Raw genomic sequence first — 72,089 nt, 5'->3', positions numbered from 1 at the left:
AAGGTTAACCTCAGGAGACTCTTTACGAACCATTTCTGGCAAGGGGTGTGGCTCTGCTGGAAACTTCAAAAGGCCCAACCACAGCTCCTAGAATGATTTCATGAGCTGTAGGGAGGGACTAGAGATGCTCCCAAGGGACACTGCACACCTTCCTCCTGGTGGAGAAATGGACTAGCATTCTAGGAACTATGGATATATGAATTAGATTTCAGGGGTGTTTCTGGATGTAATAGAAGTCAACCAGCTTTCCAATTGGCTGGAAGCACAAAGCTTTGAGGAAAAGTCAAAAATATGTTGTCTGAAAGCCCGAGTTCAAAAACCATTAATTCAAGGGACAACAATTAAATATCTACATTCATCTTTATATTATCAATTTCTAGATGAGAGCTGATGTATCCTGAAATAGCTTGGTTGAATTAGAATGCATTGCATTGGCAGAGCAGCGTGCTGAGCAAACTGAGGTATTTCATAAACATTAAATTTGACTCCTAGCCAGGTTCATATTTATATATTCTGCTTATAATTTTTCTGGATGTACCTATATGATGTTCCAAAGTGTTAGTGACATGAGAAAAATAGATGGGTCATGCTGGGGGATCTGTGACTGAAGATAGGTATGGAACAACCTGAAGAAATAATTGAACAAAATATTTCTCCTGAAGAGGACAAGGTCATTGCTAGGGACAGGACTTCTGTCCCCACTGATTGCCCATTTTTGAAGTTTTCTTGATCAAGAATTCCAAAGTACACCACTTACCTAATTAACAGATGCCCAAGAATCAATATTTGAGCCATCAAGAGGTTGACTGTTTTAGGCAAACCATCATTTTCCTTATTAGGAAACCAGGAATATTTTCATTCCACTCTGTTATTTGCTAGTTGGATGTTCGAAAAAGGAGTGAGAGCACTGTGAGAGTACTGAGATGAAGTTTGAAAACAAGTATTACAGTACAATAATAATCCTTCAAACCTTAGCTCAAACCCTCTACTTTCTAGGAAAACTTTTCTCTCCAATTCTTAGAACACTCTCTATGCTCTAAAATACAAGAGAATATTTTCTACTTAGCACTTAATAATTTTATTTGTAAAAATTGTTCATTTTTAATTATCTATTTAGGTAGAGGGTAGAGTTCTATTCTGTTTGGCACAGGGCTCTTTCCCACATCATGCATACACACGAACAACCCCCCACCACAAAACATACAGGTGCATTGCTATCATCTCCTTCTCTCCTCTGCCCTCTAACACGCACACCTCACATTCCTCACACAGCTCCCTCAGCTGTATGCCATCACCTGGTGAAGAAGCCAATGCTGATTGGTTGTTAAGATTGCCTAGAGGTTCTATGACATGTGAAATTTTCCTGCTACATTTTGTTTCAAAATGAACAATTCAGCTAATTTGAATGATCCTTTTTTATACACAAGTAGTCATATCCTACTTTGTTCTGCTAGAATGAACTCTATCTCATTCTTATTTTGTATTCTCTTGGAGAAAAAGAAAAGAAAAAATTTTGCCACTCTCTACACAGAAATAGCTTCAAGATTGTATCGTCTTCTGCCTTGGTTTTTATTTTAAGATTGAACACTAATTATGGCAAGACAGGAATAATCCCCTGACTTTTATCGAAGAATAAAAAACCTAAAACACAGCAATCTATTCAAGTATGCAAGACTATACATTTCAGAAGCAGCAAGTTAATCTCATGTACAAAGCAAAAACCAGGATAGGATTCCACAATAAGGTGACTCTCTTTAGTCAGAGGCCAGTACATGCGAGCATGTATGTGAGGGAGAGAGAGCGGAAGGTGTGTGTGTGTGTGGTGTGTGTGTGTGTGTGTGTGTGTGGGAGGGTGGGGGGGAGAAAGAGACAGCCCAAGCACATGGAATCTGGAACCAGCCTGACTTTGGGCTAATAAAAAAGTAACTGCCTCCTAAGAAGAGTTAGGATGAAAATGAGTTACCACCTAAGGATATTTTGTCAGTGACCGCAAATAGAATGGTGGCCCCATAAGATTATAATGAAGCTGAAAATTTCCTATCACCAAGTGACCTTGTAGCCATGGTAACATCATAGCACAACACATTACTCATGTGTTTGTGGTGATGCTAGTGTAAGCCATATGAAAGTATAGCACATACAATTATGTACAGTACATAATACAGATAATGATAGTAAACAACCATGTTACTGATTTATGTATTTACTATATTATACTTTTATTGTTATTTTAAAGTTCACTTTTTCAATTTTATAAAAAAAGTTTGTTGTCTTTTCATTTTGTTGATTTTTTTCTCTGCACAAAACCTTCTTAGTTTGATGTAGTCCCATTTGTTTCTTTGTTTCTTTTTTTTTCATTGCCTGAGGAAATAGATCCAAAATAATATTGGTAAAATGATGTCACAGAGCTTACTGTCTATGTTTTCTTCTAGGAGTTTTATGGTTTCAGGTCCTACATTTAAGTAATTGATCCATTTCGAGTTAATTTTTTATATGATAAAGTAGTCTAGTTTCATTTTTTTTTACTTGTGTCTGTCCAATTTCCCCACCATTTATTGAAGAGACTGTCTTTATCTTACTGTGTATTCTTCTTTCCTTTGTCATAGATTTATTGGTCATGAAAATGTAAGCTTATTTCTAAACTCTCTGTTCTATTCTATTGACCTGTGTGTCTGTTTTTATGCCAGTAGCATGCTGTTTTGATTACTATAGCCTTGTAGTATAGTTTAATATCAGAAAGCTTGATACCTCCAACTTTGTTCTTCTTTCTCAAGATTGCTTTGGCTACTCCAGGTCTTTTACGGTTCCATATAGATTTTAGGATTATTTGTTTTATTCTGTGAAAAAATGCTATTGATATTTAATAGGGATAGCATTGAATCTATAGATTGCTTTGGTTAGTACTAAGTGGGGGTAGATATTCAACAATGATACATTCTGTAAGGGGTTAATATCCAAAAATATATGAGGAACTCATACAAGTTAGCATCAAAACAAACAAACAAACAAACAAACAAAACAAACAATCCAATTAAAAATTGGGCAGAGGACCTGAACAAACATTTCTCCAAAGAAGACATACAGATGCCCAATAGACATATGAAAAGATGCTCAACATTACTAATCATCAGGAAAATACAAATAAAACCACAATGAGATATCAACTCATACTGGTCAGCATGACCATTATTAATACATTAACAAACAAGGATGTGGAGAAAAGGGAATTCTCATTCACTGTTGGTGGGATTGGAAATTGATGCATTCACTGTGGAAAACAGTATGGAGTATTCTCAAAAACTTAAAAATAGAGCTACCATATTACCTAGCAGTTCTACTTCTGGGTATTTATTCAAAGAAATTCAAAACACTAATTGGAAAGGTATACGCACTCTTATATTTATTGCAACATTATTTACAATAGCCAAGATATGGAAGCAGCCTAAGCATCCATTGATAGACAAATGGATAAATATGTATATATACATAGAATATTACTCAGCCATGAAAAAGAATGAAATCTTACCATTTGTGACAATATGAATAGACCTAGGTGTTATGCTAAGTGAAATAAGTCAGACAAAGACAAATATCATATGATTTCACTTATATGTGGAATCTAAAAAACAAAACAAGCAAATAAAACAGAAACAAACTCATAGATACAGAGAACAAATTAATGGTTGCCGGTTTATAGGGATTTTGTGGGGATGGCTGAAAAGGTGAAAGGGAATAAGAAGCACAAATTTCCAGCTATAGAAATAGTTACACGGTTGTAAAATACAGTATAGGGAATATAATCAAAATATTATAATAACTATGTATAGTGTTGGATGTGTACTAGACTTATCAGCGTGATCACTTCGTAAGGTATATAAATGTCTAATCATTATTATTGTACACCTGAAGCTAATATAATATTGTCTGTCAACTATAGTTAAAAAATAAATTTAAAAATATTTTAAAAGAAGATTGATATTAAACAGTATGCTGCATCACCCAGCAACATTTTCATGCATCTCATGTTTACTGCATCTCTTGATTGCATCATTTTCTCTTGTGATTGATTTTAGCTCATGTTTATAAATTTAGTGCAGCCTAAGTCTACAGTGTTTACAAAGTCTGTAGTAGGGTACAGTCATGTCCTAGGCCTTCACATTCACTCACCACTCGCTCACTGACTTACTCAGAGCAACTTCCTGTCCTTCGAACTCCTTTCATGGTAGGTGGCCTATACAAGTGTACCATTTTTAACCTTTTATATTGTATTTTTACTATACTTTTTCTATGTTTAGATAGATAAATACCACTGTGTTACAATTGCCTAGAGTATTCAGTACAGTAACTTGCTGTACAGGCTTGTAAACTAGGAGCGAAAGGCTATGCAGTGTAGCCTACATGTGGAGCAGGCTATACCATCTAGGTTTGTGTAAGTGCACTCTATAATGTTTCAACAATGATGAAATTGCCTAATGATGCGTTTCTCAGAGTATATCCGTCATTAAGCAGCTTATGACTGTGCTTGCAAAGCACTTAGAACAGTGCCTGGCAAATGATAAGCATTCAGTAAATATTAGCCACTGTCACAAGTACACCAAACAGAGACTGCTATGCATTAAGAACAAAATTTGTCTTTTTCAAAGGTAAGCTTACATTCACCTGAAGTTTAGAGTGTGAATTATAAAACATGAAGAAACTGAGATTATACCTAAGAGTTACTAAAATGAGAGTTTCTCTAAACTATTGGAAAAGGCTGGCAATGTGTAGGCAGGTTTTTATTTATTTATTTTTCTAATTTTATTGTTTATTGGGGTTAATTGGTTAATAAAATTAAATAGGTTTCAAGTGTACATTTCTATAGTACATCATATGTATATTGCCTTTATCTTTATTCACCTCTCCCACTTCCCTCTTTCCCTCTGGTAATCACTAAACTGAGTTTTTGTTTGTCTTGTTCGTTTATTTTTTTTAGTTTTATACGTCACATATGAGTGAAATCATATGGTTTTGGACTTTTTCCATCTGACTTATTTCGTTTAGCATGATATTCTCAGCATCCATCTGTGTTGTCACAAATGGCAGTAGTTTATCTTTTCTCATGGCTGAGTAGTATTCCATTGTATTTATGTATCACATCTTTATCCAATCATCTATAGGAGTATACTTCAGTTGTTTCCATTTCTTGGCCACCATGAATAATACTGTAGTGAACAATGGGGTGCATATATTTTTATGACAAAATGTTTTCAAATTTTGAGGATAGATGCCATTAAGAGGAATTTCTGAGTGATATGGTAACTCTAAAGTTTTTGAGGAACCTCCATACTGTTTTCCATAGTGGCTGTACCAATTTACATTCCTACCAGCAGTGTATGAGGATTCCTTTTTCTCCACAACCTCTCCAACACTTGTTATTACTTGTCTTGTTAATAATAGCCATTTTAACAGATGTGAGATAGTATTTCATTGTGGTTTTGATTTGCATTTCCCTAATAGCTAGCAAAGTTGAGCATCTTTTCCTATACCCGTTGGCTATTTGTATGTCTTCTTGGGAGAAGTGTCTGTTCAAGCCCATTTTTTAATTGGTGTGTTTGTGTCTTTTTGTTGTTGAATTGTGTGAGTTCTCTATATATTTCGGATATTAATTCCTTATTGTAGATATTTGCAAATATCTTCTCCCATTCAATTGGTTGCCTTTTTGTTTCGTTGATGGTTTCTTTAGCTGTGCATAAGCTTTTTAGTTTGATATAGTCCCATTCGTTTATTTTTGCTTTTACTTTCCCTGCCTATGATCTCAAATTCATAAAATTCTAAGACCAAGGTCCATAAGTTTAGTACCTATGTTTTCTTCTATGTATTTTATTGTTTCAGGTCTCATATTTAGGTCTTCGATCTATTTTAATTTAATTTTTGTCTATGGTGACAAAGAGCAGACTAGTTTCATTCTTTTGCATGTGGCTTTACAATTTTCCCAGCATCTTTTGTTGAAGAGGCTTTCTTCATTGTATATTTTCAACTCTTTTGTTAAAAATTATTTGCCCATATATATGTGAGTTTATTTCTGGGCTCTCAATTCTTTTCCACTGATCTGTTTTTCTGACGATATTATGTTATTTTGATTATTGCCATTTTGTTGTATAATTTGAAGTCAGGGAGTGTGATACCTCCAGCTTTGTTCTTTTTTCTCAAGATTGCTTTGGCTATTTGTGCTGTTTTGTGGTTCCATACAAATTTGATGATTATTTTGTGCTATTTCTTAAAAAAAAAACCCATAGGAATTTTGATGGGGATTGCATTAAATCTGTATATTGCTTTGTAATACGGCCATTTTAACTATGTCGATTCTTCCAATCCATGAACATGAAATATCTTCCCATTTCTTTGTGTTCTCTTCAAGTTCTTTTAATAGGGTCATAGTTTTCAGTGTATAAGACCTTGATATCCTTTAAATTTATTCCCAGGTATCTTATTCCTTTTAGTGCAATTGCAAAATAAATTGTTTTATTCATTTCTTTTTGTGAAATTTCATTGTTAGTATAGAGGAACACAATGGATTTTTGTACATTGATTTTGTATCTTGCAACTTTACAGTATTTGTTTATTTCTAATAGTTTTTTTGGTGGAGTCTTTAAGATTTTCTATATAAAGAATCATGTCATTTGCAAAAAGTGACAATTTTGCTTCTTCATTCCCAATTAGGATGCCTTTTATTTCTTTCTTTTGCTTGATTGCTCTGGCTAGGACTTCCAGTACTATGTTGAATAACAGTAGTGAGAGTGAACAATCTTGTCTTATTTCTGATCTTAAAGAAAAAGCCTTCAGTTTTCCACCATTGAGAATGATATTAGCTGAGAGTTTGTCGTATATGTCCTCTATTATGTTGAGGTACTTTCTTTATACACTCATTTTATTGAGTGTTTTAATCATAAATGGATGTTGTATCTTGCCAAATGCTTTTTCCTAAAGTTTTTGAGGAACCTCCATACTGCTTTTTCTGCATCTATTGATATGATCATATAATTTTTATCCTTTTTTTGTTAATGTGATGTATCACATCAATCCATTTGCATATATTGAACAATCTTTGTGCCCCTGGAATAACCCCACTTGATTGTATACTCTTTGTATACTCTTTTTAATGTATTATTGTATTTGATTTGCTTTCTAGATTGTGTGTGTGTGTGTGTGTGTGTGTGTGTGTTATTCTTGCCAGGGTTTGTTATCAGGGTAATGTCAGCCTCATAAAATGAGTTAGAAAGTATTGCTTCTTCTTTCATATTTTGGAAGAGTTTGAGAAGGATAGGCATTACATTTTTGAATTTTTGATAGAATTTACTGGTGAAGCTATCTGGTTCTGGACTTTTACTTTTGGGGAGGTTTTTGATGATTGTTTCAATTTTCTTACTGTTGATCAGTATTTAGATTTCCCAGTTCTTCGTGATTCAGTCTAGGAAAATCATATTTCTAAGAAAGTGTCAATTTCTTCTAGGTTATTGAATTTGGTGGCATATAGTCTTTCATAGTATTCTTATATGATCCTTTGTATTTCTCTTTGTAGCATTAGTTTTTTTCTGTTGTTTTTGTTGTTGTTGTTTTCGATTTCATTTAATTCTGCTCTAATTTTTATTATTTTTTTCTTTCTGCTGACTTTGGGCTTCATTTGTTTTTCTTTTTCTAGTTCTTTAATATGTAATGATAAGTTGTTTATTTGGGATTTTTCCTGTTTCCTGAGATAGTAGTCCTGTAATGATAAAACTTCCCTTATTACTGCTTTTGCTGTATCACAAAAATTTTGATATGTCGTATCGACATTCTCATCTGTGTCTATGTATCTTTTGATCTCTCCTATTATTTCTTTTTAGACCTCTATAGTAGCATGTTGTTTAATCTCCACATATTTGTGGTTTTCTCTGCTTTCTTTTTGCAGTTGTTCTCTAGTTTCAAAGCATTGTGGTCAGAAAATACGCTTGGTATGATTCCAATCTTCTTAAATTTGTTGAGCCTTATTTGGTGTCCCAAAAAGTAGTCTATCTCTGAGATACGTATGCTAGAGAAGAATGTATAATCTGATGTTCTGGGATGAAAGGCTCTGTAAATGTCAATTATGTCTATTTGGTCTAATGTGTCATCTAAGGCTGATATTTTCTTATTGATTGGCAGGTGTTTTAGACAGGCTAGGCAAATTGCCCAGCTTCACCCAAACCTCCACCTACTTGAGTTTGCACATCACTAGATGGCAGTGTAAAATTCTCAATAATCTCTAAGCAAATTAATTCCATCAGGCATCCAAATATTTAAAAAGGAAAAAAACTTTACATAAAAAATTATGTAATAATTTTACATAATTACATAAAATTACATAAAAATGCTTAGAAAGTTTATCATTAATGTCTCTAAGTGATTAAAAATTCCATTTAAAGAGGAAGATGTAGTGGTTATTTAAAGGTATGCAATGTGTAGAGCAAAATAAATTTATAAAATTTTACTATATATGTATACACATTAGAAAATGTAAATGTAATTTTGAAAAATGATTTTAGTTTACTTTTTTAATTCAGTCTGTGGTTTACTAAATTTAGATAATAAAATTCCACCAGCATTATACATGACTTTTGAATTCAAAATAACCTTTTAGTAGCAGTGCTTGTAACGTGTGAGTGGGGCAATGTTGATAAGTGAGTTCTATAAGAGGAATAATGACTGGCCTCACACTCTTTAAATAAATAATACTTCATATTTATCATATAAAGTAGGCTCCACAAACATGAAACAATCTAGGAGGAAAAATAAAGAATTGACTCCCAAAATGTATAGATTAAAATAGAATTAGAAAACATTCAGACTTGGGGGGTTTATACTATGTAATCAAATTTGTATTGATCAAATATTGAGAAAAAATAACTTCCAAGGTTTTTCTAAGATATTTCCACACTCAAATATAGCCATGTCGCTAAGGTAATTTTGCATCATATGCTCAACTGTATGGCTCTAGAATTAGATAGAAAATAATCATTGCTATAATGGTAAATTTCCTTTGTGAGTGTGGATCTCATTTGCTTGATGCTGGTTAGCTCTCTTGTCATGTTACCCCAAACTGGACAGCATGTGACAGCAGCGGCTGGGATCTGCCACTGGATAGATGTATAACAGGGGTGGGGAACCCAACACCATGTCAGATGACATGGCACACATACCTCACCCTTTAATTACCAAAGTGAAGCAAGAGGAGAGAAAAGGATTGCTTCCTTGAGTTTTAGAGTTACTTGTTCTTTGAGTTTCTAGGTGTTGATGGAAAAATAAATAGAACTATGAAAGATATAAGTGATCATTACAACTAATCCTTTTATCCTGATGGATAGACTAACCCTATGTTTTTCTCCTTTTGTTCCCATGGCAACTGAAAAAGGGTTTATAGTAGAATGTCCCTCAATCGGTATTTGTCTGATGTTTTTCTTTTGATTAAACTGAGCCATGGGTTTTGGGGAGGAAGACTACAGAGATAAATGTCGTATTTATTATATCATATCAAATACACAAACTATTAACATAATTTATTACTGTCAATGTTAACCTTGATCACCTGGGTGAGACTGTGTTTGTCAGGTTTCTTCTCTCCTCCTTTTCATTTGGTACTTTTTAGAGAAAAGCCACTATGTAAAACTCATACTTAAAAAGTGGGGAGTTATGCTCCACCTCCTTGAGGATGGGCTATCCACATAAATTAATCGAAACTGTTCTGCATGGGGTTACTATCTATTCTTCCTATTCATTCATTCATTCATTCAACCAATTAATCAGCATTTATATCACTGTGAGCTCATGGATATTTATTTTATTCTTTGGGTTATAATCTAATATACGTTATTTGCTGTCCAAATTGTTCCAGTTTGGTCATTTGGGGATTCTTTCAATTAGCTCACCATTACACTCAAAAAAGTCAAAGACTTAAAAAATCAGGAAAGTCTGAGAAACTATCATAACCAAGAAAAGCCTAAAGAGACATGATGGCTAGTTGTAGTGTGGTATCCTAAATGGAATCTTGGACCAGAAAAAAAGACATTTAGGTAAAAACTAAGAGGATTAAAAAAAACTTAAGGGAATCTGAATAAAGTATAGACTTTAGTTAATCATGAAGAACTGATAATAGTCCATTAATTGTGACAAATGTACCATGTTAATACGTAAGATATTAATAATAGGAGAATAAATGTTACTGGAAAAACTGGATAGTCACATGCAAAAGGATGAAAGTGGACCTCTATCTTACACCATACACAAAAATCAACTCAAAATGGATTAAAGACTTGAAAGTAAGACGTGGAACTATAAAATTCCTAGAATAAAACATAAGGGATAAGCTCCTAGATGTTGGTTTGGCAATAGTTTTTTGCATCTGATGCTAAAAGCAAAGATGACAAAAGAAAAAAATAAATAAGTGGGTCTATGTACAACTAAAAAGCTCTGCACAGCAAAGGAAAACAACCAACAAAATGTAATGGCAACTTATAGAATGGAAGAAAATATTTGTAAACTACATATCTGATAAGGGGTTAATATCCAAAATATACGAGAAACTCATACAGCTCAACAGCAAAGAAACAAAACAAAAAACAAATAAAACCACAGAATAACCCAAATTAAAAATGGGCAAGAAACCTAAATAGATATTTTTCCAAACAAGACACACAAATGGTCAATAGACACATGAAAAAGTGTTCAACATCACTGTACATCAGTGAAATTCAAATCAAAACCACAGTGAGATATTACCTCACACCTGTTAGAATGTCTACGATCAAAAAGGGAAGAGATAATTGCTGTCAAAGATGTTGAGAAAAGGGAACACTTGTACACTGTTGGTGGGAATGTAAGCTGGTACAGTCACTATGGAAAACAGTATAGAGCTTCTTCAAGAAATTAAAAGTAAAACTATCATAAGACCCAGCAATCTCACTTCTGGGTACACAACCAAAGGAAATTAAAGAAGAAATATCTGCATTGCAGCATTATTCACAATAGCCAAGGTCTGGAAATAATTTAAGTGTTTTTTTGATTAATGAATGAATAAGAAAATATTATATATATATAATGAAATATTGTTCGACCTTAAAAAAGAAGGAAATCCTGTCATTTGTGACAACGTGGTTGAATCTGGAGGGCATTATGCTAAGTAAAATAAGCCAGACAGAGAAAGACAAATACTTCATGATATCTCTTACACGTGAAATCTATTTTTAAAAGTTGAATTCTTAGAAACATAGAAAAGTGGTTGCCAGAGGATGGGGGTTTGAGGAAATAGGGAAAGGTTGGTAAAAATGCAAAAATTTTCAATTATAAGATGACTAAGTTCTGTATAACATGTATAACATGGCAACTGTTATTGTGAAATGGAAATTTGCTTAAATATTTTCACACACAGAAGAAGGTAAATATGTGAGGTGATGGATGTGTTAATTAAGTCAATGAGAGTAATCCTTTTGTAATGTATACATATATCAATTCATAACATTGTATATTTTAAATGTCTTCCAGTTTAATTTGTTAATTATACCTCAATAAATTCTCTCTCTCTCTCTCTCTCTCTCTCTCTCTCTCAGACATATAGATCTTAAGGAAGTTCTAAATTACTTCCCTCTTTTGGCATTGATATTTCAGAAAATGATCATTTTGCTCTATGACTACTATTCTGTACTTAGAAAATCTAAAACGTTTATGAGTTTTAATTCAGGTAGCATAACTGGAAAGCATCAGTGAATTTCTAGCTCATTCTCTATTGCTTTATTTTCTCTATTATACATTTTATAAACAGAATACAAAAGATTATTATGCATTTTTTTTTTAAGAAAGGAGAAAAACGACAGTCCAGGCCTTCTACTTCGTAACAGTGGTTAATATTTCAGCTTCTAAGCATAGTGACCATTTTTTGGTCTGACTTCCATTAAGTTTTCTATTTCTTGACTGAAATACAACTAACCTATATGTTATTTGAGACTAAAGCTCCATTTTTTTACTTTTCATTTTCACAAAAAAATGGCAAAATATAGGATCTTCCTTTCTCTCTCTGGACAGAATGAAAAAGAAATATTTTCTTAAGTAAATTAAAAAAAAATAAGTAAAGAGAATAAAATAACTGCCTAAGTTAAAGAAATAACACAAACATTTCAGAAATCGGTTTTTAATTATAATTTTTGAGACAGATTTTCTTAGGATTGTATAGCAATCCCTATGATTATGAAGAACCAGAATATGATAGGGCCTACGTGGTTGTAATTCTTATTGGTTGTTTAATATAAGTACAGAATTTTATTTTACGTATACTGAAAAATATATGTGCTAAATAAAACAAGAGTCTTGTAATGTTTCCCCCAAAATAATAGAGCTACTAGGTATGGGGTACATAGGGACACTTGGTACATCTTTGCAACTATTTTTGTAAATCTAAATCTATACTAAAATTAAAAGGTTAAAAATAAACTGTAATGCTTTTAGCTTTCCTTCAGCAGAATTTGAAAGGAGTCAAGAATCTAATTTGAGCAACACTCCTGCCTGTCACAAAGACATAAAGAGCAGCTTAGTTCTCACCACAACTGAAATATTCAAGATCTCTTCTTCTAAGTTGATTTCCAAGCCTCTCAAAGGAACTCTTCATGCTTATTACACAGTTAACTCAGTAACAGTGATCTAAAACTTCTCATCTGCAGGCAGGCAACTGACAAGTTAAATTAAGGTCAGTGTGCATGAATAGACTCTCTCAGAAGACCTAATGTCACTGCTCCATAGGTGTGAAAACCTAGATACTGTCACCTTGCATATACCTGATTATCTGTTCTTAAGTCGAAGATGGCTTAATTCTATTCTCAAATTCGCCTTTACAGTCACTTAAATATTTTTTGGGTGAAGTCTGGTCCATAGACAGCATTATTCCTCCACTTTAGAAAGTGCCGACTCTGCATAGCCAGCCCCAAATTACACTGACCTTTTTGATAGCCATGTCACATCCTGTAGTGATTAGGCTGCCCAGTTCACCTCAGATTTTTTTTAAGCACTGGAGATTAACAAGATTTTTTTTTTTCCTCTCGCTAAATGTCTGTATTTCTGATCTGTGTCTTCATGCATTGATCTCTATTTCTTGGCCCATTTATTTCTAGATTTGCAGCTTTTTTCTTTCTACATTCACTTTTGTCTTTGAAAATTTTTAATTTGCATTGGTAAAAAATAAATAATTTACTGCTTTTAAGATACTGAAGACCCCAAATAGCTCTGATATTTTCTGTTTTATGTGTAATTGGAAATCAAAGTCAATTGAAGGTGTGACTGATAGAGTGCCTCTAAAATATGCATTTGAGATGTAGTGGCAGTTGTGGTGTAATTATTATCATGACAAAATAATTGTTTCTTTTTTTCCAGTATTTTCGGGAGGAAGCAGTATTTTGTACTTCATTCAGAAAGTCCGAGTGGATTTGCCTCCAGAAAAGCCTCTGACATGGAAATACTTGTTTCTCCAGGGGAAAGTCTTTTTGGAAGAAGATTTTATAACAAAGACACTGAAGTGGCAACAAACTCGAGGCAGCTACATCTAAGTCCCATGACTTACCACCAAAGTATAGAGAGTCTCTTGTTGGAAAATGCAGCATTCACAGTCCTAGACTAAATCAGACATGCCACTTTGCTTTCCTGTTTGCCTTCAGGGTTAAAATCATCATCACCCTAGAAAGGCTTGAATTCACTACCCATGAATGGCTCTGAAACCTCCTCTGGCTAGCTTATAAACATCATTCCATACACCTACCTGGGCAAATACTCTTGCTGTCAATACTGCCCAAGGTATACAATGAGAGGAATTCATCTGGGTCAAATTCCTGGATGGCAAGAAGAATCTTACTAGTTTATTTTCTAATGTTCTCAGCACAGTGCTGTGTCTGTAGCTGCTTAAGAAATATTTGTTGCTTTGTGTTGAATTATAGTGAGAAGAGGCAGATGCAGGCAAAGAGAGTATCATGCCAAATCCCTTAATTCCCCAAATCCATATACCGCCAACAACAAACTGTAAATTAGAACTGCCATAGATATGTTTGAACTTCTGTTTAATTTCTTCACTAAGTTAGTGCTTCTAAGTTTAACACTCTAGTCACATTCCTGGCAGGAGGATAAGCACCAGGATGGAAAATTAGGGAGGTCTAATCTAGGGCTCATCTCGGCATACTGTTTGGATGCTGAAGCTCCAGGCAAGGAGCATCATCTCTCTCAGCTTCATTTCCCTTATCTAAGGAAGGGTGGGGTGGGGGAAAAGGAGCCAACATCAATATTGAAATAATAATAATAATAATAATAATAATAATAATAATCACTTAGAAAGAGAAATTATACAGATACCCATAACTTAACTCTTTGATAACTTTCTGTCACTAACACCATGCTAATAAATAACCAAAAAAAAAAAAAAAGTTTTCAAAAGCAATATAGCAGCTATTCATTTTACAGCACCAGAGTCTGAGCCTTGGAGATGAGAGGACATATGTAAGTGCCCATATTTTAGGTAGCATGTTTGGAAGAAAATCATATGAAAACATCACTAGGGGTTCACTCTGGGTACACACTAGTTGGGTACACACTAGTAGGGTACTGGGTGACACCCTTTTCCCAGACAAAGGGATGTCATCCAATATCAGCTAATTACGGAATCAGATTTCTTCCACAAGCAGGACTCTGCAACTCAAACATGAGCACCAAAACTGTCCAGCTGCCCACAGCTTTGATATCAGGCAATTGATGATCCCAGAGCCCACTGCTAAATACCTGACACTCAAAATTCAGACTGCCTAGGGCCAAAGAGCCTCTGTATCCCATCATTAAGGAAGTTGTTTTCTCCTATGCATAAATTCAGACACCCACAGTTTCCTCTAGGGGAATAAAATCCACGCTCTGTGGTGCAGACTTCTTGACCTGGAGTGCCTCTCCGTAGAGAGATGAGGAGACTAGAGGACTTGCCAATCCCTGGCTTGTTGACTCTGGTGTCGTGAGTGTTTCTTTTCCCTTAGAATGCATGTTTTTTTAATCCATGCTACGTTATCTTTTGAAAATTACCAACCTCTTACTCCACCAGTAGAAACCTTTAAGGAGTCACCTGACACAACAATATCATAGGGAGAAGAATTTGGACTTTGGGCTCAAACTCTATGTCTTGTCAATATAAATCCATTGATTAAAGTTCTGTGAGTCTCAGTTTCCTCCATTCTAAAATAAGATTGATAATCACCTCAATTTGATTTGGACATTAAATAAAATGGTAAATGTAAAGCACTTAGCACAGACTCTGGCACAAAGTATGTACTCAATATTTGAATTCTTTTCTATGACTTTTCTAAGGTCTTCTGTCATTTTGCAACATACCTACATCTTAGTTCTAAAATTAAGAGAGAAACTGTAGAAATAAAAGAGAGACTATTGAAGATTTGTCAGATCGAGGGTTAGGAGTGCAAAACAAGGAAGCATACCAGGGTAAAGGACAGCTTTAGAACAGGGACTGAGATGTCTGGGAAACTTTTTTGTTTCTGACTTCAGGTGTGCTTGGATGTCACCATCTCCTGTAGGCCTAAGCAAAGGGCACTTGCAGAGCATTTTTGCGTTATTCTCTGTTTATCCTTAAATAAAGATGGATGTTGATTTCTTCTTCTGGCGCCTGTGAGTTCTGCCCAGTATACAAGATGCACACTTACAGGTGCCAAAGGACACAGCTGCATTTCACAACGGCACATGCTTTGCTTTTGGAAAACATCACTATTACATCTTATAAGGCTGTGCTGTCCACAGGTCACCATGCCATGCTTTTATTTATGACCATAGGATTTATATTGGGCAATGACAACAACAGCATCATAATCACTCTGGAATTCAACTTTGAAAGACTCATAACTCTTTATATGGGTACAATAGCTTTCAAGCTGCCAGAACAAAAGAAGAATCATTTATAACAGCTCGTAACAGGATAAAGAAACAAATAGAGTCTTGTGTATATGAGAATGAGACAATGAACCCACCATTAATGTGAACTGCAATGTTTCTAAGCATGAAAAAAGGCATTTCCAATCTTGATGTTCTTTTCTAAGTCAGTCTGACCTCTTGACTTAAAGTACCCATTTGTAAATAACATGCTCAGGATTAGCAGTATAGACAGATCAGACTAAGGATGAGTTCAAAAGGCAAGAAGCTCGATTATTACTGGTATTTATCCTCAAAGCTGCACTGATTTTGCCATTTTTAAATTTATTAACTCTGCTCATGTACACTGGAGTTCATAAGGAATAAATTCCTGTTTAAGTTTTATGATGAATGCACTTGAACTCTAAAAATCATTGTCCAAAAAAGAAGAGACCAAATCAAATTCAAAAACAGTTATGGGGACGTAGAGCACAGCATAGAGAATATAGTCAATATTACTGTCATGGCTGTGTGTAGAGCCACATGGGTACTAGAGTAATCAGGGGGATCACTTCAGAAACTATATAAATATCTAACCACTACTCTGTATACCTAAAACTAATATAAAATAATTTTAAAAATAAAAATAAAAATAATCAAAGCAGGAAAAAAAAAAAGAGACTAAATCGTTGCTTATCAAAGTTGGAGAAAAATAATCTGACTGTGCTCCTGGAGCCAGTTTCATGTAAAAGAAAGTGATATTGAAGACTATATCTTAAACTTATATGGATTTTGTAGTTTATAAACCACTTTCACATTTTGTAACTGGGAGCTGCTGGTACAACAGGTGTATGTGCATGTATAACTGTTTTAAGAGTTTCTTTAGTCCCAGATGTCTCAACTATTGTCAGTGTCAAGGTGTGTGAAATTCCCATCTAATTTATTAAAGCAAAATGGGAAGGGCACTGGATTTGGATTCAGAAGTCATACCTATACAAACCTCATTTTATCATAGCTTACCATGAGGACAGTCATTTAATCTCTTTAAAGCTAGTTCTCATTTCTAAAATACAATTATTTAAAATTGATTTTCACTGAGATTCCTTTCAGTTCTAACAGTCTTTGATTGTGTATTCTCTCTTTTTAATTTTTTTAATTTTTCAGTTATAGTTGACATTTAATATTATTTTATATTAGTTTCAGGTATACAGAGTAGTGATTAGACATTTATATAATGTATGAAGCTATCCCCCTTATAAGTCTAGCCATATTCTCTCCTTTTTAACTCACTTCTAAAATTTCTATATTTAAGCCAGAACTGAGGCACTCAAACAGCAGAGGTATTTCAGGATGCAGGCTCAAGAGCCGAGTCAGATTCTATGAAAAAGTCTCAGACCAAGAGAAGCACATCGAAGATTCTGAGACTGGAGCCAAGGTAGAGCTCTCAGTACCAGAGACTTGTGGGGAGTGGATCTGGCTAGAAGCAGAGGCACTGCTGGCACCACTGTGTACCTAAAAGTGCTGCGTGAGTGTATACAGATATCGGGTCAATATGTTGTACAATTGAAACTAATGTAATGTTATATGTCAATTATATCTCAAAAAATAAAAATAAAAATGCTGCATGATATTGCACATAAGGAATGCCTAGACACCCCCTATAACAAGAAGGCTGACGATCTACACTGTAAATACTTAACATTAGCCACACCATCCAAAAAAAGGGCTTCTATAAAGGGCTAGAAGCACCAATGAAGGCTATGTTTGCCTACTTCTCAAACCTCATCCATTTCAGAAGACTGCCTAATGGCCAGAAATTGGGATATTTATGGAGGGTGGGGAAATATGATTTATATATTCTTTTTTAAAATTGCTGTATCACTTTATAGTGGCAAGCCTGTGGAAGATCCACAAGCAATCAGATAAAATGAAGGATTTAGTAGAAAATTGGAAGGAGAAAGTAAGAAGAAAAGAATCTGTGTTTGCATTGAGAATGCTCATTTGAGTAGTGCCAAGGAAAGCTTTGCAAAAATGTTAGAGAAAATTACTTGCAAGAAAAAACTTTGTGGAATGAAAGACTTGTGGCAATAGTGGTTAAAAGCCTTAACTGGGGTGTTTGTTTTGAGCATAAACCAAGCTCTAGAAAGAATAGTCAGTGGTTAATAGAATTTTGAGGAAAACAATCAGCATTTTTCCTGTTACTCAACATGAACTTCCCTATAGTTCTCTTATTCTAGTTAATGTCAGAAACTAATCTATTGTCTGAGTGCAAAGGAAAGTAGATTAAAAAACTTCTAATTCCACTGATCACAAAATATCAGTGGGGGAAAAAAAAAAACAGACAGAAAATATCCCTAGTGTGTTAGATGGATTTGCCTTTGACATAATAATGTTTTAAATTACATGAGTGCTTCTGTAACCTTATACCTGACCCCCTTTTCCCTTTTCTACCAGATAGGAAGGATGGAAGGGAACTTAACTTTGGGTGGTGAACACACAATGCAATATATATATGATGTATTATCGAACTGTACCCTAAAAAATAAAATAAAATAATGTGATCGTACAAAAGGTAAAAATAGATTTTGTGATGTTACTACTTCATTAAAGAGGCAAATATCATTTGTTTTTATGTTTAATCATTTATCTTTTCCACAAAAATATTAGAATCGGAAGAGACCTTGAAGGTTATTATTATTATTTTTTCCCAACAGATTCATTTCGCAGTAAATTAGAGGAACCTGAGCACTGGGGGGAGGTGAACTGATGATTCTCCAGGATTTGACCAAGTAAGATGGGAGGAGACGCACCAGGGACCAGAACTTCCTACTCTGAATCCAGATAGCCTTCTTTCTACGATTTTAAACATTTCCCCCAAAAATACTTTTAGTGTTTTCTCCTCTATTTCTCCTATTTTCTTTTACTTTCTCTTTTCCCTCTCCTACCCATCTTCTGATTATTATTGTTTATAGTTTTAAAATTCCTAGTTAATTCTAATTCCAGCAATTCACAGTGTTTCACTAAAGACTGCACTTTCTTTTAGAGTCAATTCTGTTCTATTCTCCTTCCATTTTTAATGATTCTGACATATTAATCAATGGCAAACTTTTAAAATTTTTATGAGAAACTGACATGATTAAGAAAAAGATGGTATGGTACCTATCATGGGAATTTATAATATTCCAGTTAAAAAGTCAATGAAGTGATAACAAAAATAGATCTGAAGGGATTACAACATTACAGCGGCAGCATTTCTTGGAATAGTGTGACTTAATCGTCTGGGAAATAAAGTAGAGCAAGAAATATCCAAGGATAGTCTCTGCAGTGGGGCTGATAAAGTTTTACATGTGGATTCCTGGATGTTGCAGCTCACATGTGCTACTAGGAATAATTTCTAGAAATAATATTAACCCAAATCCCACTAACACATCAAGAGTCCTGGGTGCAGGTTTCAAATTCTGAACAGCAATTTTTGTGACTAACAAAACATTTTATTATAGAAGATGAATGTCATCTACAAATTTTAGTTGCCTTAATTTTAGTCTACAGCTGTTATGCAAAGCTAAAAATAATATAACTGTCAACATCAAAGTGTATTTTTTAAAAGAATGTCTATACAAATGGCAGAGTGGTGAATGCTTTACAGATAGGAAATTTGAAAGGTCCCAGTTTAAAGTGGATGACCAGGTTCTATTGTGCAGCTGGTGAAATTTGCCAGGATCTTAATTCTTTCCAGACAAGGAGATATACTGTTAAGAAGAACCAAGTTTTCTGTTTGAGTACTTGTGGGCCTCTGTGTTAGGTGTACCTTCTCCTATAGTTTACAGCATATTGCTATGAATTTTCTGGCTTCAATTGAAGGCTTCCCTTCTCTGAGGGCCATGAAACATAATAAATTTCTTCATTTTCTTCTTTCAAAATAATAAGGCTATTTGGAAATTAATAAGAGGTAAAAAAAATAAGGAATAGAGAAATTACCATCTTAATAGTTTTTATTTTGTCAAGTTCTTAACTATAACCCTGGATGATTGTCATAGCAAGATACAGAAATGTCTTTTGATGAGAAAAGCAGCATAAATAATTTTTATTGTATCTAGAAAACTTTGTCACGTTCTTGGTGAAAACTGCCATATTAACTGGTAGTTTAAAAAATTAAAATAATTATAATTTATTTAGATTATTATATGCCATTTCTTCTCTTTAAAACATAAGAATAGATCTATATCTACAATATCAAAATAATTACTAGGAATTGAAAATTTTCACCAAGGGAGTTTTTTTAATGATAGTTCACAGATTATTTGATTTTTTTATGCTTATATTTTTTGCATCTATCAGGTTTTTGTTGTATTGTGGACAGTGCTAAAATAGTACTATGTGGTTGATGCTTATCAACATCATATCAAAATAACCAGACATCAGAATAATTGGACTATTGAGCATAATAGCTGAAGAGATAAATTCTGCCTTTTGCTGTTTGGAACATAACCAATTAGGATCTGAAAACAATAGAAAAATTTTAAAAAGATGAGATAGTACTTTTATTATAATAAATTGAATTATGAAGGAAAGAGTAGTTTATCTTTTAAATATTTTCAAAACGCTATTTTGGGGGGATCAACCTATGAAATGCAGATAAGCAAGCAAAGTAAAAGTATTTCCTCATATCCCATAATCCTGGCCTGTTGGTCTATAGCACGGGCATTAGGTATGCCTTCCAGAGAAACAACTTCTTCTATATCTTGCTCTATATCTTGCCAGCGTCATTAAAGAACTGTCATGAGAGGACAGACCAATTTTGAGATAATAAAAAGAAATGTCTCTATAGGACTTATCATAATGAAGAAAGACTCACATTTCTCTTCAGCTTGCATTGGAGGAGAGAGCTATTTTTAGTCACGGATTTACTTTGGAGGCCATTAACTAACTAAAACCAGTAGCTACTTAGCGATAATCCTAAATACAGTTTGTTGTAAAATATAAATGAGAATGGGGTCATTGGAAAAGTGATTTAAAGGAGTAGGGCTTTAAAAACAGTGTGGACATTAGAGATGGAAAAGAAATCGTCTCGGGGTTTATTAGAAACCAGTGGCCTTTAAAAGGCAGTTTCAGTCACCCCAGAAAGGTCAAGCAATCAAGTGTCCAGGATCAGAAGCTTTCTGATTCCCTGATCAAGACACAGATTCAGTCTGCTATAATAAGATTTCCCAAATTTCTCTTTCCAGAGCCTCTGTCTCAGGTACCCCTTTCTTAGTCATCACCAAAGCCTCCTGCTGAGAATCTGCACAGGGATTGTTTTTTTGGCACCAGCTAGAAATCTCATCTGTGTTGGTCTGCTCTTCTTGGCAAGAGACTACAGACTCCATTGGCACAGAGAGCCTGGGGCTCTATCTGCTTTGCAGTAAAAGAAAGCTTTCCATACCATCCACATAATCAACCAAGTTCAGACTCAATCACACAAGCTTCAACTCTGCATATTTCACAGGCTATACAATTGAAAATTACACTGAGCCTTAGTAAGTAGGGGATATCTAATCATCTAAGTTTTTCCCTGTATCTAATTCCTGAAGTTGAATATATGATACATGAAAAACAGTTCTTGGAGGGAGCCAGAATTTCTCACAAAGAACATAAGCTTTCTAATTTCTTTTATCTTTTAAATTCACTTCCCTTTTGTTTGTTTGTTTGTTTTTAATCACAGACTATACTGTTATTCTGGGTAATCCTAAACAAATGGCTATTTATTAAGTGCCTTCTGTGATCCAAGCACTATGTTAAGTATTTTATAATTTAGATTCAATACATCGAATTCTAACATAAATCTTATATGGCAGAAATTGATAATAATGGAAGAAATTGAAAATTGAGATTAAAAAGGACTTTGCTGATATTTCAGTATCAAATTTCCTTCATATTAGTTCCAATCTTTTAGTCATATGAGCCATGCTGCTCATATGAGACACAGTGTCTTGTGTCTCCTTGTAAACATATACCAGGGTTTGTAATGCCTAATCATTGAATCACTGTTCATAGAGTAACAATAGCTTCAATTTAACAAGATATTATTTATACTTTTAGCCAATGGTAATTATGTGGTATTCTCTATACTAATACATAGATCTAGAAAGCAAAGATGGGCATAGGAGTGACCTTGTTCACTGGGGAATTTTTTGCTGTCTACCGCCTCCCAATAAGTTTAGACTCTACTATGGGTCTTTGTTCCCAGGAGAGGAATGTCTCTACCGGAAGATATGGTAAAGTTTTCACCAAACTAAAGTTATAACTTCTGCTTGCCATTTTGGGTTCTTCGTCATATCAGACAAAGAGGAAAAAGAAGAAGCTGCAATCCTGGCAGAGGTAATAATGAGAGATGGAGTGCTGCTCATAACAGGGACAGGAAGGCTTGTGGGGATCTGGAACTCAGAAGATTCTCTTCGGTGCTTCCTTTTCCAGTAACAATCATAAACTGGCAATTACAAGGCCTGACAAGATCAAGGGAGCTGAATGAAGATCAAGAATGAAGAATCTGGGCTACTGCATTGGGCTGATGATGTTCACCAGCACTGGTGCTGGCCAAATGTTAGTGAAGTCTTGAGTGAATGGAAGAAAGGACATATAATGTATACCTGTTATGGCTTTAGTACTAACTGTAACTTTTCCCACTAAATGTGTTGTAAATTTATTTTGAGAAACTGTAACTGGGTGGCACCTTGAAGGAAAAACGACAGGATGGAATCAATGTTGGGTCAGGTGAATCAGAGTTGTGCCAGGAGATTGTATCAGCACTCTGTGCAGCTCTGTTCTTTTGCTCCAGCTAACTTCAATATCTGTATCTGCATCTTCATGCCTATTATGTATCTGGCCTTGAAGTGCAGAGGAATTAACATTTCTAGGAGCAGCTCTCAATCAGTGATTCCCTGGAGTTTGTATGTACATTTCCCAGTTCCCCTGTCCTCTGGGTGGGTCATTCTGAAGTATTTTCCTGCAGATTTAATTTCTAGTTGTCTGCCATAATAGCCAGCTAAATAATGCATTCTATAATGTCTCCTTTCAACTTCTTTATTACTTTTTCTTTCTCCTACTGGTATTACTTACAATACTTGTACTTAATTTTTTGTCTCACATTCTGCTCCTGAAAGAACTCAAACTGGGACACAGAGTCTCAGCTATATGCAGGAATCTCAATTCCAACTCATGAAACCAAGGTCATATCTCCATATTGGAGTGGGCCTATATATGCTTCTAAATGATAATGGGCCAACAGAATGCCATTATTGACTTTGGATTGCCTTTTTGGTTTTTGTACTACCTAATTTCCTGTTTTAACTTGTAAGTTGGATATATTTAATTTGATTTTCAGAATGAAACTAGAACAATGAGGTATCATGTCACTTCCATTAGACTGACAAAAATGAGAACATTGGATAATGCCAGATGTGGGCAAGGATATGGGCAAAGACCATAAGAATAGTCATATGTTTCTGCTGGAAGTGAATGTTGGTATAGCCATTCTGTAGAACAGCCTGGCAGGACTTGGTTACAATAAGTCTTCACATACTCTATGAGACCCAGCAATTCTGCTTTTGTGTCCAATGCTGAGTGGATCTACAAGAAGACATGTGTAAGAAAGTTCAGCATGGTGTTATTTTTCTTGGCAGGAAATTGCCACCAATGCAGGCATCCACCACAGAAGTCGGTGGTACGAGGCATTGCTGTTCACCTTGTAGCTCATGTGTAGAAGCAACAGACTAATTATATACATGGTGATTTGGATAGATCTTAAAATAGATATTGCTAGATAGTGTAAAATTACAAAATATATAACATAGTTCTTTTGTGTATATTAAAATATGCATACAAATGGAAATTAATCTTCTATAAGAATATACCAACTACAGCCTCTACAACAAACACACTGAGAAGAAAGAGAAAACAGAAATGAGGAAAAAGAAAACAAATGAACAAAACAAGAACTGTGCCTTGTGAGGACTGATGATAATAATGTGCCAGATATTGACAAATTAATATTAACCCAACCCTTAGCACATAAAGCAAACAAAACAAAACAAAACAAAACAAAACAAAACAAAACAAAACAAAACAAGGTTATGTATTTTGAGTATTTTTACAGGTTCACTGCAGATGAAAGTTTGGCACGTGCTTAGTTTAAGTGTTGGAAGTACCTATAATTCATTTAATAATTTTCCTATTGGTAAATATCAGTTTGGTTCCAATTTTTTTCTATTACAAATATTGCTGCAGTGAGTAGCCTTCTATGACCATATCTAATACATGTGGCTCTATTGAGAGAAGCAATGAGATGTGATGATTAAAAATGCTGGGTCCAGGGTTGGAATCCTGGCTCCATGACTGTGTGCCCTTGAGCAACTTAGTTAATTGCTTTGGATCTCAGTTCCTTGATAATACTAGTACCTACCTCATAGAGTTGTGGTGATAATAAAATGAGTTAATGTTTGTAAAGCACTTAGAGCAATGTTGGCACATACTGAGCACTCGATCAATATTAAGTATTATTTTTCTATTGTTTTAGCATATATTTCAGTAAGGAACACTTTTTAAATGTTTATATATATATTTTTTATTCCAAATGGGCCACATCACTTTAGTCTACCACCAATGGTGCCCAAGAATATAATTTTCTACACTCTTGCCAAAATTAGATATTATATTCTTTTTCACTCTTTTTCATTTCATTGGTGAATAAAACATTACATTCTACCTTACATTTCCTTGGTTACAAGTGACTATGTGAACCTTCTAAAACTGGCATATTAACAAGATTAATCCTAACCAGTTTTAGACAAAAGAAGCTTCAGTCAGCTTTTGTGTTTATTTGGCTTATGACCTATAATAGATTCAACCAGTGCTAAGCTTAGCATGGAGCAGCCCTGCACACTGCCTTACAGATTCTGCCATTATTTTCTTTCTGGCCAGATGGGCTATTGGGAGATATAAATGATCATGATTATGTCAGAGTGTTGTTGTTTTTCTTTTCCTAACATTCATAAACATAATCTTGATTAAACAAATCTCCAAGCTGCCGGAAGTTAAAATAAATCGACATAGAATTATTAAACATTGAATTACTTCATATCATGACCTTTGCTTTTAAAATCTTTCATGACATGTAAGTTTTTAACAGCATAATTTTAATCCAAGTGCCTAAATTCTATTCTGTAACCTTAAAGAAATTTAAATGTTTATTATACCTTTGTTAGACTAAAACTCTATTTCATGAGGATTTAGAAAATGTCAGCCAATATAGCTAAAGGGGCTCTTTATTAAGAAGTTCATTTAAAAAAAAAAGTCAAAGGACATGGAATTCTGGGGGAAAAAAAACTAAAGAACTGAAAGAAAAGTGACTTTCTTTTCCCAAGGAAAACACTTTTTATTTAGTGTGATATATATGGAGACAATTCTCCCTCTTCTAATCCAGACATGTCCTGATGCACAGAACCCCTATCGATTCTATAACAACTTCATCAATATAGAAAGCTTGCAGATATGGGGAAAGAGGAGTAAGAGTTAGAAAATGTGTTATTTCATTAATTTATTTTTGTAATAAGAAACAAGGTGGGGGAATTGTCAGATATTAGAACATTTATTTTACTGCCCTCTATTCTCCACTTACTACTACTCTGGGAACTTGAAAAAAGATACGATTTTATATTTTTCTATTTTTTAGTATTAAAAAAGGTTATTAATTATTGCCTGCATAATCCTTATATTAAATGTTTTTATACTCCAAAGTGTAGGTTACCTGTTAGGAAGGTCATATGTCTATTGACTCAGAACCTCACCAAAGAAATAGAGTAAAACATATTAATAGTATAGAACCTTAACATTTGAAATCATGTTGGCCACAAAAATCCCTCCAAATAAAGTTTTAGTCTGATGCCCTTCTACTGTATCTCAGGTTATGCTTTATGGAGAATACTACTTTACCAAAGAAACTCATTTCTGTTTGTACAATTGGCATAGTCTTTATAAAATTCTATAAGACTCCAATGTAAAACTGCTTCACTTCAGAGATAGCCCTGTGAACACTGACTCTCATCAATACATCCTTCCCATAATTTCTCGCTGACATCACCAGTGAGATAAAGTGGAGAACTCTTCTCCAATATTGCTTGTCTTTTATGTTTCCTTATTGGCTCTACTACAATAGCAGACAAGGCCAACATTCAAATGTACATGTCTCTTTTTTAATTACAAAATATCTTGAGATTAAGACATTCTAATTATGAAAATCATAAAATAGTCCAATTATTAACTCCAATCAGCTCATCGGAGATCATTCCTTTGTTCAGCAAACGTTTAATGAATCTCGACCATGAACAAGTTACTGTACATTATCATAGATTCATATGTAAACTAACATCCATTTCTTCAGTGTGTTTAGATAGATGCTTAATTATTTGTGATGAAACAGAAAGGGACAAGTTCAATAGATATTTAGCAAGAACATGCCAGGAAATACAAAAAAAGGAAGACAGTATGTTCTAAATGAGAGCATCATGGAGTCTTTCAAAGAGATGTCATTTACTATGAGCTATGAAAGCTGGATAGTATTTCAACACGTGGATATGGGGTAAATGAACGCAAAAAATAAATGCAAGAAGAAAGTCTGGAGTAGGATCATGTGGAGAGCATGTAGAGGACATTTAGGAGCCTGACCTTCCTGGAGAATAAAGTAAAGTAAGTGAAGGGGGATGATGGAAAGTAGGAAAGCAGTGAAGCAAAGTCAGCTGAGCCCAGATGGTAAAGGTTGGCATGCCCATGCCAAAGAGCTAGGGCTGTCCTTGGTCATTACACATTTTAAGCAAAGATTAAATGATCAAAATTGTGTTTTACCAGGTGAATCTGGCTGAGATTTTTAGGGTGGATTAGAATGAGGACAGAATGGAAACACTGAAAAGATTATCTTCTTACCAAAGTCAAGAGATTTGGCAGAAAAGACCTCAACTGAGTAATGACACTGAAATGAAGAAGAGAGGTGAGGTGGCTGGAATGTGGAGAACTTGGTAACTGGGTGCAGGCGATGGGGAAGCAAAAGGGGCAAGGTGGTGCTAGTGACTGAATAAAAGGACACAGGAGGGAGAAGCTGTTGAAATAGAGGCGGAACATTTTGTTTTAAGATATATTGAGTTTTGGGTTTGGAGAAGCAGGAAGCTACTATTAGATGTTAAAGGAAGAGCAAGCATCAAGGATGAGGGGAGGGTTGTAATATACACGTTTAGAGAGAGAGGAGGAAAAAGGAAAGGTCTTTTAATTTAGTGATGAAGAAGTCACCAATGAATCGCTATTTTGAAATGCATGAGTAAGAGAATGAATATGAATTTTATATATAGGTGGAGTGAATAAGAGATTTTTCTGTATTTTTCTTTTCTACAATGACCATGCATTACTTGTGATAACAAAGAAAATAATAAAATGTCAACAGTTTTTGGTGGCATGCAAAAGCTCTGATTGTCTAGGGTTGTGATTTTTTTGATTTTTTTTTTTTTCCAGAAAAACTCTTTGAGCTCCATTTCTACATTCACAGGGAATAGTCCTGCCAGGAGTTTTCTTCCATTACAGCTCCTCAACCTGACTGAGATTCTGTCAGTTGTAGATCTATTGATCACACTTAGTGCCCAAGGCATCAATGACTGTTTCCTAAATGTTGTCACAAAAAAAAAAAAAAAAATCTTATTTTCTATAGCTTCATTTCATCCTCATTGTTCTACAGAGGTCCCTATAATTGACTCCCTCTTCAGGTAATAATAATTAAAACACCTAACTTTACTGGAGCAGTTATCATGCAATGTGTGTTTTAATAGTTGATTTATATGCATTATCTACATAAATTCTCACAGTGACTCTATGGTATTTCTGCTATTATTTTTCTTATTTTAATTAGGAGAAAACTGATATTTAGAGACTATAAGTTAATTGCCCAAGGCAACCCAGTTAGTCAATAGCGAGGAATACATCACTCCAATTTTTATATCTTTTTAAGTTCCCTAGAATAGGGTTGGACAACTTCTCCCCAAGAAACTAAATGCTAAAAGGTTCAAAGGTACATGAACTGCACAAGTGCTCTCTAAATTTCTAATGTAATTACTTCTCTGTGATTGTTAGCAAAATGGAATTATGGAAAGTCAGGAGATGAGAATTCCATTTCTAGGTCTTCCGGTATATATATGTAGGAAAATCGCTTAACCTCCTTGGGTCCTCAGGTTCTCTTGCCCCTAACTGAGTTCGTACGTGGCTAGCTACAGCACAATGATGTTTTGTAACTATTGATTAAGATCTCTGTGAATGTTCTCCATAAACCACAAAGTGCCTTGAAAATTATCCAGATTCTGTTGCAAACCTCCTTGCTTTTCTGCCCCTGCCCCAGATAGAAGAACATTCTGAATCTGTTTCTGGGGCATTGCTCATTATCTAAGTGAGGATATTCATAAAAGCCAGGGTTCTGACTCTTGTTCCCTCTAAATAGGATTATACTTATAAAATGCTCCTAAACCTAGAATAAAAAAAAGAGATTATGGTATTAATGGTTTTACTTTTCAGAATACTATATTTCTGGTTGAACCCAAAGGCTGAAATGCTAGCAATCATGCCAGGGATTTATAACATTTCTAATAAATTTGAAGGGGGAGGGGGACAAAAATCAGCTTATTCATTTTCAGTGACCTTTAAATTTATATATCTAGGTTTTCATTTATTCAACATTTTTGAGAACCTGTTGTGGGTCAGGCACTCACATAGCTCAGTGCTCAAATAGGAAAGAAAATAATATTCAGGTGTGAGAAGGAGGAAGGAGCTCTGAGTGGATGGAATTGCATGAACAATGGCTTGGGTGTGAAACAGAGCTTAGTGTATTTAAAGAACTGAAAACAAATCTGGAGAATTAGGGTGAGATCAGCAGATTTTCCAAAAATGACACATAAGCACTAAAGAGTGGGGCCAGACAGTCACTGGCCATGTATTCTGTGTTAAAATTTTTGAACTTTATTTTGAAGACAATGAAAAGTCATTGGTATATTTTAAACATAAAACAATGTTTACATTTTTCAAAGATCTCTCTGGTTCATGTAGAGAATAGAATGGCTAGATGGGGTCAATTTGTCCTTATTTGTCCTTTCTCCTGTTGCAGTCCTATTTTTTTCAAATTAACTTTACTATGATGTAATTTACATGAGATAAAACGTGCCCATTTGAAATATACAGTTAAATACATTTAGAATGTGTCCACATCTATGTAACTACCACCACGATCAAGATATAGACTATTTCCATCACCCAAACTGTTTTATCCTGCTCTCCTACTGTCAATCTCTTCCTTCTCCCTTAATTCCCATACATACTTCTAAGCCTAGAAGCCACCGATGTGCTTTTTGTCTCATTGATTAGCTTCGCCTTTTCTAGAATGTCCTAAGAATGACATCTTGGTGTAAATATTTTTTGAATCAAGTTTTTGCACAGCATAACATTTTTGAAATTCATTCACATCACTGTGGATATAACTACTACATTGCTTTTTATTATGTATAGTATTTCAGTTTTTAGATATATTATAATTTGTTTTTCCCAGTCATATGTCTATGGAAATTTGGGTTGTTTCCAGTCTTCAGCTATTATAAATAATGCTGCTATGACTATTCATGTTCAAGTATTTGTGTAGGCATAAGATTTCATTTCTATTACATAAACATCGAAGAATGAAATGGCTGGGACACATGGTAGATGAACATATATTTACTACATAAATAACTGGAAAGCTATTTTCCAAAATGGTTGTCATATTTTACATTCCCATCAGCAATATTGAAGTTCCAATAATTCCACATCTTTACCAACACTGGATATTGTCAATCTTTCTAATTTTAGACATTCTAGTGGATGTATGCTGGTATCTCATTATAGTTTTAATTTGCATTTCTCTAGTAACTAATAATGTTGAGCAACTTTTTGTATAGTTCTTTATTGTCTATGTATCTTCTCTAGCAAATGTCTGTTAAAATTGTCTGCTTCTTTTCTGATTGAATTATCTTATTGAGTTGTAAGAGTTCTTTACATATTCTCAAAACAATTCTTTTGAGAGCTATATGTATTGCAAATATTTTCTTCCAGTCTGTGGCTTGCCTTTTAACTTAATGATGTCTTTCAAAGAATAGAAAATTTGAAATTTTGACAAAATCGGATAGCACTGGTCTAAACACTCTAGTTACAAGGCAGAGATTGACAATATTTTGTACACCTGAAACTAATGTAATATTGTATGCCAACTGTATTGAAAAGTAAATTTTAATTAAAAGAAAAATAGAAGTTGATAGATGGATTAAAAAAACAGAACCCTATATGCTGGCTAGAGAGACACATTTTAAATGTAAAGACATAGATAAGTTGAAAACTTAAAGATGGAAAAAGATACACAATGCAAACAGGAAGCATAAGAAGACTGGAGTAGATATTTTAACATGTGATAAAAAAAGTCAAACAAATGGTGTTATTAGAGATGAAGAGGGACATTTCATGATGATATCAGGAAGACAATTGTTAAGTATATACGTGCCTATTTACAGAGGTTTTAAATACATGAAGCAAAAAATTTACAGTTAAAGGAAGAACTAGGAAATTTCAAGGTTATAGAGCAAATATTTTAATAGTTGTCCATTGACATGGTTAAACAAATAGACAATAAATCACTACATTGCTTAAATCTAATTAACTTGTGTAAAACACTAGACCCAGTCACTGAAGAATATATATTGTTTTCAGGTTCACTTCATACATTCTTCAAATCAGATCATAACACGTTTCAATAAATTTGAGAATCAAAGTCATATGAAGTGTATTCTCTGATCATAACAATAAAATTAGGAATTAATCAAAGTAAGATATCTAGGAAAACCACTTAGATGTCTCACAAGCGTCTAAACAAAGCACATCTGAATAATTCTTAGGTCAATTAACATTTAACAAATTGTTTTGCCTCAAAAATGTTTTTATCAAAGGAAAAATGCTAAAACCTTTCTCAGCTATTTCGAAGAGTTATTGTGAGGAATCAAGAAAATAAGGAAATAGAGATAAGATTCCTTTGACTATTTGGAGGTGGTGTACAAATACAGTATTCTCTAGAAGTAAAGACTGAAGCCTTCTCTGAATAATAGCAAAGCTACCTCTAGTGTTATCTTTTGTAGTCAAAGGAAAATCAAGACCACTTTGCCACCAATTCTTCTGGTTTCATGATGTAGAACAATCTATCCTATGATTTATGGCTGCTTTCCAAATCCCATCACTACCACATTCTCCTTTGCAAACATTGTGTTTGTGATAAGAAAAGAACGTATTCTTCTTAAGAGAACAGCATAACTTTATATTCTTAAGTGGAAGTTGGTAAATTAAGGCAATTGATGTGGCCTTCTAGAATTTCTAGTGCAATTCTCTCTCCTTTACCATTTTCCCCATTTCTCCCCTTTTTTCTCCTATGCTGTTTCTCTTTCCTAGCTTTTTTTCTCTAATGAGCTCCTCCCTCCACTTCCATTGTGTCACTTGTCAAAACTAGTCTCATGATGAAATTCAGAACCAGAAATGATCCTTTTACTTTACTGGAAGAAATTAAATATATATACATTTTTTACTTCAAAGAGAAGTTTGGTCTTGATGCTGTGGCCCAAGTAATTAAGTAACCTTAATCGGATATAACTCTGCTCCATTGACCATCATTTACACCTTTGAATTTTAAGCCCTAGTAAAGCCTGTGAAAATTGTTCTGTGAAATGGCCTTTTCCATTCTCCGTGAACTGCCTGGTAGACTGACTTGATCTTTATCTCTTCTCCACTTTTTCTTTTTCTAATACTTGGGGTTTGGCTCTAAACCTTTACAATGCCATCCAGAATCAGTTTATACCACAATTTATGTCACCTTCCTGAACCTCTCTCTCCTTGAGTAGTCTGTCTCTCAGCTACATCTGTGATTTCTCTCACAGTGCTTTTCAATCTCTTTGAATGGCTGCTTTTTTTCCTTTTTTTCTTCTCCTCCTCCTCCTCTTCCTCCTCCTCCTCCTCCTCCTCCTCCTTCTTCTTCATCATCCATTTTCTAAATGTGAACATCGCATAAGAATATCTTTGGTTTATGCTTCCCTCTTGTCTGATTTCCTATCCAGACTCTGTCAATTCCTAAAGAATAGGATACCATTCTTCACCCTTCTTAGGCTACTGATGAAAAGCCGCCTTTAATACCATTTTATGGTCCTGCCCAATATGGCAACAACTCCAAACATAATTGACTTTTGTTCAGAACACAGGAAAATTGTGATACCTCTTGTTTTTAAGTGAATTCATTGTGGAGACTACAGTTACTTGAGACATTCTAATTGTATAGACAACATCAAATTAGTGCATGTTAAAATCAGAAGGAGAAAAAAACAAGAGTAAAAATAAACAAATATTTGGTGAGGAAGAACCAGTATTGTTTTTTCTAGAGTAACTAATTCTTTGTCTACAAAATGGACTTAACACCCCTTGACAAGCATAAAGCATTTCTTCTTCACCCTGCTAAGTTGCTGTCCTATTTCAAGTTTGGTCACCGTACATGACTAATAAAGTTATGCATAGCTGGAATCTATTTTACTTAACATATAATTTGCAAGACATTGTACTAGAGCTTGGCCTATCTGAATAGAATCTTGTGGCCATACTCTGAACCAAGTGCTATTATTTCCTTCATTGTATAAATAAGTGAACCAGTGCTAAGTCTAAGATAACCGAAAATTTGATTGTAGCTCACCAACTTCCTAGAAGTATAGTGTTGGGCAAATTAGTTAACCAGTCTAAGTATCAATGCTTCTATTAGTAAAATTGCTGTTTGATTCACCATAGAGGACATTTTACAGTCAAAGTAAATGCAAGTCTCATTTACTGGGTAAATTCCAGTCATCAGAAGCATTTATCTAGGCTGTAACTAGTCTCGACGACAGGAGAAGAACTGAGACTGTTCTTATCCCACATTGTACACTTTCAGAGGTACATGAAAGAAGGCAGTGATGACATGGACCTAGTCCATCCAAAGGAAACCAAGTGAATATAAATATTATAAGTTTGCAAATTCGAGAAGGAAAATGTAACAATGGCTATAAATACATACCCCCATTTGGTAAAGACTTAATGGTCTTTAAAAACAGATGTCAATACACCATAAATGGAGAAAAGTACCAGCTCTGTTATAATTCTCAGGAAAGTTACCTTAAATATATGAGCTTTCATTATTTCAGATTGGTTTATATTTGTTGGCAGTGTGAAACTTGCTACCAGTTCAGCTGGGTTTGTTAAGCAAATTCACGAATAACCAGAAACTCAAGGTTAGTGACAGACTTGGGATTTATTAATTCAAATATATTTTATATGTAGAAAATCCTGCTATGTATTGAATTTATTATTATCTAAGATCAACATCACCTGATCTCAGATAGACAATACTTCTTCCAGTAAAGAAGACAAATATTGATTAGATATACAAACAAATAAAAGACATAAAGAAGTAACGAAATGTGTTATGAAACATAAGAATAAGGGTGACCTAATAGTTTCTGTGGAGTTAAGGGAATTTTATTTTTGATAATTAAATTTAAATTAGCTTGAAAAATAAAACCGATATAAATTATTATTATTATTATTAATTATTATTATTACTATTATTATTACTCTAAGAGATTTCCATATATTGCAAAAGAGATGGCAATTAGTTTTATTATGAGAAATAAAGTTCAAACTTTGCCACATAGATCGCTAATAAGTGAAAGTTATCAGAAAATTAAGCATTTTCCTAAATGAAAAAATGAGTAAACTTTGTAGATATCGCATGCTAAGCATAGCTTGGGACATCTAGACACCATACTAAGCCTGTCTCAATCAATAAATAGTATGTGGCCTTGGATAGGATACCTAAAACCCTGTTTCTTCCTTCTTGAAGTATTAAAGGAATAATAACACCATTCCAATCTATTTTTTAGAGACATGATGTTGATGAATAAATAGTATCCAAATTCTTTGAATACTTAAAGATTGTATAACAATAGTCACATATAATTATTATCCTGCTGGATAGCAATGTTAATCTTTTAAAAATTAAAAGAGAAAATTTTACATTGTTCTCTTAACAAAATCCATGGTGTGGGTAGTCAATGTTTTTTTCCTTCTGCTGTCCATTCTCTTTCTTGAGGAGCAAAATATGCGTTCAGACAGAAAATATCTATGTCAGAAAAATGTGGAGAGTAGTCAACAATAAATTAACAGTCTTCTTCATGAATATTTAATATAGCTAGTATGAAAGCACACTTCCATTTGTGCTAATTTCTGTATTTTAAAAGTCACCTGTAGTTTGGCTCATGGAGGATGAATCTTAAAGAATTTTTTTCCTGCACAGCATAATCAGGTTAAAAGAAATAACCAGTGAGTGACTATGAAGCATTTGATACTATTAGAACTAATAAGAGAAAAATGTAATTTTCAATTCATAGTAGTCTAGACTGATTTTTGAATTAGAATTTCCTAATCTCAAAAAATAAGCAAGCTACCCCCTCTCTATATCTCTAGGTAGGTAGGTAGGAAGTGATGGAGGGAGAAATGTTAGATATGTAGATGTAGATGATAGATTAGGTAGGTAGGTAGATAGATAGATAGACAAACAGACAGACAGATATAGATGATAGATATAGATAGATAGATAGATAGATAGATAGATAGATAGATAGATAGATAGATAGATATAGATAGATGATAGATGATAGATAGATGGATAGATAGATAGATAGATAGATAGATAGATAGATAGATAGATAGATAATAGATGATAGAATTTTCTTTCTTGTCTTACCAATCACATAGCCAATGGTGATCTATGGCCAAGTTTTTAATAACTAAACAGTATGCCTGAAAGAATCCTGTTGTACTGTTTCACTTGGGCCCTAGTATATCTCTACTGCATAAAAATGACATATTAGATCTGAGTGTAGTATTTCCATTTGGGAATAGAGCACCAGCTGTCTTCTTAAATTTCCATGCCACTTAATCTATCTCTAAGCTTGGTTAGCTTTCAATTCATAAAGAAGGCAACAACAGCTACAGAGTCACATTTTCAGCAAGGTCTCTGAGGTAATGAAGTGTACAAAGTATGCTAATAAGGAGAGCAGCTAAGTTAATTCCTTGAGGCAGGTGCAGATATATGGCTTTAAGAGCCACTTTCTGGTGCAGTGCAAGAAGTGACCTGTGAATTGGAGGAGTTAAAACTGAAAGGCAAGAATTTGAGATTTTCTCAGCGTTGTTGAGAGATTACCACTCAACTAGCCTTGCCGATGCTAATGTTGAATTTACTTCCTGCAGGTCCACTTCCATCTGCATAAGCATTAAAAGATACTTAAGGTCAAAACTTCCAAGATGGTCATCTAGAGAGCCATTCACATCAAAATTATCTGCTGTATCCATCATCTAAATGCACAAAATAAGCTAGCAAAAGATACAATATTGATATGTCCATTCTAATCACTACTAAGATTTTTTTATAGACTTACTGGTATATTTGTCAAAATTTCCAAGTCCTTCATGCCTATCAAAGGTGGAGGAAAAAAGATATTTAGATATTTAAATAGGCTTTGTTTCAGTCCTTTAAAGAAGTCAAGTAATTTTGTCAGAACATGATGTTCTGGAGTCTTAAAGTTGAGGGCACTCTCCTGAAAATAACTTGTCATCTGACTCCCTGATACGTGCTTGTCAGAGAAATGATTTATTAATGTTGTCACTGAATTAACCCTATACTATGTAACTATACCCAGAAAAATACACAGAAAATGAAAACTCTGAAAGCAACAGAGAACTCATATCATTATTCATGTGCATATCTTATACCTTTTTAAAATGAATAAGTAGTTGATAGGCATTATCCAGAATAAATCATAGAATTAAAATCACAGAATATTAATGCTATAAGCTATGCTAGTATATTTCTCCCCTATTGTCACTGTAAATGCTATATAACAAAACTCCCCCAAACTCAGTGGCATAAAATGACAATCATTTCTTCTCATGTTAACAGGTCACCTGGCATGGCTTTGCTTTAGTTTGCTGGCTCTGGGACTACTACATGGACAATCCAAGTCTGCTTGGATGAGTCTCATTCTAGGCAACAGCTTGATGTTCTTCTAATGACACAGTTTGGAAGATCCCAGATACATGAATAAGAATGTGCCAAGTGTTATTTCTTTTAACACTTAGGCTCAGAATTGTGCCATTGGAACCCACGTACAGTTACTTCTCCCAAATTCCATTGGCTGAGGAAAGTTATAAAGAAGTAGGTGGGGGATTATTACTGAATAATAAATGATTCTCCTCAAACTGTAAACAATAGCCTAACCTCCTCATTTTGCAGAGAAAAACATCGGCAACATGATCAAAAAGCACACTTGCGTGTGTATGCATATATTACATGTGCTAGGACACACTATTCAAAACTGGAATAATAATAACAACGTGCTCCATATTTTAAAATGGGAAATTCCACTATATTTTAACATAGTGATTTATCTTATATACTATAACCTCTTGGAAACTGACATATTTTTATCAAGTTACATAATAAACTAATGCTTCTCAAATGCTCATTGGAGGCAGCGTGAAAGCCATGATTTGAGGTTTTTAAAAATGATGGCCTTTTCTTTCCTACCTATCAGATACACATCCTCAAACACGCAGACACGCATGCACACAAACACGCACACGTCCACACATATGTAGTAGAGGAAACGAGGGGAGAAAGGAGAGAAAATACTAACACAGAAATGTAATTATTTACTGAATTTAAAGCTAAGCCAGGATTTGTAGCTACAGTATTTTTTCTAGGAGTTCAGGAATTTCAAGGGCAAAATAGAAACTTCTACGCAATCCCTTTCCAAGTTTGTCATTTTAACAAGAATGTAAAGTGTAGACTGATAATCAGAGTAACAAACCTAGGAGAGCCAAGAATGTATGTTCCTTTTCTTTCCGTAGACGCGGAAAACAAAAATTGTTACTTAAAATTTACAAGACTCTTTTTTTTTTTTTTAATCTCAGGAAATCAGGATGTGCTGACAAGATAAGTTCATCAGAAGCTATAGAAAGACAGAACATTTCTCTCTTGACATAAAACCTAGGAACATAAAAAAAAAAAAAAAAAGGAATTGCTATAACAGAAAAAAATACTATTACAGCTGTGACTGGTGATATACTGAACAGCCTGCAAATCTCACCCTGGAATCACTCCGGAATTCACTCACTACACATTTACTGATCTGCAGATGGTCTTCTTGCGTTTCCGATGGCAGCTATATCTACACTGTTGGATTTACCCAACACTTAACTTTTTGAACAAATTTTCAAAAACTTTCCACAGACTCCTTTAATTCAGTGAATGTAGAAAGAGCAAATAGTTAACTTACATGCCACCTTGTGATCCACTATAGTAGACACATGTGTTGGTTTGCTAAAGGAGACACAGGCTAATGAAATTAATTCTATGAGGCACACAGCAAAACTCACACTTCCTTGACAATAATGATTTTTCTTTTCCTCGGGCTTTGTGTTGGGCTTGTGTCCAATTTATGCTTTTGTATTTCACAGATTTATAATGACGACCATAGAATTTATCTTCCAGATGTTTTCCTTACTTTGAGTTTCCATTAAATTAATGAGAGAATGGACATATTTCAATAGAAACCCTACATTATCCCCATAGGCATAACTATTACTTTTTTCTCTGCAGGAACTCAAATTAATATTCTCAGCACACGAAGGGAGTGGTTTGGTGGCTTAAATGTCTTTAAGACAAAATTGGCCTTTCTGTAATTAGAAAAATCTCTTCTTTTTCTCTTTCATCACTAGTTTGCCTTTATCTCCTAACAAATAGGAGAGTTAATTGGAGAGAACAAAAGAGCCTTTTTTGATAAACAGAGAGATGCAAAAGGAAAAAAATAGAAAGACTGGTATTTTTCTTTTTCGTGAACTTTATGTTAACTATGAAAATGTTTTGATAAAACATGTTTTTCAAAGCAAACTATCCGAACACCCACCACTGCTTCCTGCATACCTAGGCTGTGTAGGAGAAAAGAAAATGAGTCAGAGAGACCTGTATTAAAATTCCATCTCTGTGAATAACAAGCTATATGACTGCGTGAGTTATTTAATTGCTATTAGTTTTATTTCCTCCTCTGGAAAATAGGAATAATACCTATTTTATGGAGTTTCGATGAGGATAAAAATAACATATACAGAATGCTTGGCCCTAGGTGGCTACACAGTAAATGATAGCACTTACTATATGATTATATTTGGGAAATAGCAGTATTTGGCAAGCAAAAAATGTTCAGCCTTGGAGTCAAGCTGTGTTTGGGATTGAAGAGGTGTCAGAAGAGCTGGGTTCAAATATGAAGAACCACTGATGAGTTTACTCTTCATAATAATTAATTTCTTAATTTTCTAATATTTATAGGGTTATAGGATTTGGGGGGAAATTCTTGGCCCCTGTCCCCTTGCTTAGTACATAGCCGTCACTTAGTAAGTGGTAGCCAGCAGTAGCAGCGGTGGGAATAGTGGTAGTAGTACTCCCACTGAGTCAGTGAAAATCATTATTTGATAAAATTCTTATAACTAAGTTTTTCTTACACAATATTTGAGTTCTCATTTTAGATAAAAATACATTGAGATCTTCTTAAGAAGCCCTCCTGAGACCAGATTTCTCTTCTGACATCTCTTTAATCTCAAACACAAATATACTTGTAATTGTCATTATGACTTTTCTAAGGACCCCTTCCTTCCCAATCCTAGGGGTTGATCTCTCATAAGTGGGAAGGACTTACATGCTCTAGAAACCCCTAGGGTGACAGTAAGAAGGGGGCCCACTGACTCATGCTTTTCCTCCTCGACTTTATCTTCACACTTCCTTAACTTCCTGGACAATATCATTGAGTAAAATGTCTCTTTGGAGAAAATCTGGACATTCTAAATTTAAAAAGAAAGGTTGAAATATGGAAGGAGCTCTCCTGACTCATACATAGGCAGTTGGCTGCTTCCATCTCCTGTTCACCTCATGACAATCTGAGCCACCTCTTCCAGAGTATGGAAAGCTGTGGCATTGCTCTTTCAACATCCTGCAAGTTGAGTAAGGAGGACAGCTTGCTGTAAAGATTAATCTCTGTGAAACTAATCTTATATTCTGCTGCTTATCCACGAAGGTAATCATTAATGTTCCAGCAAGGCAGACATAAAGTAAATCTTATTTCTATTTAAAAGAAATAGGTAGAAAGAAGAAATAGCAAGAATCATTTTTTTTTTCTTTTTTGGCTGACACAATTCTTAGTTGTTTCTTCAAATGTTGTTGACATTTGTAATTCAGTTGACCAAATTTGCCTTATCTCTTGCTTTTATTTAAGGAGATAAAAAAGTTTCTTTTTGTTTATATGGTGCCAACAAAACTAATGATTAAAAAGAGAAAATTCATTCAATCAATGTATCTCCTTATGTATAAACTTCAATTAAACAATTGGTTTGATTGATTTCTCTTCTGCCTCCCTGAATTAACTATATTAATTTCAGATAGTCTCATTCCCAAACTACATTCAAAGGACATTTGTAGGTCTGGCTGCATAAGAATCACTTTGGGAGCCTTAAAATAAATACAGATTTTTGGGTACCATTCTTGATATTTCAGATTCAGAAGCTCTTGATACAGAAATCTACGTTTCGACAAGGTCATCTCCCAGTGTCAATCTTAAATTTGTCATATATAATCCCAAACTGATAATTCAAATGAAAAATAGAGTTTGTGGTTCCCTTAGGATCTCTTGCTCTGATTAACTTCATGATTTGTCAGCCAGATTACTTGATCAATTCCTATAATATAATATATTGTAATATAACATATTATAATATATTATATTATATAATATATTATATAATATAGTATCATATATTATCATAGACATATGTAACTTTGGTATAATTTCAGAGCACAGTCTTCTAAGCTCATGGGTCAAGTGGGAGGTATAAGGAAAATATTCATTGGGAGTTATTTTTCAACTGTTATAATCACTGATGTCTTTCTTCATGTTTTCCCCAATATGATAAATAAGTAAATGAAGGGGTAAACAATGACACTGCATTCTGAATAGGAGCAGGGATCCTGAGAAGAGGCTGGATATGAGTGTCTGTGTGGGTCATTCTGAGTCCTGGAAACTTTGGCTTCAGTTGAGAAGACTGCTGTAGTGTTGGCTAATCTATCTGTAAGATCTGAAAAGATCCTTCTCATAACCTTTGGACGTTTTTGACCAAGGGAGTTGCATCTCTAATTCCTGTTGATGTCAATCATTTTACTGGCTCCATAGCTGAAGTTCTCAGCCCCTAAATTCAGTCAGTGTTTTAGTCAATCCTTGTTTTCACTCAGAAAGTAAGAGTGAGACATGTGGATCAGTGAGAATCTTCTTTTTCAACATTGGAGTAGAAGGGGCAAAATCTAATGTACATACCCATATCAGAAGGGTCAATTTATTGCATACAGGAAAGCATCTATTTGGTAGAATATTTCTGTGAGAACAGGGCTATGGGCACCTAACAAACAGGCATGCCTTTATTTCAAAAGTATTTAGAAGTAATTATTTTATGTAAAAATGTCAGCAATCTGGCAAAAGACTTATTTAAAAGGCAGTCGAGTCTGTTAAAATGTCCCAATATGGGACAAATGCGGTAATTTTGCAATGCAGTCACTTGAAAAAGAAACATCTAGAAACACTTAAAAGGATCTGCTGCAGCTCTGAGCCATCCTAGCGAGATACTATTGGAAATCTTTGCAACTAGGATTCTTTTGAGCAGCGAAATGTTCACACAGCAACTAGTAAGTTGAAGAAGCAGATGAAGTGGAATGGAGTTGGAATGGAGTTGATGTCAAATCTGTTTAGAATGATCTATATTGGTAGATAGATGGTATATGGTACACATTGATCTTCTTCCTAGTCCCTCCTTTTTGGAACTTCCCATCCTGCCTACGGAGCTCGGCCCTTCTTGTCTTTATTTAGTGTATATCCTCTACCTTTAGACTGCAACTGATTAGATCAGAACTAGACACCTGACCCAAGCTGGAGTAGTCTGATTCTCTCTCTTCAGAATTTGGTATTGTTTAAGGTAGCTTGGAATTTACACATAGTAAAGTTTACACACGTCCATGCGAATATTGGTTGTTGCAGGAGGGAAGTACCTGATTGCTTCATTTTCTTAAATGGCAAAGGGATTGAGAATTAAAAATAATGAAATAAAAAGAGAACATTCAGAAACAATTAAATATAATTCTATGTCAAATTTTATTCTTTCTTCATCTACTGAAATATAGGGAGAGCAACGAGACATCTCCGTATCAATGATCTCAGTTTTCTTAATGACGAAAGTGATGTATTTTGACATTTAAAAAAAGCAGAATGATTTATTGTTAAATATATTCTTAATATACCTTAACAATAAAAAAAAAATAATACAAATACCGGCAGAGTCCCATTTCCACTATTGGTTTTTGCCTCTGATGGTTGAAACAGTAAATGACTAAATCGTCGGCCAGCTGACACCTCCTCACCAGGGCTCCCGGAGTTGTTGGTGCAGAGGACAAGGCCAGTGGCCCACTGTGCATTACTAAGTATCCTACTTGGCACTTCCATCCTTAGAGTCCAGGGATGAATAGCAAGTTTCAAGAGGTTCTTTATCACCTCTGGCTTCGCCCAGTTTCAATTCCTTTCTTCTATATTTAGTTTAGATGACAATTCAGTCATCAATCAATCAATCAATGAAACCTTAGAAAATAAACTCAATGAAAAAAGTAAAAAGAATAGACATTATCTCTAAATAACATGCATTCCATGACCATTCCTTTGGGCTCTACCTGGCATTGTATCAGAGTGCTTCTCAAACTTTAATGTACACACAAATCAACTGAGAATCTTGTTAAAATTCAGATTGTTATTTCATATGTCTTGAGTGTGATTGAAACTTGCCTATATTTCTAACAAGCACTTAGGCGATGCTAATGGTGCCCACTTTAGGTATCAAGTTTATAAGATCTAGTGAGAAGATGGTGGTAGATACCTTCTCCTAAGTTAGGAAAATGCTCCAGACTATACAAATCAAATGGGGAAAAAAGAGAGAGAAAGGGGTCATTATAAGAGGAAATCCCAAGTGTTATTTAAGAAAACCCATAACATGGATGTAAGAATAGTCAACTTCTCCTGAATTCTGGAGCTGCATGGTATTCTGGGTTTTAACAACTATCTCAACTCCAGTTCAAGAGTAAAGGAAAAGGAAAAAGGTTGTTTGATTCCCTTGTATTCATTGCTACATGGGATTTCTCATCAGGATAGTTGGTGAAAAATTTTTAAGGAGATAAATTCACATGACTCAACGAAACCATCGAACAGCATCTTAATGTGAAGACCCAAGTTTACATGGGGACCCAGACTATGTTTACTACCTTCTCCTGTAAGAATTCTTGAAGAGTAATTACTGCGTGTCCCTAAAAACATACATCTGGTTTAATAGAATGAGTTTCTATTGACATCAGAGCCCATGTTCGCAGTTCTTTATTGCTGGTATTGATGGTAATTTCATTGCATAAGAAAATCTCTTGAAATAGTCATGTCCCTGACAATATATTTTCATATATTATTAAAATATAATACTTTAATTGTATTTAGAATTTTGAGTATGCAAAATATAATTTAATATACTTTAAAAAATGATATATGAGTGATTATAGAGAACAGGATTCCTTCCTGGGTCCCTTAGTTTACATTTTATTTCTATATATCGCAAATTTAATCCTGAATCAACTTAATAAAATAGATACTACTATTTTCTCCTTTATAAAAGAAGAATTTGAGGCAGATAAGTAAGTACTTGCCCAAACTCGCAAAATTAGTAAGTGGCAAAGCCAGGATTTAAACAAAGTTTTTCATATATTTATTCTCAATCTCTGTGCTATGTAGCTAATTTTTAAATCAATGAAAGAATCTTAAGCAAATAAATCTATTATTCAAGTCTTATTGAAAATTGTCTTTTACTTGTAAAAACTTAAATATTTGATTTAAAATTTGCTATCTTAATCAGAAAGAAAATTTGATTAACACCCTTTGTCCTTCTGGCATTATATTTTGCATCCTCTGTTCTCCATGCAAAGGCCAGATTGAGAGCTAAGTAGCAGAAGGAGAGGAAACCAGAATAAAATAAATAGAAACCACTTCACTGGTAACAGTGTTGTTCTATTCCCTTTTAGAAGAGATTTTTAAAAGGGTTATTTTATCACCATCTGTGAGAAATTCAGTTTCAATTACAGAAAAAAAATTGAAAATAATTTATGGAGCAAATTTTTCTCTAAACTGTGAAAAAAATAATTTAACAGAAGCATGTGGAAACTGGTAGAACAAATCACCTTTTTTTTTTTCTATGAAGTAACCTTGATGTCACTGCAAAAAGCTGAGGGTTCAAATGGTCTATGGGAGAGGAGAAAAATATACTCACAATTAACTCACGGCTCCAGAGATTTTATCTCTTAAAATTTATTTGCATAGTTACAAAATTTTGTAGCAGTTGAAGGCCATTCCTCTTAGCTCGACAGCTGTCTCTCTCATTTTCTTCTCTATGGAGCCAATATTTATTTCTATCGGAGCTCTAAATCACAAGCCGTTTGATACATCTAGTTTATCTTCTTTAGCTGAAAAGTTTAATTTCATGCTTTCTCCACTGCATATTAGAAATAGTTCTGAGAGCAGCAGCTTTATATAAGAAAAATATTTCAGAGCATGACATTCTTCTCACTCAGATTTCTAGACCATCACAAGGTTTGCCCTCATAAGCCATTCTAAACTGCTGCCTCCTGATGACTTGTGTCATCACCTTTGCGGTACATCCATCTGTGGATCCCCTTCCAGCCCCAAACTCCCATCCTCCAGCAGCTGAGGGCTCATACCTGAGACTTCTCTGGAATCGCCCTGACAGAAGTGAGGGCCTCATTCATGGAGTAGTAAATATGGGGACACAGAGGCCCAGCCTCATTGCCTCTATTTGGGCAACTGGAGTGTCCTCTGGGACCAGCTGAGGCTAGTGCCAAACTTTCCTCTCTGACCAGCTCTGTTTTTCTGTTTCCCTACAACTATTCCTTACAGCTCTTCAGTGAGGCTTCTGCATGGAGTTCTCAGCAGCAACATATTTTATTTTTTAATATTTTCAATCCAAGTTTGGTTGACCCCACAGATGTGAAACCCATGAATATGGAAGACTGATTGTATTTCACTTTGTACAAAACTATCAAAATGTTTTTCAAAGGTTTTACCTTTATATAACTCCACAACCGATGCACAAAATTCCAGCTCTTTCAAATCTTCACCGATATTTGGTATGGTCAGTCTTTTTAATTTTATCTCTTCTAACATGAGTGGAGAGGTATCTTACTGTAGTTCCAGTTTGCATTCCTTTAAATTGTGCTTTTAAGATTTTGTATTTTCCAATGGTTACAGGCAATTTGAGCACGATGCGTCTTGGTGTAGTTTTCTTAATGTATCTTGTGCTTGGTATTTATTGAAGTTTTTAGGTCTGTAGGGTGGGAGTTTGGGGCTGGAAGGGGAACCACAGATGGATGTACCACAAAGGTGATGACACAAGTCATTCCAACAGGAGGCAGCAGTTTAGAATGGCTTATGAGGGCTAACGTTGTGATGGTTGAGAATTTTTCAGTGATTATTTCTTCGAATATTTTTTCCTGTCCTATTTTTTCCTTTTTTTCCTTTTATTTAGAATTCAATTGCACATATGTTTAATAATTTGTTATCCCACAGGTCTGTGATGCTCTGTTTACTCTTTGTTATTGTCTTTTCTCTGCGTTTCATTGCAAAGTTTTCTCTATGTCTTCAGGTTCACTAATCTATTCTTCTGCAATATGCATTTTGCAATTAATCCCATTCTGTATTTTTTCACCTTGGATATTGTAGTTTTCATCTCTAGAAGTTCTGTTTGAGTCTTTTAAAAACTTTTTATGTCTCTACTGAATATATCCAACCTTCCTTCTAGCTTTTTGAAAATAAGGAAAGCAGCTATAATTACCTTTCTAATGCCCTTTGTTAATTTTAATGTTGGCATCAGTTTTCATTCAGTTTCAATTCATTAAATTTTCTCCTCATTATGGATCACATTTTCCTTTTTCTTTGCGTGGTTGATAATGTTTTATTGTGTGCAAGAAATTGTACGTTTGATCTTGTTGGGTGCTGGATATTTTTATATCCCTATAAATATCCATGAGATTTGTTCTGGGATGAGGTTAAATTACAGTTTTGTTCTTGCTTTTATCATTCATTAGGCCAGTCCAGAGCAGTGTATGGTTTAGCTCCAGTTATTCACCACCATTAAAGAAGAACCTCTGATTATTTTACCTAGTGACCCATGAATTCCAAGTTTTTCCAATAGGCACTATTCTGGCCCCATGGGAGTTCCAACTATAGATCTTTTCAAGTAGTTCTTTATTTAGCCTCAGGTTTTCTCATGCATGCACTGATCAATACTCAGCTGAATACTCAAGAGGGATACTCTACTTGTTTCTGGAGTTCGCTCTCTGAGCACTCTACTCTCTAGTACTCTGTCCTGTGTAATCTAGCCACTGCTGTCTTCTCTCTCGGCTTCGTCTCCTTAACACAGGGATTCTGTTGGGTTCTCTCTTACTATGCTAAAACCTAGAAACACTTTCAAGGCTGTAAAACAGGGGCAATTGTAAGACTTGCCTCATTCATTTCCCATTTTTTATAGATCATTGCCCCCAATTTTTTTGCTTGATTTCAAATATCTTAAAAAATATATTCTTTCATTTTTTTTGTTTTTCTTTCTGTTGTTATTTCAAGTAGGAGGATACATTTGTTTCCTATTCTTCTGACTTGGCTGGGAACATTACAGGATTTTAAACAGAGAATGACTTGATTGATTTTGAAAAACACCCAGTCTATAGCGTGGAGAATGTTGGCCTAAAGCAAGCCTGGATGCAGGCAGAGAGAGCAATGAGAAAATTTTATCGTATGTCAGGTGAGAAATTCTATTGTTCAGTAGATTGTATTAACCCGCTCTGTCAATTATTGTCAAAAAAGAATCATGGGCAAAACAAAAAAAAGAAATCTTGGTTTGACTCCCAGAGTTTTACTTAGCATGACTTTGGACTAGTCTATTAAACTCTCAGAGACACATTTTCATATTTGTAAAATGACAACTATAATCCCTGCTTCACAGAGTTTTATGAGATTTAAATAAGATAATACACATAAAGTTACTATTATAGAACCTGACGCATAGTAGACAAATACTAATCTTCTTTCCATCACTTGCCTTTCTCAGAAGACACAAACTCCAGACTACTGGTCCAGGTGGTGCTTTGGTTATTCTTGCTTTATATGGGGATCCACATTCTACAAAAGTATGTCACATAGGATATCTGTTTCAAATTACTAAAAAATCATGTCAACTATATTTCACTACCATTAGAATTAAAATAATTCTTTTTGTTAAAAAAAGAATCATTATAGTCACCATTGTGTAGAGAAGAGAGTGATGCGTGTGTGTGTCAGCGTGTGTGTGTGTGTAAGTGTAAGAATTGAAAGGTAGTTTATAGAAGTAAAAAGAAGTCAACTTCTCAGTCCATCTCTCTTGAAACACAGTATGAGGAATTTCATAGTTTAATTTTATGTTGCAAGAATATGTGAAAACATGATTCTGCATGTTTTTAGTTTATTTTTTCCCTCTTCTACTTGCTCATATATATCTCAGAGTCACTTTTACCCATACCAAGCAATTGAAAAACAAACACTCAAGGATTTGGATATGTGTATAAAGAATAAGTTTTCCATTCTCCAAAGGTCAGATAAGACAGGGCAGGAAAGGAGGTGCATAGAATGTGTATATGGGAGAGGAGGGTGTTACTGTGTGTCATTCAACCAGAAGAAGAAGCAGTAGAACAACCAATTTCTTGAAAGAGGACGTGAGAATCAGAATCTTCTTTTGCAAAAACCAAGGAGAAAGTGTAAGGGACTTACTACTTAAGCTGTCCTAGAGCATGGAGTTCCACTGAACCATCACCTGGGGTCAATATGACAACCAAGTGACGCTTCCGAGATTCCAGAACAGAGGGGAGGAAGTGTGTGCAACTTATGTGAAAATGGAGTTTTGAAGAAAACTCCTTGTCCCATATCAGAGCTACAATTAACTAGAACCAACTGGGCCTTCCTCCATAGGCCGCACCATCGCTATGACTATGTTACTCAATTTTGTTTCTCTTCTCTTTGTGATAGCCTCTCTCATCTCTCCCAGACACCTCATAGCTTCCTGACTTTTCCATCTTTTCCATCAAAAACTGTTCACAGGAAATGATAGAAATGACCAATAATGCAGTTATCTTGAATAGACCACTACAGCAATATAGAAGAAGAATTAATGAAAAAATAAAGATCATCATTATTGAAAAATAGAACTAGGAAAAATAACAACCAGGTAATTTTCTTTTCGAAATTATCATTTTTACATCTGACTTCCTCTGGAAACAGATCATGAGTTCCACACTGCTTGATTTATACCGTCTTTCCACTGTGGTACAAGGTCTCACACTAGAAAGTTCTCATTAAATGTCGACTGACTGACATGCTTATGAAGTGACTGAAGGAAGACAAATAAAATCTTTAAGACTCACTCTTTCTTCTATAAAATTATTCTCTAAACTACTTCGATCCACTATGTTTTGAGAAACATAATACATGCACAGTACCTTAAAATATCAAATCTTGGTCCCGAGATCTGAAAAATCACTACAACAGTTAGATAACATCTGCCTCTACCCCAATTCCTTGCCTTGGAAGGCAGAGCTTTTCATATTATTAAAACTAATCTAGCTGGAGTAGGGGAAAGCTCTTAAAACACTGACATTAGACTGGCAGGAGTTAGCAGTCAATTGACGTATTCTTCACCTAAGAAAAATATACACATGCATCATGTTAGGTGCAAGGACAAAACCAAAATTAGACAAAATTAGCTTGTAACACCTCCAATTAAGTCTCTTAGATCTGGCAATGCCCACTTGGCCCAGCAGCGTCGTTGTTCCTGTAAGTCAAGACTCTATATGCCCTCCACAGGGTCTGACTAGTGGTACATCCATTCCAGTGAGCTGATGAACAGTAAGGAGTATCAAAGGATGACATTTCTCATGGCCTTAGGTTAGATTTCATGGCCTGGATGCCCAGTACACTGGCATCTAAAGTCACCTTCTGTATCCTTCCTAGAAACAATAGAAGATAACATTATTACTCTACTTTAGGCATCATGTCAAGCAATTTACAAACATATTTCCACAAAACTCTTTGAATTAGGTAGCTCAGAGAAACTGAGACTTAAAGAATAAATAAAATGTCCATTGATCTCAATGTGTCTTCAGAGCTGACAGGAATTCCCGTCTAGAAAAACACCTGTGGTTGTGATTCTAGCTTGTTCCAGTCCCTTTCCTTGCAAATTTCCTCACCCCCAGATAAAAATTCTATTTAATTGAATAATTGAATAGGAACTCTCCTCACTAAATATTAGACATTCGTTTTTTAAAGTTGATGCTCTTGATGATCTTTCTTCTACTTTCTTCTACTTAGTAACTTCTCTAACGATTAGAAAACTTAATGGTCTAATCAATTTAACTCAAGGAAATATTGATGAGTGCGTATGCTGGACCTGAAATGCAAAAATGCCTTTGCCTTTGGAAATTAATGATTTTGTCTAGGAGTTCTTTTACATCATAAAATATAGAACTGGGTATCACAATTTTCCTACTGATTTTGTTGTAGCTTAATAGCTGATAATCTCAGTTTACTGACTTCACTGAGTTAAACCATTTTCAATAGTCCTTTTACAGAAAGTGATAATGAAAATGAGCAGTTTTCTACAATATCAGAGATTTAGCTGTGAAGCATCCATTACCTTTAATAGAATTTATTTAACTCAATTTTACTGCCATTAAAAGGTCAAATCTAAAAGGTTTTATTAATGTGATTCTTTTCAAAAAAGTTGTTTCTATCAAAAATAATAAGTTATAAAATTTAAAAAATGATCATTAACTCCTCCTTTGACCTGTATTCATTATTTTTAGTCTCTAAACCTCCATCCCACTAATGATTATATATATGCATTTATATAAAATCTTCCAATTTGGAAAAATTGTTGGTGAGGTTTGTTGTTTTTGATTCCTATAAAAAAACCTTTAAACTGTAGAGACAGCCTAACAAGTGAGGTAATTAAAGTCATAGGCTCCCTTTGAAGAAGGGATATTTTCCTATTTTCCACTTAATTTTCTTCTCTTCAATAGTTGGTAGCAACTATCTCTTCTTTGAATAGCACAAGGCAACATCATAGAAGCTTTATCACAGATCTCAGTGATAGATGGTCTCCAATGGTGTTTTGTCAAGCAAACCATGGAATAATGAGAGAAATAGAATAAAAGATGAAGTCTCAACATAGCCCAACATGCCATTTCTCTGTTAGGGAGGCATTTGTTAGCAATCCTTTATCAGTCATATTGACTCCTGATATCTGAAGCTGTAGGGTAGCTTCTTTGGTTAATTCAGATTCATGGTGGGTATCTCTATCCTTTTTAAAAATTTTATTATTATTATTTTTGAAATTACTTGTATAAATAGGCCAAGATAATGAATAAGGAGAAACCAACCAACCAACCAACCAACCACCAACCAACCAACCTTCAGTTACAATTTGATCCTCACTCTCCAAACACACGGCCATAGTCTTACTGTTACCAAAGACAGACTGATCTTGATTATGCCTCACTAAGAAAAATGATCATCTGACACTAGTGGAAGAAATGATAAATATCCACAGTTTTACAAATAACAAACCAAGGTTTTTTTTTTAAAAAAACTGGATTTTGCTCCTGTTGGAGGCACACTGAAAAATACTACCACAGCTGCAGGGTTATCAATCAAGGGCATCTAACTGCCAGAAAGTTGAAAGCACACCTCACTGTTTGCAGTCAGGAAGATTTCTCCTGAAAACTCGTGGCTGTTTTAAGTGCAGACAGAATGGAGCTGCACAGCCAGCTTTCTCCATATGGGGTAAGGAAAGGGCTGTGCAGAGGTAAATGTAAAATGTAAGTGCTTTAGGAAATGAGCTCTTCTTTGTGTATCGACATCTAATTTACATGTAAAATCAAACACCTACGAATAAATTAGATGCTCACAGAACAAAAACATTGGAGATGAATGAGCAACTCCGAAGTACTGTGAGTGGCAGCTTCTAAATTTGTTATTTGGGGAAGGAAATAAATTTATATAATGCATGATAACTAAAGAAGAGAGTTTAAATTCAGTAAGCCTATATTACTGTGCAAAACTGAACCCCGAAATACAGCTATTATATCTTTCTTTCTCACATGTTTTTAGGTAGACTGGGGTATCTCTGATTCTGGGTACAGTGTGTGGGTGAGCCCAGACCAGAGAGGTAGAGTTATCTGAAGCATCTGCTCCTGGCAGAGGCCAGAAACTCCTATATGAGTGAGTACAAATGAGAAAGGCCCCGTGAAGCCTTGCAATCACTTCTTTCCACATTTCTTTGGCCAAAGCAAGTTTCCTGGTGAAGCCTAGCTCCAGTGGAGTAGGGATATTTGCTTCTCCTTGGAGATGAGGAGAAGTGAATGACTATTTGCTGAACAATAAGCTAATCTGACACATCTTTTTATTTTTCCCTCATAATTTAGAAATGTTAGTTATTAAGAAAGACAAAAATAAAAATCACTGAGATTAACCCATCATCCAGAGATTATCAGTGTTACTCCTTAGTGTATATCCTTCCTGCCTTTTATTTATGGGCACAGAATAGAATGAGTGGTGGGAAGGTGTTAATAAAGGGCTCATGGGAAGGGGAGAAGGGCAAAGACCAGGGCAGTTCCCATAGTGGGACATTAAATCAGGCTGCTTGTGTTTTTATGCCTATCTCTTAGTAGTTATAAATTAGCCTCTCTGAGCCTCAGTTTTAATCTGTAAAATGGAACTAACTCACATGGTAGGCATGAAGATTCAATGATTTATTGAATATAGATAGAACAGAACTCACAACATGATAAATGCTCAGAAAAAAATTAACCACTATCCGTAAACATAATGTGGCATTTTTAAGTATTGGTATATTTATCTCATATGCATTTTCTGCCTGAAGCATAAATAAAAGATGCAGACAAAATACTGGCATAATGCAAGAGAAAGATTTGGATGAATGTTTGTGGAAGGGCACAGCCTCCAGGGGCTCTTAGAGCCTAGGTTAGTGGTCATCTAGTACTTCTTAAAATAATTTTTGGAAAATTATGTGTCCTTTTACACATTTTAAACTTGAGATCTAAGATTTTTCATAAAGAGATTAAATAGAGATGATTTGATAAAATAGGGTTATGCTATTTTAAATAGCCAGTGAAATTTAAATATTATAATTCGAAACGACATCAACATTCAACAATTTCTTCCTTGACATTCAGAAATCTTACATCTTTTGTTTTTATTCCCTCTTGAAGTTACATTTCCATTCTATTTTTAACCAAAAAATTTTATTTTAATACGATCTATTTTTTATTCTTGAAAGACTCTTATTGGTAATCCTGCCATTATTCTCTGAGAAGAAAAAATACATTTAAAAAGTGGGAGAATTTTTTGAATAAAGTTATTATAAACATTAAATTTTTTTCTGGCTTGAGTCATTAGTATCATTACTATGCATCATAAATGTAGTATTATTATGTAATTATTGAACATTAAAGGTTGGATTTTATTAAAAATACATTTCCCATTGAGAGTAGTGGTATTTTTTCAATGAGTTCTTATTTCTATGAATGCTTAAAAAATTGCTAGAGTGGAACAGAGTTTTGCATAAATGGTGTTCTGCTTTGTTTTGTTTTGTTTTGTGATCCCAGAGAAATTTTCTCACAGAAATCAGTAGAGGGGAATGGAAGGAAGTTTTATTCTTTTTCATAGATGTGTCACTCAGTTCCCTTAATGCCAAAAATCATAGTGATCTATCATCAAAAATGATTTTAATATAGACTGGTTGACACATCTTTGAAAGAGAAAATCACAGTGCTATACCACCAAAAATTACTTTCAGCCTTTTTAAATTAAGTCCCACATGAAATTGACAAAAGCAAAAAATTGAAAATGACCTGATTTGAAAAATGATTCGTTTCCTATTCATTATAGTTCACACTATCTCAATGTCTGTGATCAAACCAAAAAAATTTTACAAACACCTACCAAAAGACTATAAATTATGCCTGTTACTCTTTTATTTAGAGGTATATTATTTAATCTAATATGCCTAAAAGAGGGAGAAAAAAATTAAAATATTTTTAATTATATTCCTTTCTATATAATATTTTTGTATTAAATTCTTTCTATCTTATATATTTTAAATATATATATTTTATCAACACTTTAGCATTGCAAAATTAACATTAAACTTACAAAGAATGCTTGCCCTAATTTAATCAGTAAAGTGTCCTCAAGCTAATCAGACTTACATTCTGTCAGAAAAATTTTGCTTTCATATTTCAATTCAAACAAATGTATTAATACACTTTTCAAGTGTTACTATAAAATGCCTGAAAAAATAAATTATATATAAAGAGATGGCCATAAGCAGTCATTAAGATTAAAATGATTTCAATCACAAATAAGTTATGAAAATAATATAATAATTAATATATAATAATATTATATATAATAATAATATAATAAAATAATAAAATAATAAGCTGTTTCTTATAACTTAATTTGTAGCAATTAAGTGAAACGGTTAACTAAAACTCTAAGTTTTTCATAAAGCAGAAGGGATATATAAGACTTGGCAATCTTTCAGTACCTGTGAGAGTTTATCAGTTAGCTATTGATACAATATTGTTACAAAACCACCAACGACATCACATCAGTATCCTAGGACAATAAACATTTGTTTCTCACATTTTTATCTAGTGTCAGCGGATCTAAGTTAGCCTGGACAGGCTAACTTTTATTCTTAGCTGGTCTCCTAAATTTGTCTGTTAAGTAGCTGATCTAGGCTGGGCTCAGAGGAGTGGCTCAGCTTTTTTGCATTTGTTTCTCATTGTTTTTCTAAGATGAACAGGTTAACCTGGACATGTCATTCACAAGATGATGGCAGAATCAAAAATAGAACATGTGTTCCCAAACACTAAAGGCTCTTATGGCTTAGGCTAGAAATTGGCATATTGTTTGTCATTTTATTGGCCAAAGTAGGCCACAAGGCCAAAACTAGGAGTGGTAAATCAGGCTGGGTCACAGGGAGAGCGCAGGGCAAAGCTGCATAGCTAAGGACATAGATACAGGAAGGAATGGAGAATTAGGACAATAATTCAGTTCTACCACTTTATGGGTAATAAACTTCGGACTTCAGTTTTGTGGAAATAGTTAAATGTGAATCAAAATATAAATATCAAACATAATTCAATTGAGTTCATTAGCTACCATGATCAAATTTTTACTGTATGCTGAAGAAGGAGAAAGAGAAAAGCACATACTGCTAAAATCAAATCTATCTGGCAATTGGCATGTAGTTTTAGTTTTTGGTAGTAAGAGATAGAATATAAACATTTCATAATATGAAATAAAGTTAGCATCACTAGTATTTGGTATAAATAGCTCCTTTTACTTTACAAAATGGTTCTAAATATCTTATTAATGAAGTGTATCAAATTTAAAATAAATTATGTTAAAGTTTTACTTCTGAGTTTTAACCAACATTCTTTGAAAAAGTTGAGTGACCCGAAAAAATATTTCAGTTACAGTTAAATATCACTCATCTATACTACTTAGGCTATTTGAAAGTTATTTTCTTTAAAACTAAAAAACATGTTTTAGGGAATAAAATTTGAAAAAAGTTGAAAAAATTGCTTATGTTTAAGTAAGTGCTATTTTTGTTTTTTTTTTTTAGGGAAGGCAACCCTTGGTTGACCTCACATTGCAAGGACCTTGTCGGCTTACAATCTCTTATTTTTTTTTATTTTTTACGCCTACAGCACCTGGTCTTCCTAGGTGGCCTCCCATCCAAGGCTGAACCTGTTTAGCTTCCGAGATCAGCCAGGATCGAGCTTGTGCAGAGTGGCATGGCCATAGACCAGTAAGTGCTATTTTTATACTTATTTCTTAGTTATGGCCATTTCGTTCTGTCACAGCACTTTCTCTCAATAGTGATGCATCCTTCGATACTGGCGGGGAAATAAGAAGTAAGTTCTTAAAATAAATGTCTTCACTGGACACACTCCAGTCAATCACATATCTGAATTCCGAGCATCCTAACATGGATCAAAATACCATTTCTCACAGAAACACATGTTAGAAAGGGATAGACTGGATGTATTGTACTCTTAAAATGCAGTTTTAAAATGACTGAGCAACTACTAGTCTATAGTACATGTCCATGAGTCTCTGTTTGTTTGTCCTGTTCATTTGTTGCTTTTAGGTTTACCATAGGGTAGGGGGTGTGGGAGGTGGGGAGAGGTAGATGGGATAAAGGGGGTCAAATATAGGAGGATGAGGGAGGGTGAAATGGGTAAAGGGGATCAAATATATGGTAGCTGAAGGAAACTGAACTTCTTTTTTTTTAATTAAATTTATTGGGGTAACATTGGTTAATACAATTATATAATTTTCAGGTATACATTATAATTTGACATCTATATATTACTTTGGGTGGCAAACACACGATAGAATATATAGATGTCAAATTATAATGTACACCTGAAAATTATATAATTGTATTAACCAATGTTATTCAATAAACTAATTTAAAAATAAATAAATAAATAATACAAAATAAGTAAATAAAATTGCTTTAAGAATAATAAATGAATGAATGAATGAATGAATGAATGAATAAATAAATGAAATGATCAGGCATGTCTCTACCCCTTTTATTTGTTTTATGCTTTACTCAAATAAATTTTGCGTACTTTTTTTCTCCCAGATGAATTTTAGAATTATTTTGTCGAGTTCAAGCAATATCTTTTAAGACTTGGCTTGGAACATCTAGATTAACTTGTAATGTGTGGGTTAACTTGAGGTAGCTATCAGTTTTGCCATATTGTTTTCCTATACAGGATTATGACATCCACATATTTATTTATTAAAGTCGTTAATATTCGTAAGCTAAATCTTGCCTCCTTAACATAAGCCCCTCACATTTCTTTCTTAGGTTACAATTTAATATTCCTATTTCTACTCTTAAGAATAAAAAGTGTTTTTAATTATAATAACTGATTCTTTTTTTAACAGAAAAGAATCTCAGAATGCATATTTTCTGAATTGTTAGAATGTAAATGGATGGCCTCAGGAATTTTAGAAAATTTTAACTGTTTAAAAAAATAAATATTAATTTATATTTTTGAAATACATGCATAAGTTTTATCTTTATTTAATAATTTAGGTACTTTTAAATGACATTCCAACTTTTAAAATTACCCACTGCTAAATTTGCACTATCTTTAGTTTGAAAGGTCTCTGCTTTCTACTTATTGTTGGTTATAATGACCCATTCAGAATTTCAAAACTTTAAGCCTATTATCTAAATAAAGTATGCAGATACAATTAGATATTTGGCTGGTTGCTGTCTGGCTGAAGTAAAATTTCTTTGTCTATCCTTGTAAAGATATTTTTAGCAATTTGCAATAAGAAAAAGCTTTCTGAATAAGCTTTCATTAGAAATTTCTAAGGTATACAGAAAAAGATTATAGTTCTTTTCCTTTCAAGATTTCTCTTCTATAGCCACAGTAAAATATGTGTCACAGGCATGTATTTTGATATACCTAAAACATATATAATATACCTAAAATGTATATAGGTGTATATATTTATATACCTATAAATATACTTATAGGTATATAAATATAAAGTCATATTTATAACCTCTGGTTAGGATAGGGAAAATTTATATATTTGATGTGGCTCTAACTATGAGTATACAAGTGATTTAAGCTACTGCCATAGGGAGATACTAAACATGAAATTTTGCTTTAATTTTCTTGCTAAAAAATATGTGTTGTTTTAAATTATTTTTAGTTCAAAAATTGATGAAATCAACAGTTGTTCAAAAAGTATTGCTAATCCCTCTCTGAAGTCAACCACAATAATACAACAAAAAGTATTCCCATTGCCAGTGTCATTAGCAGTCACCTTACTCAATGCCTGCTGAAAACTGATGGCCAAAAATAGAGAATGACTTCTTCAATTTGGTCCCATTCATCTTGAAAGTCAAAAGAACAAATGGACTATTTTCAAAGAAATAGGGTACTATTATAGTTTAAAATTCTGAACTCTTAATGTTATTGGATTATAACCCATATAATAAGTATCTATGAATCCATACTGATGTAAATTGAGTAAACAAAATAATAAGAAGAGACAGCTCTTCCTTATTAAAGAATTTTAATTAATAAATATTGAAGAATAAAAGGGGAAAATTACTATTGGGCATACACCATAATAATAATAATAATAATAATAATAATAATAATAATAATTGTTGCAGCCATGATCTAGCAATGGATGCTAAAATTAATGGATAAAACTTTAAAGGAGAATTGTATTTGAAGAACCTCAAATATTTTCCCCAAGATATTTATTAATTAGAAATGGACAGAGAATAACTTACGATGAAGAAACTCAAGACCCACGAGCAGAAACTTAGCCAAGTGATCAGTAGTAATATCAACAAAAAGATTTACTAACATGAGGTACCCCCTGACATTGAGAAGGGTACAAGATCACTTCTGTGGTCTTTCTAAAAATGTATAACCCCAGAAAAATAACATTAGAGAAAACCAAATGAAAGATGTTCTATAAATTAACCAATACTCTTCAAAAGTGTCAAGGAGAGAACGTATTAATTTCTCTGTATTTCTACACCTTATAAGTATGATTTTTCTTCTTGAATAAATAAAACAACTACCAATTATTTTTTTCCAAACTGCATAACAGCAGTTTTATTCATTATTGTGACTATTTCTAGAATGTATATACAGTTATATATCTGATTATTAAAAATTTGGCTTTCTGAAATCTGCTTCAGTGAAACGTGGATCTGATCTGGTACCTGTGGGTACTGAAAGTGAAAGCCTTTTGGGTCTTCAAAAAAGACTGAAGAATATCACAGATAAGAGGAGCCTAAGAAGACAGCACAAGTAAATGCAGCATGGAACCTTAGACCAGACCAGGAATGTAAAAAGATCGTTTAGAAGAAAATTCGGTGAAATTTTAATGCAGTCTATATTTTAATTATTAGTAGTGCAACTATGTTAATTTCCTGGTCTTGATCTTTTTATTGTGATTATGTAAGATATTAACATGGCGGGAGCTGGGTGAAGGGTAAACGGGAACTACTATTTTGCAATTTTTCTGTAAATCTAAAATTATTTCAAAATAACAGTTAAACAATCTGGACCTCAAGCAAACATTTTAGACAATATTTCTGTTGTAGGAATAATGTACTGATATATTTACCAGTGTTTGATTTTCTTTCTTTTTTTTTTTTCAATATATCAAATGGTGTTTTTTCTTCTGTATCTGATTTTTTACAGGGAGTGACTATGCTCTCTTTCCTCAAAGGTGATTACAGGGCACCGGACTTCTCATCTCCAACTAGGATTTTGGATTCTGGGCTTGGCAATGAGACAAGAACAGAGAAGAGTGACAACTTCCTGGTGACTCTGGACTTGGGCAATTATCAGTGCAGTAGCAATCATTACAGACTCACGTGAGGCCATTTGCCAATTCTTCTGCTACCAAATAGTTCTGAAGAGGATAAGGAGAGAGGAATAACTCCAAAATTTACCTAAATTTCCATCAAATGGCTGGATAGAAGTTTGGATCAGATTTAATTTGATTTAAAGAAAATAATAGGATGTTTCTTGAATCTTCAAGATTGTGCATTAAGATTTATATTCACTACCCCTCCTAAATCTTCTCTTAATTATTAAATAAATAAAACTGTGATGAAGAAGGACCCTCTTCTTTTTTGGAATAGCATGTAAAGCAGAAGTTCTCTGATTTGAAGTGATAATATCTCTAAATCCTTCTGCTCCAGACGTTGGAAAAATCTCTGCTATTGATTATTTGCCTCAAGTATTTATAAACTATGGGTGCTCCATCCACTTTTATTCCTCCTTTGAGATTTGGAAGAATTGCCAGTTTTCATGACGAGCTGCCATTTCTGTAACTTTGAGGTTAAGACTGGTGTACTTTGTGGCAGTGGATTCAGAGAAGGCACCTGACAGGCTCGTCAAGTGGGGCATGAAACATTTCAGTAACCACTCCGTCTGCTTAGCAACCAGATGAATATGTCCCTCTTGTTTGGTCTAGACAAACAAGCAAACTGTTAATTTACAGAGGACTTTGATTTTTCACTTGATTCTACTAACAACGTTCAGAAAAGAAGTTTCCAGGGTTATGCTTCATCATTACCAATTTCTTTTTCTCCATGGTGTGTGAGTGCATTTTGGTGAGGAAAGAAGTTTGATAGATGGCTTATCCAGAAAATAAATAGCAAAGTTATTTGCCAACTGCTGCTGTTTTTTATGCCCGGGTAACCTGGGTTTGCATTAGAATCCAGCCACAATTTAACAGCATAATTTATGGTGCTTCCAAAAGACTTGCTTCTTCTTCTTCTTCCCTTTTTTTTTTTTTTAAATTCCCCGGACTGATCATTCAAGTTCATTCTTATTGCTACATTGGCCATTTAGAGGTTTCTATCTTTCTTCTTGAAATTGTCAGTTTAAGAATTTATAGTTGTACTCAAAGTAAATATTCTTTAATTCAACTCAAATAGTTTATAATGACATTATTCCTGACTCGTGGCTTTCAATAGGCATTGGAATCATAAAATTTGATTTTCTGATTGGTACTTAGAAGCTGTATTAATTGGAAATTAAGGTTATATATTTGTCCTCCCAGCTTTAAAATGTAATGTCAACACTATGGATTAGAACCAGGTTGTCATGACTTAAAAGGAAAAGACTTCAGATTTGGTCACAGACTTTCTGATAAGTAAATTAAGGATGTTGACACATATAAGATAGTTTGTATATCAGAATAAAAGCCCAGTTATCTTAGAGTAATACCATTAAAAGTTTGATTCATCTTAACCTTCTTCCTCAGATTTCATGATCTCCAAGCACATCCATGGTCCACCTTCAGCTCTTTATTTATTTATTCAACCTGGAAAGAGAGAATATATTGATTTTCCTGTATTTCTATACCTTGTAACTAAGACTTTTCTTTGTGAATAAATAAAATAACTACCAATTATTTTTTCAGAACTGTTTAAAAGCAGGGAGTATTATTGTGAATATTTCCAGAATGCATATACAGTTCTATAGCTGATTGTTTATTAAAAATTTGGCTTTCTGAAATCTGCTTCAGTGAAATGTGAATTTGATTTGGCTACCTCTGGGAAATGAAAGAGGAAGTCTTTGGGGTCTTCAAAGCACTGATTGAGTCCCAGACACTCTTTCATTAAATTATAATGCATCATCACTTCTAAATCTATTCTTTTCCTGATTTGTATGGAATAACATCTCTGTGTTACTAACTGTGTGTCTTAGACTTTTTTAAGCCATTTTTTACAAAGTGATTGGCACATTTCTTTGAGTAATAATAAATATTGAATAAGTGATAGTAAATTTAAAATACAATGTGTTCGATAAAATTACTGTTTTTACAATAAATCTATCATCTTTTACTGCCTGAGAGGTGAGGACAAATCTAGGGGCACAAGCTCAGAAAATCTGTGTCAGAAGATCAGGAATACAGATTATTTGTTTTATGGAAGTCACCGTCCTCAAACCTGAACACTGAAGGCAAGATCACCGGTCATCTGGCCCAAGCTCACCATACAGGAAGCCTTCCTAGAACTTTACCTAGATTCTTAAAAACCTTTTAGTGATTGAGAACTGACTTCTTTAAAAGACCCATTCCTTACTCTAAAAGCTACTCATGAAGTACAAATGTGTATTTTTGTAACATTCATCCTTTGATTCTGTTTGCCTCTAAGTAATGAATGATACAAATAATTCCTTTTTAAAAACTCCTGTTAATTTTTTTAAAAAAAATTCCTGTTAATTTTTTCCAGGTTAAACATCACAAATTTCCTCAAACATTTTTCATATTTTATAATTTCCAAGTTCTCTAACATTTTTTAAATGTAAGGTTAAGGCTTCTCCACCTATATATAATAGTCCATAAATGGTCTGACAATGCAATGGAAAAATGGCACTATTGCCTTCTTTGATCCAAAAGTGTCCTCTTAATATTGTGGTTTAATAATAAATTAATGTTTATTACCTGATTTTAACACCCAGTCACAATGTTTTGCTCATACTGAGCTTATAGATAGCTAAGATATTTTTTGCAATCACTCCTAGCAGAGTAGATCCTCCCTAGCGCAATATCTAAGTGTGCTATTTTTTGACCCTCATTAGTCCTTCATCTTTACCTTAAATATCAATTCCTTGATTTATTTTACCTAATGTAATATTATTCCTTTTAGACTTATTCAGACATAGGTGTGATACCTATTATTATCAAAAAATTCCCAATATATTAGACCAAATAGAGAAGTTGATCTGATAACTTCTGAACTAATATAATGAGTTCGACTTTAAAGAATTTATTGATAATTTTCTAAATAGAAATTTGAAGAGAGATAAAATATAAAATAATCTTATACTAAGCTTTTTTGTTGATTTTCTTATACATTGTTTACTTGATTATAAAAGATTCAATAGGACATATAGAATAATGAATAAAAAGCTTATACTTGATTCGCTAATAATTTAAAACAAAATAGTTGAATGTATCCATGGTCTAGACTCAGGAGTTTATCAGCCAATAGTGTCATTTACAAAATTTGAATACATAAATCAGATAATAACTAATATTTTTATTTTAAGCTTTTACTCATTACAGTTTATAAAATCTTATAATCCTATTGAATTTCAACTGAAGAACTTCATTGATATCATATGCATTTTCACACAGTTTTTGTCACTACAAAATTTTGATTTTGAGGCAAAATGAACTTGGGCTTTCAAGAACAGTTTAATGTTACTTAATGTTTAGCCTTTAGTATTTATGCTTTCCTAGACAAATTGGTATCATTAGGACCTTGATAATCTATTTTTCTTACAGTCAGGCAAGTGCAATAAGAAAAAAACCTATTATTCTCAATTTATGAAAACATCCGACCACCAATAAGACAAATTAGCAGGGAATCTGAGAGTGTTTCTCGTAGTTTTACTATTTGCAAAGCATCTAATTCAATTAAACACTTACCAACTGTTTAAACGAATGAGATAAATGAATGATTTAACCTCTTACTTGGCTCCATCCCAATAGCCCCCCAAAGTATTTATTAAACAATATAGTTTAACACAACATAGTAGTAGAAATCCATTTATTACTAAATTATTACTAAAATGCTCCCTAAGCTTTACTCCATGCAAAATTCTAAGGATAATATGTTACACTATAAAATGAATGCAAGTCCTGCCCCAAACGTCAACAGCCCTTCATTTAAAATAAAAAAAAAATAATTAAATTTTAAGCTAATGGCACACCATAGTGGGCTCCTTCTCTCCTTTTAAGTCTCTTTCTCACTATGAGTGAGCAGACTTTACCATCTTAGACAAAAACCCAAATATACCTTCTCTATATATTAGCTACTTACTCTAGAAAACATCTTGGGCCTGTTGTCATTAGGCACTGCTTCTCTCTAATCTCCTTAATTTGTATCTTTCTGACTTTTACCTATTTAACTAGATGGACCGCCTCAAGAAAGAAGTGTTAGCGAGAAAAAAAAAAATGAAGAAGGAAGAGAGTGTTATTTGTAGTGAAGTTATAAGCTAGACAGGGCTTCACCTACTGTTGGGGATGAAAGAAGTCATACCTGGCCTGGTATTAGGCAGCCCAGTTGATAATTCCTGGCAAGAGGCCCAGAGTACACTTATGCACAGTGAGCACAATATAATGAAGTCCAAAGCCCCAGGGGCAGGAACCAGATCTTTCTCTCCATTTTATTCTGTGCCAAGTTCTCAGTCTTGGCTCAAAATAAATAAATGAATAAATGGATGAATGAATGAATGGATGAATGAATGAAATTAAAATAAGAAATTTCATGCGTCAGTAAGGCCATACTATACATGCTATGGGGTCAAATTGTAGAAAACAAAGAAACTATTCAAATATAAAAAGTAAAATAGTTAAATAGCAGTTAAGGCTTAAAAAAAAGGAAGAAACAAGATCAAAAACAAATTCTGTGCTCAAAGGAAAATGTGTCAATTGTTGAATGTTGTAAAAAGAAAAATGGGACAATGAAATGTTTACATGAAAGTAATGGAATTCTAACTATGAAATAAAATATTTTTGATTAAAGTCAAGTCAAAACATGTATTACAGTGAATAGAGAAGAAAAGTAATATCCTCTTCTAGGAATAGACACACCAGCAATGGGGACATTTGCAAGCAAATAGGATGTATAATTTTTTGTGACCTAGACCTTCAGCAACTCCATTCTATCTCCTCACAATCTCTATAAAGCACCTCTTTAGATTCTGAAATCTACTTCTCAGATTTCCTCTTAATGGTAATTCTAACCAACCTTCTGAGTGTCTTTAATTTTCTATTGACACTTGGTCTATCACCCCCATGATAGTCCTTTCATCAAGATCAATAGTTTTAATAGGAGATGCAGGTTTTGTGGGATGTGAAAAATGTTGCAGGCTCCTTTTAAGAAAAAAAATACAATTTATAAATACAAAATAAGTACAAAGCATTTATTTAGATGATAATAAAAATCACAATAAATTACCAATCCTAAAAAGCTATCCAAAATTAACCGCATCATGAAATAGATTTTGAAAAAAATATTTTTGTTAACAGACTGCTTACTAAACTTTTTAAAATTATTTATAACAGAATAATTTAGTCTTTCCTCTGAAAAATTTGGTGGAAATTTGTTTTTATTACTAATAGTTCAAGAAAGGTTCAGCTTCATAATTCATTATTATTAATGTCATGTAGAAAATGTAGGATTTTTTTTCAAATTGGGAAAACTTATCAACTTTCTTTTATGCGTGAGCTGTTAGTTTTCTTACACAATGACTAATCTGAAATACATTTTAAACGGAGGACACTTCACAAGGTAATTCGTTATCTATGTCACTATGTCAGGTAGGGAAATGGGTCCACATGTGTGCGATGAGAGTGTTTCTGGAACCCATCCCAGTACCAGGAAGCCCATCACTCATTTATACATACAAATAACTGAAGCCATATAAATATAAGCCAGTAAACTTAAATTAAATGTATCCATAAATAAACTTTACATTTCTGTGCCTACTGCTTCAACACCACTCAACAAAAGCGAAGGTATAATTAAAGCAAAGCAAGAGTTGAAAGCAATGATTTTAATCTATTACAATTAGAACGTCTCACTTTTCAACTTTTATGAAACATATGGTCATGTGATCACAAGAGTCCTTTTACAACGTCTCCAAAGAAGCTCTCTCATTGGCAAATTTTTTCATCCGCTCTCATGACCATCCTGTAGTTAATTATTTCTCTCTTCCCTCACCCCACTCTTACCATCTATGTTTGCCTAGCAAACTGTAGAACTACTATAAATCTCAAAACCTGACAGTCATTCTTGATGTTCCTCCTCTCCTCTCCCTTCAGTACAATAAATCAACAAGTCTTTCAGATTCTAAATTCTGCATATCTCTCAACTTATCTTCTCCATTACTGCTACCAACACCATAATTTGAGCAATTTTCCTCTATCACCAGCACTCTCACAAGTTTCCTAATTCATCTGTCTGCAGTATGGCATCTTCAAAGTCATTTTTTTTTTTTTTGCAGAATCTCAAGAATAACTAATTTAAGATTCAATTCTGACCATATCATCCCTCTGTTAAGAACTATTCAATAATCCTCATTGCCCACGAATCACGCCCAATCCCTTTGCTGGCCTATAAACCCCTCCAAGACCAGCCCAGCACTTTTCAACCTTATTTCATTCCATTCTCAGCTAGGACTCTATAATTCAAAAAATCTCCAAAGTATAAGTAATTTTCCATACTCTATGCTCTATCAGGTTAAAATCAAGCATTCCCCACTATCTAAAATACATCTACATACCGTCTCCAACTCCACACTCATTTTTAAAGATTTGGTTTAGATGTAAGCTTATTGGATAGAATTTCCTAAGGCTTAAATACTAAAAAAAAAATTCCTCCTCTGTCCTCTTTTACTACATTGCTGTTAGTTCTATCACTAAACCCACCACATAATTTTTTTGTCTCTCCAACTAGTTTTGTAACATTTTTTGAGGCAGAGATGCTGTCTCATTCATCTTCATGCCTCTGTGGCATAATACCATACAAATGAAAGGTGCTCAATGAATCTGAATGAAAGAAAAACAAAATGTGAAGTTTGATGGTACAGGTGAAATCAGAATGCTAAAGAAGTTTGAGAGAGAGAGAAATGAATTGTGAACGGTGTCATGAAGTAAGTAGCATTTTAAGTGGAGCTTGAAAGATACATAAGATTTAGAATGATACCTAGATATAAGATAAAGGGGAGGTGCATTGTAGGACAGAGATTTAACAAACCATAACTAAAGATCAAAGAGCTTCTCTGCAAGAATACATCCAAAATTAAACTAATGAAGGAGAGCTTGGTGGAATAAATGAGAAAAAAAATATTCTTTAAGTCCTGACATGGATGATAGGTCACAAAGTATAATCAAGAGGACATGATTGGCCAAGCCAAAAGACGTCTTTATGATTGAAAAAGAAACATTATCTTTTACATTCATGATAGACACACAACTAAGAATGTCAAAATGCAAAAGAGCTTTCTAGAAGAAGGATTTTTTAAATGCAAATAGAAATATTGTAATACTGGTTAATTTTTTGTGGGGGTAAATTGCTGTTAAAATGCAAATAAAATATTGCGAATATGAGTAGTATTGGTTATATTTTTGTGATGGCAAATTACTGTATAAATGGAAACAATTAGTGTAAGAGACTAAAAACTAGCACTAAATATGGAGATATTAGGAACCTGGAAATGTTGGTCAATCAACTATTCATTGAATCACTTCCCTTAATTACTGTGGAAGATATAACTGAAGGAGAAAATAAAATCCTTTACCTGAAAAAGCTTAAAATGCAATTGCAAGAAGCAGATAAGCATAAAATAATAATAATAAAAAAAACATAAACAATGAATTCTAACAAGTAAGTACACAATAATGATTAAAAACAACAACAATAAAAAAAAACACCAAGATATCACAGAGAAGACATAAGATGACCTGGATATGACTATTAGGTGGAAGGAAGAAATTCTATGTAAAAATACTACCTTGTGCAAAGACATATTTCTGTCCAGTACAATAGATTAACAGAATGGCAAAGGTGACAGAAGACTAAAGTATAATTTGTAATGTGTATGATACAAAAGTTTCTATGACATGGTGAGTTAGTTGTGATGAGAATATCAGGGAGAAGCCTGTAAGGCTAAGACAGTTTTAGATATAATCTAATAGGTAGTATGAATGTGGTATAAAATTTGAAAAGGGAAATCACATGAAAAAATTTCATCAGTGTATAAGGTTATCTGGACTATACATGTGAATCAAAAAAACAAAACAAAACAAAAATGGTCCATACAGTATTGTCAGTCACTATGTCATTTCTTTATTTCTTTCTCTCCCTTCTTATACCATTTCCTCTCTTTCTCACGAATATGTATGTATGCACACTCTTACACTATCATATTTTTTCAATCTTTTATGTTTTTAATTTGCTTTTCTTGTAATATTTCTTATAAAACCATTATGGATTTTACTGCCAGGTCTGTTTCTTTAAGTATCTATTCTTATAAGGCTTAATGACTTCTAAAGTCCCTGTAGAGTTTGCCTTCATGACTCTTTTCTATATTCATCTGTAGCATTTATGTGGCATCCTTGAGCAGGGGCCATGCTAACCTTCTCTGTATCGTTCCAATTTTAGTATCTGTCCTGCCAAAGCGAGCACTGTAGTGTTTAAATATCAAAAAAAAAAAAAATAAAAAATAAAACTATAATTTATTGACACATTGCTACATGCTAGGCACTCTGCAAAAAAAAAAAAATTTACACACATCATAATAATCTTATCAAGCAAGGACTATTGTTACTCTCACTTTACACATGAGGAACAAGGAGAATAGAGAATTTCATCCACCAAAGGTCACACAGGCTGTCCTTAATGAAGCAATGATCCACACCTTGAAATTTTTTATTTCAAAACCCTGCTTTCAATCACTAGCCAGCAGTCCCCAATCTTTTTGGCATCTGGGACCGGTGCTCCTATGAGAATCTAGTGCTTGATGATCTGAGGGGGAGCTGAGGTGGTGAGGCTAGCACTGGGGAGCGGCTGCAAATACAGATGAAGCTTTGCTTGTGCCTGCTGCTCACCTCCTGCTGTGCAGCCCGTTTCCTAACAGGACACGGACAGGTACTGGGTCTATGGCCTGGGAGTTGGGGACTAAACTATACTGTCTCAGCCCTGATTTGTGTCTTTTCAAACTCCAATCAAGCAGCATCTTTAAAGAGAACGCAAATCTAAAAATAATCAAAGATGTCCTTTTCAAAATGTTATTTAGATAAGGCGGTGAAATTATAATGATTTCCACAGTTTATATATTCTGTAAAAGAGTATTAAAAATTTATAAACTTCCTAGAAACACTATTGGTTTGTGTTTTTTTTTTGAAGTTATAATTTGTAATGCATATGATACAAAAGCTTCAGAAAAGCATTTATACAGATAAAGATATTTAGTAGATCTACTTGTTCAAAAGGGCATTTGGCTCAGAAAAGAAAGAAGGAAAAGGAAGAAGAAGGAAAAGGAAGAAAAGGAGTGGGGAGGAGGAGAGGAAGGTGGGAAAGGAGAGAAGGAAGGAAGAACAAGGAAAGGATGAGAAAGAAGGCAGGGAAGGTTTATTGAAAAGAGTAAACTTAATGACTCATGAATTGTTTAAATAACTATATGTAAATAGCAAGGTAGTATAAGATAAAGATAACTGTAACAGAAAGGTTCAGAAAAAGAATTAAACTCATCAAAGCACATTAAAACATAAATAAACTTGCATTGGACTTTATAGTATGATGGATTTAGATATGGCCTAGGTTCAGTAAAAATATACTGGAGTGGGGGGTAAACAGAAAGATTTAAGAAAAAGAATAGATAAAATTACTAGAAGATTGGCCTTTTGCTATTTCTAATGATCCAAGTCTAAATGTTCTGAATAAATCTCTCTCTTCCCACACCCCTACTTCTCAGAGTTCCTTCCACCAATAGTTTCCATCTAGAATAATCTGATCTTGATTCCCTGTCCCATCGCTCAGGGATACGTGTCCTGGCTGGCTGACAGGATTTGCAGAAGACTCTTTTTCTTTTACTCAGGTTTGGAATATAATATGTAGCAGTAGTGTTACCAGGTGTTTTACTCTTGAGAATAGGAGGATAGATGGAAAGTTACATTACGGGTTTCTTAAAGTCCTCAGAAGCACATCAAGGATAAGCAAGAGATTAGAAATAGATGGTACCCTTTGAAGGAAATGACTTGTGTTTCTGCAAAAAGGCTCTGCTGCACAAACAGGGTACGAACATCCTGGAGAAGCAGAGAAAGACTCCAGAGAGATCACCAGGAATGACCACTCCCAAAGGTTAATTCATGAAGAAGGGCTGGAAAACATCGTATTTCGTAGTGTCAGTTTCTATTATGTCATAAGCTGAATAATGTCAAAATATAGCATAATCAAATAGAAACTCAAAGCTTAAAACTGTAAGCTATTCTAAAATCAGCAATTGTATTACTCTCAAAGATTTTCTATCCCTTTTCTCTTAAAAGTCTCAAAATACAAACATTTTGGAACTTTACATGAGAAAGTACAAAATGATCCTTTGACCCATTTCACATAGGGAGAATCTGAATCATGAGGATGTTAAATGCTTTTATCTGGCCACAACAAAAGGTCACCAGATAAAGCAAAGATAATTTCAGGGTCTGACTTCCTTCCACTGTATTGTAAAGTTCATTTAGTAGTAGAAAGCTAGAAAGCTCTCTAACAAGCATACTAGGAAATCAAATCCCAAGTAAATGTCCATTATAGTCAGAATCTCATTCTTTGCCCCAAATTTAAGTCCTCATCCACTTTGAGATGTACTTACTTCAAAAAAAAATATTGAGAAAATAAATACATATTACCCCAAAGTAAATAATTCCTAAATTTTGGGGGATATAATGCCCTGTGATTGATTTTTGTGGTACTCTATATCTTCTTAAAGTCTTGCATGAATGACATTCTTTTTTAAAAAGTTATGTCATCTTCTTGCTAGGATTCTAGGATTAAGTAAAATTATTCTACATTTTAAATTATTTTCCCCAGCGCATGATGATATACTTATTAATTCATTTCTCTCTTTTTCTCTTACTTCCTTACATCCTTCTAACTACTTTTATTTGACTCTTATTCTTATTCCCAATTCCCAGAAACCACAAGTGTAAACAGTTTATTTTCAGATCGAAACAGATTGACATTAGCTGTATTTTGTATGGCAGGCAGATTGCATGGTGGTTAATTGAACACACACACTCTGGAGTCAGACAGCTTAAGGCTGAGTCCCTGTTTCCCCACTTACTAGCTGGGTAACGAGCAAGTCTTGTATAAGTGAGACCTTTCTTTGCCTCAGTCTCCTCACCTCTAAAATAGATATAATAATAGTACTGAGCTCACAGGATTGCATCTAAGACGAAATTTGTTAAGATGTAAAAAGGACTTAGAGCAGTGCCTGGCGTGTACTATTCATTGTGTGTTTGCTATTATAGTTTTTGTTCCTCTAGTTCATCACCTTGTTAAATGGTTAAGAGCTGATGAGAAGTTCAGAGCTGCTTGTGGTCATTATATATTTTCATGTCATTCACAGAATGATGTCCTACCAGATTCTAAAGCAGAAAAGTTTGACACCTTGACACACAGAGTTTCCGGCAACCAATGGCCTGTGCATGGACTTGGCTCATATGAAGACCTCTTGTTGATTTTGCATCTGGACATAGTGGGCCAACATTGTTATGATATACAAGATGTCACGAAAGCCTGCAGGGAAGCCTTCGATCATAGGAAAATGACAGGTCTCATTGTTTTTGTGGGGAGCAGACCAGAGACCAAATGACTTAACTCTTTCAGGTAACATCCTAGTGGGATTCTACCTTGGCAGATAAGCTTCCCTGAGCCATATAGAATCAAGAGAAACTATTATCAGCAAATGTGCACTGCCTCTCATTTCTGGACCCTCATCTCTTCTCTATGATAACGAGCATAACTTTTCCTGTAAAGCACCTTCATCAAGGTTGAGTCTTTGTTATCCCAACAAAGTACATCTGTATTAGCTGCCTTGAAGTTTCTTCTGAATCGTTGCCTTAAAACGTTTATGGTCTCAGACCACCTTAAAAAGAAATATTCTCTTAAATTTTTACCCTATACCCACTGACGTGCTATATATATGTGTGTGTGTGTGTGTGTGTGTGTGTGCGCGCACGCGTGCGCGTGTGTGTGTATACTGTTGTTGTATTGAAACAATATTGTTACCATTGGTGAAACTCCAGACAGTGAAAATATGAAATTTCTATCTTCAGAGCCATGAGAAAACAGTTTTTAAAAGGCAATATTTGTCATATTCAAAACAATCTGATAACTTTTTATACACTAAAACACATGATATAGGAAACATACACTCCAATTTTTAAGCATTTTTACATACATAAAAACAAAAGAACAAAAATGATTGTATATAGACAATCTTATGAAAGAACCCTCACCAGGACACAGTACCCTGTACTGTTTGTAACTTAGGGCAGAGTCCATACTCAAACTAGTTTCTCCATTATTTGAATAATGTAGATGTTTAATAAACACTTGTGAAATAAACAAATGAATAAATATCTAGGTATATTATACAATTGCATTTAGCACAATGTTCTGAAAAGATAATGTCCTCTTAGAGATTGTAAGCAATTCCCCTATTAGAAGATTGTCCTTAAGTATATATTTCTCCTGAAGTTAAAAAAAATTACTATACTTTTAAATTATATTTTTGAGTAATTATATACTAGGTTATACAGTACTTACTTCTTCAACCAGACCATAGCAAAGCAAAATTATTCTTTTTTTAAGTCTATAATCGATTTTCATTAAGGAAATACAAAAATAATACCCAAGATAACTTGGGCGGAGAGAGGTAGCCTCAAAATGTGCTACAAATTAGCTTGTCATTTTTAAAAAAGTGCTTTGTCATGAGTTGGAAGCATTTTAGCTTCTTTTTAAAAATTATTTGAAACATTTTGACTAAGGCCAAGGTTTCCAGTGAAGAGGAATCTTGTAAATGTGCTGATTTAGATGAAATATAAAAACAGAATATGAAGACCCATGGGATGAATAATTTGTCTATAATACATATTGATTTCTTATTTTCAACTTGACCAGTGAAGTGAAGGAACTCATTTGACCAAGAGTAGATATTGTTATCATTTCTAGCAACTTTCTTTATCCTGTTTGAAAAAACTAGTTTGTATTAAATCATTAAACCCAAGTAAACATTTAAATGCTGTAATCAAAGCCCAGAATAATAACTGAAAGACAACTTATAAAGAATCATTACAAGTTAATATCTCTCACTTCAAGAATATGTGTGAACAGAATGAGTAAGTAAAGGGAATGGAAGGAAAAGGAATCTGTATCATAGCTTCCACATGCTGATAAAAATTTTATTAATTTGCAACACAACCTGCTGGAATTTTCTTTTAACGTTTCTGTTTAAAGTCATAGTACCAAGTTTTTTCTATTTTGGGAAAACTGCCACCAGTGGCCTAAACTGCATTTTAACTTTTGGAAAGTTAGTGTTTTATGTTCAATGTCATGTCAAAACAAATTCTATTTTAACCCTCTCAAGCTATGAGAAGGTTGGTATTTGCTTCAAAATATAAGGAAGAAAGATATAGGAAGAATGATTGTCAAGTTACTCTTTACCTTCATCTAAAGCAGTGCTCCCCACATCATCTGAATGTTGGAATCACTTAAAGAGTTTTAAATATTACTGATGACTGAGTAGCATCCCCCAAATTCTCATTTAATTGATCTGGATGTGACCTGGGCATTAAAATCTTTAAAATTTTCTACAATTAATTCTAATGTGCAGCCAATTTTGAGGACCACTGATCCAAAAGAAGTAGGAAGAAAGATGTAAGGAATGACTAATAGATAAAAACATCTAAAAGAAGAAAAAAAAAAAACCCTAATCCAATTAGATTCTTTGGTCCCTCTTACATTATCAGAGACCAGAAATTTTGCTTATTATGCTCATTTTAGGCTTAAGGCAACAGGTAGAATTGCACTAAAAGCAATGTTTCCATGACTTACTATTCAATTTTATTAAATTGAATTTAATAAATAGTCACTAAATAGCCTGTTACCTGCAAAAAACTGATCTAATGTTGTAGGACACTCAAAGATGAATAAATCGGATTTTCTTTCTCAAATAGCATATGAACAAGTTAACTATTAGCTAAGTCAACTAAAGTCAAATGCTGCAAATAAATCAGATCTGGTAAAGAAGCTAATGGCTTCTTGAACAGCAGATGATGCCCCCATAGTTGTCACACCAAAGTTACAATGTTAATTTTAAAAAAAAAAAACAGCATTAGCCAACAGACACATACCATTATGTCTGATTAGGCCTAAGAAATGAAACCATTAGCTAATGAACTAGAGCTATGTATTACTTGCCAGACTGGAGCTAAGGGGTGTTTTGTTTCCAAGCATAGAACTTGAGATCTTAGCATTCTCCTAGACTTACCTGTAAAGGTACTTCCTAGGTGCCAATTAGATTTTTTTCAATTCAAATTAAGAACATAGTTATGCATAATCAAATGAGTTTT

The 72,089-nt window shown here is 33.9% G+C and overlaps 1 non-coding gene across 1 annotated transcript; it reads right to left on the bottom strand.

Annotated features, from left to right (window-relative positions):
• Window positions 1–66,040: 66,040 nt before the first annotated feature.
• LOC120601404 (U6 spliceosomal RNA) lies at window positions 66,041–66,147 on the bottom strand. The gene has a single exon (XR_005652432.1). It is a non-coding gene; the product is annotated as a U6 spliceosomal RNA (small nuclear RNA).
• Between the last annotated feature and the right edge of the window lie 5,942 nt (window positions 66,148–72,089).

The sequence above is a fragment of the Pteropus medius genome, unplaced genomic scaffold, assembly GCF_902729225.1.
Source record: "Pteropus medius unplaced genomic scaffold, Ma_sr-lr_union100, whole genome shotgun sequence".
In the NCBI taxonomy this organism is placed as follows: domain Eukaryota; kingdom Metazoa; phylum Chordata; class Mammalia; order Chiroptera; family Pteropodidae; genus Pteropus; species Pteropus medius.
The sequence above is the reverse complement of the archived record's forward strand: the minus strand, read 5'-3'. Positions and strand labels throughout refer to the sequence as shown.